At 43.6% G+C, this 72,089-nt stretch overlaps 1 long non-coding RNA gene across 1 annotated transcript; it reads left to right on the plus strand.

Annotated features, from left to right (window-relative positions):
• The first annotated feature begins 19,888 nt into the window (after nucleotides 1-19,888).
• LOC108641788 lies at nucleotides 19,889-36,632 on the plus strand. Its single transcript, XR_001922262.1, has 3 exons — nucleotides 19,889-19,968; nucleotides 35,991-36,024; nucleotides 36,604-36,632. It is a non-coding gene; the product is annotated as an uncharacterized LOC108641788 (long non-coding RNA).
• The last annotated feature ends 35,457 nt before the right edge of the window (nucleotides 36,633-72,089 follow it).

Below are 72,089 nucleotides of genomic sequence, written 5' to 3' on the forward strand. Positions count from 1 at the left end.
AGTGAAAATATGGATGTCACATTTGTGATTGAATTGGTACATGAAATTTTGTGATTGTGTTTATGTCAGTGGGATTATATTAAAGTACTGCATTTATTTTTACACTGTATCAAGTGTCACAAAGAGTGGAACTCTGGCACACAGTTGTCAAGAGTCAGCCAGATTGTTTTGGGGTTTGCTGCGATAGCAGTGGGACTCCTGCAGGACAGCCAGCACGATCCCTGGCATCCTGGTACACCCTTGAGCAAGCTGATACTGAACAGTCCTGCTCCACTTGAGTGTTGGTGCTTTCCTGGTTACCACTTTTTACCTCTCCAGTACTCTTGCCTCCCACCAGTATTTCTAGTTCACTGTGCACACCCCTAGCAGGGCTCAGCCCTGAACTAAAGCTCGTTCTTGAGAGCTTCCTGGCATTTTTCCTGGAATTCTACAGGAGTCTGGGAGTGAAAAACACCTATTTCATAGAGCTGAAAAGGCAGAGGGCAGTGTTCAGCCTTTCTCTTGCTACACCAAATTCAGCTCCACCAGGCACAACTTTGCTTAAGGTCTTTCATTTTATTCAGTGAGAACCAAGCTTCAGCAATTGTATCCTGTTGAAATCAATGTCAGGGATTCAAAGGCAGCTCTAACATTTGGCATCTGAGCAGGAACTCCCCTATTTACATGGGTAAGGCACTGGGCAGCATCCAGCTTAGAGCTCTGCTTGATGCACAACAAAGAAACATGGGTTTGTTTAGCTTTCAGTAGCCTTGGAGCAAGACGCTTATCACCAGATGCAGCTCCCGTTACATAGCGCTAGCCTTGGAGAAGGCTCTCAACAAATCATGGGGTTCTTGTTTGCGAGGCCTCTACTGGCTTTATATCTCTGTGCTGTGCTGAGAGATATTGCATGGGAGGAATAACAACTGCTCTGATGGCATTTGCTGGGATCCCCTTGACGGTTGAGCAGGCAAGCTGGTGCTCCCAGTGGGCTGGCCTGTGTTTCTTTGATTAAATCTACTGGAAGGTAAGGGCTGAGAGCAATAAAAGAGGAGGGTGGGGTTTTTTATATTGTACGTGGGATGGGCCACGAGTACAAAACACAGGTTTTGCTATTTGTTGTAGCCTCACCTTTGGGGTTACAGTGTCATTCCTTGTATCTTCACATGGCTCCTGTATCAGTTAGGAAGTCACTCCCTCAATCCCCACTTGTAGGTGAAAACGGCAAAGATTAAATTTCACATGCCCTGTGTTCAGCCTGACGGCTGCCTCCTCTGGGGCAGAGCGACTGTCACACACTGATACTGCTCAGTGAAAGCCCTTTATGGCTCTGATCCTTGCAGTACCCCAGGCTTGCTTGCTTCAAGTTTAATTTGATTGTGTCAGCACCAGACACAGATGAGCTTTTAAAGTCAGGGCTCTGGCATGAGGAGCTCACCCCACCGCCACTTCTCTGCTAAATCCATCTAAACCACATTTGCTCACAGTGTGCTTTGAAACAAAACCATTGTAACCACATATTTATTCCTTTTTACATCTCCATGGCTTTGCTTCTTAGGAACTCAGCATGTTTTGTTTGAATTATAAGATGTTTTTAATACTGTTTGTATTGTGTTCTGAAGCATTTCTATTGTTGTTCTGCAGTGCCCCAAGTGTTCTGGCTGCAAATTGCTGTAAGTACAACTGGATTATTACTTTGCTTAGGTAAACATCAGAAAATAGCTTTAGAATCATAGAATCATTCAGATTGGAAAAGATCTTTGCAATTAATGAGTACCTAACTGCCACATCTACATGACTTTTAAATACTTTCATGGATGGTTACTCCAGTGCATCCCTGGAGAGCCTGTTCCAGGGCTTGACAGCCTTCCCAGTGAAAAATTTTTTTTCATATACAACCTAAACCTCCCCTGGTGCAACTTGAGGCCATTTGCTCTCATCCTTGTTACCTGGGAAATGGGACCAATCCCCATCTTGATACAATCTCCCTTCAGGTAGCTGTAGAGAGTGATAAGGTCTCCTTGAGCCTCCTCTTCTCCAGGCTAAACAACCCTAGCTCCTTCAGCTGCTTCTTATAAGACTTGTGCTCCAGACCCTTTCCTAGCTTCCATGCTCTTTGGACACAATCCAGTGTCTTTCATGTGGTGAGGGTCCCAAAACTGAGCACAGTGCTTAAGGTGGGGCATCACCAATACTGAGTTATTGACAAATGCATTGGAGTAAGCCCTGTCTGTATGTACAAGAACCCATGCCAGAGTTCACATAAATAATCAGCAGGTAAATACACATTCATACATATACAACAAAATCGTATTCATGAACTTGAATGTCCAGTAGATGTCAAGGAATTGTGCTGAAAAGATCACCTCAAATTTCACTGCCTTCGAGGATCTGAGGTTAAGTTTGAATGCAAATCTGAGCTCATTCATTGCATCTCCTGATTTCTATAACAGCTTTTCTTTTTTTTTTTTTGATTACTTTTGTGCAGCTGCCTCAAACCATGAAAATATTTCTCATTTCTGGCTTGCATAGCCTGTACCCACAACAGGAAAATCCTGTTAAGCCAAGTGAGTTTTCTGCCCTTGTGAGAGAAAGTCTGGGGAGAAATGTTCATTAGCTTGTGGCAGCAATTATTCAGAAAGCGAACCAAGTCATGTTGTGAGGCACCTTGGGCACTCTCTCATTTACTTTCTTCCTTCTGAATATCCCTGTGAGGCAGGAACAGCAAACAGCAGCTAAGTCACAGTGGGCCATGCATGTAGATGCACAAGGAAAGACACCAAAAGCGTGTTCCTTCCAGGCCAGAAGAACAAGCAGACTTGCTGAAGAAAATGCAAGACTCCTTTACTATACTGGTGGTTGCTCATGCAATTAAAATGATGCTGGCACAGAAAAAAACAGGTGCCTGAAGCCTTTACCTTTCCACAAGCAGATGCTGGCAGAAGCTTTTTAGTTCGGTGGGGAAGTAGAAGAGGAGGGAAGAAAGCCAGATTTTAATTCAACTTAATTTCTTTTCTCCTGGCCTGTGGCTTTTGAGATGGATTTTTTTTCAGGTACACATTATTTGGCTTATTTTCTCTGAAATCCTTGAGCTGTTTCTCTCTCCAATTTGGCTAGGAATAAAGCAAGGAGTTGAGGCGATCAGTAGCAAAAGGAGCGTAGTTTATTTTAGGTTGCTAGGCCTTGCTCTTTGCTTTTATTTTGCCTTGTCTTGATTATTTTTATATATGGTTGTGCCTGCAGAAATTCAATAGGAATTAAAGATACCTTCCAAGGAGCTCAGCATTGTCCTTTACTGAATTTTCTGGGACCCTGATGTGCAGGAAAGGAGAAAATCCTGTTCTATAGCCTTGTTCCAAAGGCTGGATGATGGACAACAAATATGAAGATTACATTACTGTGTCTTGACTGAGTCTCTTGTTTACCAAATTACTGAAGAATTTTTAGTATCTTAATTGCTATATGTAGAAAATAAAGTTGTATTATTACCATCTCCTCAAGAGACCCAGATCACTCCCATCTTTTGGGGCTTTTTTCTAAGCACCTTCAGCATCCTCTTCATTCCCTTACATCTGCTATACTTTGTGTCCTGTCTTAGTTGGCACAATTGTTCTCCATTTGCAGGACCCAGCTCTGCTCAGGCTTGGAAGTGCAAGTCTAGCACCTTCCTTTCTTTTTGTAAACCCAGCTCCACAGCGGATTTCCCTGGATTTTCCCATCTGGCAGACCTCTGATCTCATCTGGGACACTTCATCCCACATTAGAGAATTTTCTTCAGTCCCTCATTAAACAGTGTGTCCTACTTGCCTAACTGGTTAGTCATGGAGTTTGTGCCTTAATGCTCTTTTTGTGGCCATGTTTCAGTCACACTTGGCCACACAGTGAGATCTCCCAGTGCTCTATTGCTCTGCAACACTCCACCTAGGGAGATAGAAAGGGATAAGGACTGGCCCTCAGGGACAGCTCTTGTCCAGTTTTTGGTTGCTGAAATGGCTTCAACTTTGGATGTCAGCAGTGGTAGAGGTTAAGTTAATCATCATCCCAAATTTTTCACCATAGCAACAACAGTCCAAATCCAATCAAAATTATAGTTTTCTTTTATAATTTATTTTCTTTGCACATTTTTAGCTCTGGTTATCCTCACTACAAGTCTCTGTGGAGTCACGTCTCTCTTTGCCTTTTAACAATGTGTAAGTCCATGACTACAAGCACCCCTCTCCAAACATCCCTTTGTAGCTCAACACCTGTGGGCTGGAGCTGAGGATTCATCAGCAAATAGATAGTAGAGCTAAAAATTACCTCAAGGAAGATCTGAACTAAATCTTTCAAAGCTCTGAGATCACAGTGCTTTAATTAGCTAGCAGACAGCTAAGCACTCTGGGCCCTTGAAACAACACCCTGCAACCAGGTGCTCTTATGGGCTGAGAGTCTTACTGTAGCAGAAACTTGGAAGATTTTCATCTATTATCTCTCTTGCAAACTTTGCCATTGCTTTTGAATGTAATGTAGCAACAGTACAGCATAAAATAAAATAAAAAAAAGAAAAGAAAAGATTAAAAAAACCCCTCTCAGACTCCAGAGAAGAATAGCTCCTGCCATTTCCCTTTTGTATCCACTGCTGAGGTATTTGAAAAGAGCAGGAGATAAGTAACCTCATGACTACTACAGATTAACAGGCTCTGAGGTACCAAACACGATTGCTGCTGCTGAGAGTATAATGGCTATTGAAATTCACATTTATACAGACATTTCCATGGTGGCACTGCAAAAAGCAGGATGTATAGAAGGCTACAGACCATAAATGCTGAGGCCATGCAAAATAAGACGAGGAGCAAAATCCCTGTCATTGGGAAGCAGCAGAACACTGACCAGTTCCTACTGTGTAGGAGACCCTCTGCAACTTCAGATTACAGATCTTTCTCAGAGACAAAGGATACACTCAAGTTTGGAAAATTACTGTCAAAGGCTTTCTACAGGGGAGGGAACATGAGGCCCTGACCTGCAACGCTGAGTGACGAACTGCCATGAAGTGTTGGCTGTCCTGACAGGCTCTCCAAGGCAGATCACAGGCACTGAGGGACTTCTACCAGGTGATCCAGGGAAGCTGTGGAGGGCAAAGGTACAACAGAGTTCTTGGGTTCTCTTGCAGCCTTTATTTTTGCTTATGGTGTGTTTTGCAGAGCTCATTGAACAGGGATGGGGCTTCATGGAGGAGGTGCTATGGCTGCTCACATTGCAGAGGCATGTTGTGTGGTTGTCCTTGACACATGGGTTACAATGTGCCTTGTCATCTTTTTCTGAGGTGTGTATCAGAAAGTGCAAGCAGGGTTTGCTGCTGTTTAAAGCAAGAATGATTTTTGCTTTCCTCGCTTTAGCACTGGAATATGAGAGTCTCAAAATCAGCTCCATTGGGGTTGCACCAGGACAGTGACACTGATAATTCTAATCCATGATCTGTGATGCAACCTGTGAAGCATTCTGCACATGAGTGAATTCAGCTTTCCCAATCTCCTCAGTTATAAGTCAGTAGTATTGCTCCCATGCTATGGCTGGGGAAATGGATGTACTGAGAAGAAAAGTGCTTTTTCCAGTGGCACCCAGAATACCAAGGACAGACTTGGGAAAACAACATAGATGTCCTTTCTCCAAGTCTCCAGGTCTAATGCATACACATGTAATTTGTCAGTAAAGACACAAGTCAGTTCTTTTTGCCTTTCCTCATACTGTACAATGTCTATACCCACAGCCTCTGAACACCTTCCAAGCATTTGCAGTGTTATCCTTCCAGCGTGCCTGTAAAAGAAATACTAGAGTGCCTCCTTTTACACATAAGGAATAGCAATTCAGGGGGTTAAGGCATGTTTCATGCTTTTGGTTTGAAGAATTCGGAGATTATGTAGAAAGTTGAACTGGTAATAAGTAACGGTTGCATAAGTTCCGGAAGAAAGCACTGTAATAACCTGTGATTTGATATTCAGTTGTAAAAATCTTAATACCTCCTCTGTCAAGAGAGTGGGGGTAAGCTCTCAACCAAACTTTCATGTATGCAACGCTCTGGGGAGCAGAATTTGCACATAGTTGTTAGATCTCACTTATATCCACACATTTCTCTCCAGCTGTTCCTGTTACTGAGTAGAAAGTTGGAATGTTGATTTTCATCTCTCATGTATTTTTGATTAACTGATCCCCAAGAAAAAGAGTGATTAAAAACCACATCAGCAGGTTCCAAAGGATATGTCCCAGACAGATCTGTTCTTCTTCCTCTCTCCCATCCTGCAGCTTTCCCTCCTCTAAGTACAGGGAGATTTCAGAACAATGGTGAGCGACTCCAACTTATGTGATGGTTTGTGTTAAATCTATCCCATCAGAAAAATGAGTAGTCTACACTGCATGGGGTGCTCGGTGCTCTAATAGTAGGGGGTGTAAGTCATGACTGAGCAGCATTGGCAGAGTTGTGTGGTGGTGGCACTGGAATACTAATGTGACCTGGAGGTCAGAAGTGAAGAAGCTGGTAGATTTTGGTGTGTGACAGATTTTGATACGCAATACCTTTGTCAAAGTGGTATGTCCAAACTCCATTGGAGCCATCAACACTGACAGCAAAATCATTGTGTCAGAGGAGACAGAGTTTCTAAAATTCAGTATCAAACAATTAAAGACTAAAAATAACTCCACAGCTGTGTCTATTCCTCTCTCTAAGTAAATGTTTACTTTCTTTGTATCTATTTTAGTGGCACTGGTCAAGTCAGCAGAACTGAATGAGTTACTGCTTTAGTCCCCTGGGTCACACAGGGCACATGGACATGATGCAAGAAGCACATAACTTATTTTTACTGGAGGGCAAATGTGGAAATCCACAGGTCTACAAATGGAAGAAGCCAGTCTCATAACAGTTAAGGCCAACAGGCTGTATTATTAAGGTCAGATCTAGTGTGCCATGTTGAAGGTAATTATTCCACTGCTTATAATTTCAGTACATTTGAATCTGAATATAAAATGAGGCAATTTTCTTCCTGAGGATAAGAGAAATGTGTGCCTTTGCAGAACATGAGACACAATCACTCTCAGACTGGCCAGCTTTATTTCTTCCTGATGAGGCTCTAACTCCCCAGGGAATAAGCTGAAAACGGCATTTTCAACGGAGAGGGCAAGATACAAAGAAGAAAGTTTTTCTTCTGCTCTCAGGAGTGTTTTGCTTGGATGGTGGCCTGTTGCTAAGTGGCCCTATGGGAATGATTCTCAAAAGGATCATAGTTCTGTGGTCCGGGGATTTCATTCCCTTTAGACTTCTTTCATCTCTTCATTCAAATCCTACCGCTGAGATTGACCCTGTAAGCTATTAGTTGCCCTCAGCTACCATTCTTCCCATTTTAAATGCAAGGCTGATAGGAACATTAAAAAAACAAGGCTCTTCAGACCTGGCAAATTTTGTCATTAGGTAAGTGCAAAATAGTCTTTTTTTTTTCCCCTCTTTGCTTTGTGGAGTGAATGGGATTGGATTCTTTGTTGCCTTGCAGTTTACACTGAAATGTATGCTTGTGCCAAACGCCTATAACATGCTGCCAAATCCAAAGAGTAGCATTTTGTATGTTCTTTGTTCAGGCATGAATGCCTTGTGCAAGGTGCAAAGCAAGACTATCTTAGATGTTACAATAGTCCCAATCACAGAATGTTACTAGTAAATGCTAAAACATGGTAGCACATTTCCTTGGTTCTTCTGTCTCTTGTCTGAAGACAGGATTGCTGAGACTGAGCACAGTCCTCACCCTTCAAAATTGTCATGAATTTAGAAAGCTACTAGATATAAAATTGCCTTGATTGCTTGCAACTTGCAAACAAAATTTAATTTTTCAGCATCTGAGCCCATATAGGAATTATAACATTGCCAGTTTGCACCCTCAATAATTTTCAAGTGTCCTAGGATCACCTATAACTGCAGCACAGAATGGACAACAAAGGATTTGGTATGCACTCACAATTAAAAGACTTGTTACCTCTGATCCATTTCATACTTCAAATGGAATGAAAGATCTTTTATTATACAGAGAATCCTGCGCATTTTTTTTCCCCAAATGGTATATAGTCCTGTAAAGCATTCTGGGTGATGGCAGTGCTGTCAGGAGTGCACTCTCCCTTAAGGATTACTCTCAAAGTGAGTGCTCTCTGTTATAGCAGTGTAGGGGCTGAGGCTCAGGTTATTAAGAAGACAGATGTTCTTGGGGGATGAGAGGAGGTAATAGTTGTGGAAGAACCCTGAAGGGAGAGTATTTCCTGCTTCTACAAGTGAGGTTATCTTCCTCTGATGTCCCTAGAAGGGCATGTATACTCTGTCTGCCAGTCCAAATCTGTAGGTCTTGACTGCCCAGCTTCTTGAGTTGTATGGTGTTGTGGGCTATTATCCTGTGTAATCTATGTGTTCACAACATTTAGGAAGAAAGACTCTATCTGTGAAAAGACATGGCTGATGCTTAAGAGTCTCTAGTCATTTTTTCAGATGAATCATGGCCATCTGTGGTTACCCCAGGCAGTGCTGGACGTAACTGTTAGGGAGGTTGCATTCTGGTGTTTCTCATTGTCCTTTCAGCTCCTAACAGCAGAGGCAGAGAGACACCTGTTCTGTGGGAAGGGGAAATAAAGGGAGTTATGCTCCTTCTTGGAAAACAGAAGCTTTATAATTGAGTTTGTCCAAACAAGAGCAAAGCCTGAATTTGACATCTGTTTCTTAGGTTTATGGCCTGAAAGGGACCCCATCTTTACCTCTAAGCTCCTGTATTAACTTCAGGGCCACTTCTTCATCTGATCCACTGTGGAGACAGGTTCTAACTAGGCTCTGAGAAATGGAGAGGCTGAAGTGAGATGGTTTAAAATCTGATCTCAGGGTATAGAGAAACTCCCTCAGCAAAAATTGCTGGACTGGGATCCTGTGATTTCTGTAAGCACGTGGTGTTGAATTACTCCTAAACACACGAATAAGTATGGGATTCACTGAGAGCATCAATATCTACCACAGAAGCCTGCAGTGCTTGGCTCAGTTTGTAGAATCCCAGGAGATCAGTTGGCATTTAATTCTGATCACTGCAGAAAAGTGAGGCTGAGCTGCAACAGTGACTGACTTAGCTGATGTGTGTGAAAATGTTATTAGAATGGGAAAATGTCTCTCCTAATGGATTTTGCGTTGCCATTTAAAAATCTCGTGTAAATGATGCACATAGGATTTGGAGTGGGGGGAACCATCAGAGATAATAATAAACTATTAATACGAACTAGTCAAGCTTCACTTAGAGGGATTAAGACTCAGTCATGTCTCATTTAGAAGTGTAGTATTAAGCCGTCCTTCAAATATGACAAGGTTTGTGTTATCCCTGAGTTGTTTCCAAATGAGGAGGGAAATCTCAATTAATTTGAACTATTGCCTGTTGTCAGTCCTTCCTCCATGGATTTGGGAGTCCAGCCTGATGCCATAACCTACAGCAGCAACAATGGACGTAGGTTTAACATTGCCAAGGAAGTAATAAGTACCAAAAAGTGGTGCTGAGCGTAGGAAGAGTTGTCTGAGGAAGGGGTACTAAGAGGAGTGGGGAACACGCTGCCCCATTGTCTGGGAGTCATAAATGTTGCCATAGAAAAGGAATTTGAAACAGTAGATTATTTTACCCACAGGAAAACAGCTGCCTCTGTGCAGAGCAGCTATCAAATTGTCTGTATTTCAAAATTCTGGCTTCTACACCTTCTCTGGTGATTCTGTCCCTTAACTTGGTGGATTCTACTATTACAAGCTCTTTTTTTTCAAGATACCTCACATCAGGTATCCATCTGAGCAGCTGAATCAGGGAACTCACCTGTAATGTATTTGAAATGTATGTTATGTGTGAGCCCTCACTATGTTGCACCTGGATTCTCTGATTTAGCTTAGCATCATACAGACATGCTGTTCTATTTATGCACCATTTACATTGTTCTTCTTCAACTCTGCTGTATATAATCTTCAAATATGTACAGAAAGTTACTTTGTCCTCCTTAGATGTCACTTAACAAAATTCAGCAGCAGCAGCTGCGGCCACGTGGTGCAATATCTCCATTGTTGTCACTAATCCAAATGTTGTGGCTTTTAGAGATTTGCTGCATTAGCAGGATGGGATCTGACCATCCTTCTCTTGTACAAAGAAATTTACCATCTAAACTCAAGATACTTCCACTCATTAACAATATGGTAAAATCAAACATTTAAGGGATTCATTTAATCAACTTGCCATCAACATTTGTGATTTCAAATGATTTTGCTGGGATTGTGCTTGCTTAGGATGTCTCTTCAACTTGTGCAACACATCTATCTGAAATGTCTCTCACGTTAAGAGATGTAGGCTCAAACTGCTTCTTTCTCCACAAATGTATCCTTAGTTTTGATTTCTTTAGTCCTTTGCTGTGATGTTTGCGATGATGTTTGCAGTGATGTTTGTGATGTTTGTCCCTTATTTTGGGACTTTGTTGTCATTGTCTCCACCATGTTTTTCTGAGGGGAGTTGGAGGCCAGAGTTCCCGTAAGCACATGTGCACACAAAAATTTTGAAAAAAGAAAAAATTTCATCCCTTACATTTTACTGAGAATTTTAGCTAGTGTGTGACTTTTTTTTTAATACATTGAATTTTGTAATAGAATCTGCCTTTGAAAACCAGTGTTAGCAATTAATAAGGCACAGCATCTAGAGATCGAGAAGCGTATTCATTCATCTAGAAATCTATACAAATCCAGCACAGTTTCTGATACAGAATTTTTCCAAAAAACAGCTTGTGAATGAATTGTAGATCACTTGAATTAATTAACAGGTTTTCAGAGACAATTTCCAACGGTGAATTAATGTCAAAAAAAAATCTCAAATCATTGAACAGACACTTCATAAGGAATAAATAGACTATAAGCTTACCTTCATTCAAGAAGTTATTTATATTAAAAAACTTGCTCAACTCCACTGAGATGGAGCAGTTCACCCTTTTGATTCTAGCCCCACGCACTCATGCACACACATACACTCTCACTCTCTCTCTGTTTGGACAATTTAACTCTTGCAACATCTTGTTATTAGCCATAATCATTAGTGCCACAGTCATTTTGCTGTTCCAGTTCCTCCTCTCTCATCTTTCCTGGCTCTGCTTGTGCACTACAGTGATTCCTCTGTGTCTTGTAGAATTAATTTTAAACATGGAGACTTACGTGCTTCAGTCTTTAGATGGCACCAAAACTGAATGCACTAATTAGGGAAGCTTTATGATTTCTATTATTTTCCAGTCACAGATAGGCCTGCTTTTTAGAGCGTGTAAATGTTGTGATTTGGAAAGGCTTTCTGTGACTTCTACATATGCTATCTGTAGTGCTAGGTCTTATGTTGATTGAAGGGCACCATCTAAACAGAAGCAATTGCACCAGCAGCTTTGAAGTGCACACTGTGTTGGCAAAAATCATACTGAATTGAACTGCAAGAATTTGACTAAACAATATAATCAAACTCTTGAAATATACAACTAAATGGCAAGGTTGTCTGATGTTGGTAGTGGTCCTTTCAATTCCTTCCTGTTCAAGTATATGAAGCAGTCAAATATTTTCCTTTCATCTCAGGGCATTATTATCTTTAAGGAGTTTGTGTATGTACCAACTTCAATTTGTCTAGGTGGTATTGACTGAAAGAAAGCAATGCATGAAATTGAATTTCTAAAGAACCAGTGCAAAATGATAAGAAATTAAAATAGATGGAGACATTAAGTGCTCCCCAAGGGCAATAACACTGGTACTTAATGGGCAGAGATGTACAAGAGACAAATCTAGAAGCTATTTACTATATAAATCCTTACAGACAGACTTCTGATAACTGGAGCTGTGGTGGAGGAAGGTCTGAAATTGTTGCTTTCTTTCAGCCCTAATGCTGGGGTGATCATCATCTACCGCAGCTGATCCCTTCTGGCCCTCAACTTACCCCATATCCCAGTGCCTCTTGCTAAACTGCTTGCTGCTTTAAGAGCAGCTGTTAAAGCACTGTCAGAAGACCAGAGTCCTGGAAAGCTGAATGACTCTAAGAAAAATTATTCAGGTTCATTTTTCTTGAATTTAAATCGAATTACATACATTAACTCTTATTTATTTACTTACATTGCACCTCCAAGAAGAGCACTTCTGTGGCTAATGAGCAAGTGACCCAGAAGATTTGCATTATACAAGTGTGAACTTTAATGCTAAATACTAAAATCTCAGGCTTGGTTGGTTCTAGACTTTCTCAAGCAAAGAAAAACTCCAGTGTGTGCAAGCATGTTTTACTGTCTATTCACTCTGTATGGACCAACTAATGGTTTCAGCTAGCTCAAAAGAATGAATCACTTTTTTTTTTAAAATATTCTAAGTACACATTTAGTAACAACCAACAAGTAGAGGAGAGGCAACCCAACCAGTCTGCTTAGTATTGGCCTGAGCCAATAGCCAAAATTTGATTTAATTAGAGAAGCAGCAAGTTTTTCATTATCTTAGGTGTTACTAATTTGACAAATAAGCCATGTGTATCGCAGCTTCTTAGAAACATCTCAGCTTTCCCTGAGCATTCAAAGGTCTGCTCCAACCTATGCCCCTCTCTTTTCCTTCCATGAGAAAGATCTGAGGAACCACTATCATCACAAGAGCCAGCAAATATTGGCAAGGTTTTTGAAGTGAGGGACTCAGCCAGGAGCTCACCCAGGACTCACAGGGAACCTAACCTCTGTTAACTGCACTCAAACTAGCAGGTGACTAGTTTGAAGGGTTCTGTCCCTCTCCTTTGCCTGACTGCTCACATAAGCATTGCCACTCACAGTGAGATCTCTTTCAGCGGTGGCTCAGCACTTAGGGCATAATTTTAATGCATCAGCTTCGGCACTGGAGCTAACATAACCTGGTTTGTTTTTCCTCTGACCTGGACTGCTCACTGCCGCTCGTTTTGGAATGTGTGCCCTCTGCTGACTGCCTCCTTGACTGTACTACGGACCTGGATCACTGGGTAAGATCCTGAAAAAGATTTTGGAACAGAAGGAAGGAAGTTTGCTGTGGCCATGTTATCTGGCAAAGCAAGCATGTAAGACTAATGTAAGACTACTCCCTGTAAGACTAATAAAAACATAGGGATAAGGGAATCCTTAAACCCCCCTGGTTTTGAAGTGCAGTGTGGCTAGCCCTCTGATGAGGGGTGCTCTGGGAAGTGCTTGGGCTCCGAACAGCAGCTCTTTGAGGCAAATTTTTACAGTCCTTATTTTATCCTCTTTGCTCACGAAATGACTGTACAGGCTAAGTTATGCTTCCCTAGGAGCTAGCATCCTTGATGTGTTTTCAGTTTAACAAAAGCTTGAAACACCAATTTACCAGCTCCTCTTGTGGGCCTTAACATTTTCTTGTGTAGATGCTGAGCCCCAGGCAAATACTGGCCATATTCAGCCCCAATTTCCATGTTTTGCCTTGAAAGGATACCTAAGATAAGATACCAGACATAAACCTCTTTATTTGGTTGCTGTATTAGCCTACAAGTTGTGCAGTCAAGCAAGGGAACAAGTCTCCAGAGCAGCTGTGGTGTCACCATCTCAAAAATTTTCAAAATTTCTGAACAAGGTCCTCAGTAACCTGACCTACTTTTGAAGCTGACTTTGAGCTTATGCTTGATGTTTTTGTGCTTAGTTTTACATGGACTCCTAAAATCCCTTCCAACCTGAATTATTTTAGGTCTCAGAACTCTTTTGTGTTGTTTAGATTTGTTATCTCCTTTCACTTCTTTGCTGTCTGGTCTCCCTTAAAAAACATACTCCCTTAAATATAATCTCCTCTGTCTTGGAAAAAAAAAAAAAAAAAGAGAGGATCTGCAGAAAAACACAGATGACCCAAGTGGAAATTTTAGTGGTACCATTACATCAGAGGAGGGCTTTAATTAGTAGGCCTGAAGTAAAGATAATCAATTCTGCCTGTATCTGTTACAGACACATGAGAGGGATGCTAAACAGATGGAGACCATCATTTGTTAAAGTGAAAGGTGTCTTCTCTAACCTTGCAAAGATCTCTATTACAACACTTCGATTCCCTTGTTGAGCAGCTCAGCAGGGCAATAACTGTGAGGGGAAGGAAGAAAGAAAAGAAAGATTCAAAGCAGAACTTGGGGAAGTCAAAAACTATCATACCTAAAATGTGGCTTTTAACTTTTACCTTGCTGGGGGGTTCTTTCTCAGAAACTGCACCGATTTACCTTGGCCTGTAAAAAGCAACTTCATTCCTTGTAAATTTAGCCAGGAAAAAGGCTCTATGCCTTGCTCTCTTGCTGAAAGTTTGGACACAGGAAGAAGGAGGCAGGGCTCCAGATATACTTCCCATTGGAAAGACGACTCCTTTCCAGTGATGCAATATGGTCACAGAGGCTGCACAATGTGACTCTGTATCTGTGTTGCCTCAGAGAAAGCTTCCATTACAGAGATGAAAGTGCTGTGGAGTAGGGCTTCACCTGTCATCACTGTCACCAGCCTCTCTGGAATAGCCTGTCCTCTTTTCAACAGACATAACAAGGAGACTTTGGTGGGGCCAAGCACTCCCATGTTCACAGATGCTCATTGCAGGGGGAACAGCCTGAAAGACGTGCAGGAATTCCCACATCTGGTTTAGGAAATAAAAATTGGGAACACTAGGGACAAAAGTAATTAGGGACAAAATGGTGTAAGGTTGGAATCCTACCATCTTGTATTATGAGGTATTTATGATCCTGTGTTTTCTAAGTATGCCTTGCTGTTGGATCTCTTGGAGAGTGGGAAAAGTCTCAAGGACACAAAAGAAAATAGCAATGTGATAAGAAGAAAACAAAGGAGAAAGGCAACAACTATAAGAAAGAAGGGATCCAATTTTGTAAGTGTCTAAGGGACTTAAGAGATCAAATCTCTGGTAAATTTAATTAAGTGCCTCACTTGAGGCACTTCTAATAATTTACACAATTTACCAGGAAAAAACCAAATTATAAAAAGCTTGGCACCAGTTATGCTGGAGGCAAAACAAACCTTACTCATTAGGTCTCTCACTACTCTGTATATCCTAAGTTGGGTGGTGGATCCCCAGGGAATTTCCCCTTGAACACATCCTTTCTTAGCAGTCAGAGAGCAACTAATGTGTGAGATTGCCTAGAAGGAGTCACTGCTTTTGAGTGACAGCATGTAAACTGTACAGTCTCCTGTAGAAAGGCTGTCTGCTGGTATTTCAGTGCTCTGATAGGGATTCTGTTTCCCCTGTAGTCTGGCCTCTCCTTGTCTGTTTGTTTTGTTATCGTTTGTATGGAGATCATCAGATCCAAGTACATTTGACATATGGAGATAAGTCAGGAAAGGAAACAACATATGGCAGACAATTCATATCCATCAAGATCTGTCATAAACCCATTTTTAGCAATAGAAGAAGAAGAGCAGAAAAAGACAGCAGGTCTGAATTTAAAATAAGCATGCTGCTCTAACAAACAGGAGGGCCTAGGGCTTGCTTTGCTAAATGAGACCATTGGTTCTCCAAAGCCAGCACCTGCTGCTGCTCCAACAGCGGGTTAAAATCCTCTGCAGTGCATTGGCCAATTCCTTATTGACCATCATGACTGATTAATGACTAATCTCAAAGCCTTGAATGAAGACACCTGCACTGGCTGTCTAGCCTGTTGAATCACTGCCTTGGGATACTCCTGGTCTAATCCAGCTGTTCAGCCCACATTTATGGGGAAGAGGGAGAAGGGGAACATCATATTGTACAGGTGCTAACGGGTGAGTGGGCCCAGAGACCCCAGTGTGCAATACATGGCTCTGTCCTCAGTGTCTTTTCTGCCCTGTAGCAACATCACATAATTGATAGGATAGATGAAACAGTCCATGTCCATACTAGGAGGGCACTAGCATTGTCTGTTGGAAAGGTGGGCAGGACTGAATTCAGGCTGAATTCAAATCATCTACAAAGGTGCTCTGGATATGTAATCCTGGGTCTCAGGAATGTGCTAGGCTTCAGGATATTCCTGGGACTGGCTGCCTCAAGTAAGGTGTAGCTGTATACCAGAAACATGGTATTTGATTTCTTTAATAAAAAAGAAGAAAAAGCTGGTCCTTCATTTTGCCTGAATTGAACTTTTGGCTGGAGAGGAGTATTTTGAAGGGTTGTATCTGCTCTAGACATGGCTGTATTTGGATTACTTGGATATACTGGGAAGTTTTAAAGGAATGAGGGTGCTTTCCAAGACAGAAAAATACTGTGTGTGTCACTAATCTATGTAACTTAGTAACCAATTGAATTTTTTCTGTAAAATTTAGTGGCCATTTTTCTCTAGGGGAAACCTGGCCTTTTACCAAAGAAAGTGGCCTTTTATGTTTACATGGTTTCTTTTTTATAACCCTGTAGAAGAGTCTTGCAAGATAGAAATGTTGTTTTGAGGATAAGCAAAGCTCTGCAAGGGAGTGTTTACATTGCCCAATCTAACAGAAGTCTCACAGGCTCAGGCCCTCCTGTGCCAAGAGGAAGGAGCAGCCTCAGGCACCTTCTCTTGAATCCAAAAGCTGAAAAACAGAGGAGAAATAGCCACTGTGCAGATATACACTTTGAAGGAGGATCTTCTCCCAGTCTTTTTTCCTCATATTCTTTTACATAAGTTCCAGTAGGGCCAACCTCCTGTCTCTTCTGCCAATTATCTTCTCATCTGTTATTTTCTCTGCTCCAGGAGCAGAGTAGTTGAGCTGTAATGGTGGAGTTTGCTGGTACTACATTTCTGGAAGTAAGCTTGGCCAAGTGTGTCTCCCACTTCCTGCCTGGGTGAGCAGGAAGGATAAAGCCTTTGTCTGGTCTAAAGGACATCGAAGCCCAGCCCTGCCCGGAGCATCACCACAGTGTCACAATAAGGAGGTGTTGTTGAGCATAGCAATCCTTTACGGTTGCCAGCTCAGAGGGTTTAAAATGCAAAATGGCATTTCAGTGTTTAAGAATAGCAAGTAATTTGATGGCTGTAATAGAAAAGCTTCCAATAGAAAAGCAATGTGTTCCAGAGCTGCATAACACTGCTGATAAAATTGCCTTTGGATTCCTTGTCTAATATTCCAGCCTTTCTCTCTCTCAGCAAAACACAATAGCTTGCACTAATCCTCCCTGGGAGGGCAGCTAACAGCACATTTACTAGACACTTCAAACATTTGATCATATTTCTCCGGAGTATATTTAATATCTGTTAATGTCAGCAGCCCCAGCCTGATCAAAATACCTGCATTGCTGGGAAAAAAATGTTTAATATAAAAGATGACACGGGTAAGCAATCACTTACTGATGTCTTTTGGAAATGGATAGGTGACTATCTAGGCTCCCCCTACTCCACTTCTGCCTCCCCGTCCCCCACCCTGATCTGTTACCACCCTGCTGCTGTGTGCTCCTCTGAATGCATTAGAATGGTTATTCTGAGTATACAGGAGATGCCAGGAATAGTTTCAGGTTTCCTGCCTCATCAAACCAAATTCAATCTGTAAAAAATTAATACACCCAGAAGGAACAGTTAAAAGCATCTCCAATCAATTACTGTTAAAATGGGGGCTAGAAGGCTGATTTGTTAAAGGAAACCCAATCCAGCTCAGAGCTCAAGAGGATACTGAGACAGCAGTACAGCAACGAGTCAAGCTGTGGTGCTTCAGAGGAGGATAGCAAAGAAGGTATGGGTTGAAGCAACGAATGTATCACTCTCAGCTGCACACTGCTTCAGGCTTGGGGACCCTCAAAATCACACCCTGTTTTGGGCAGGCCAAGGAAGTCTCAGCAGAACAGTCTTCTTCCCAGACTTCCCACAAGGCAGGAGGCGGCACAGGTGGCCATTTGCAATGGCCATTTGCATCTTCTGTCTTTTCTTCCAGTGCAACTGGAGTGAGAATAAAGGATGCAGCCAGCAGCCTTGAGAGATCTGCACACTTACAACAGCCCCATGTCTACTGCACTGCTCATTCCAGCAGTTCAGAAGACAAGTTGGTACATCATCCACATGAATTTGCCTTTAAAAATCGTAAGTCAAAAATAGATAGATGAAAGTTGTTTGTGTTTTTTTTCTTGATATCTGAACATTGTTGACATTCAGCGTTATTTGTGATGGAAGCTGAGACTCTCATATCATCTCTTGACTTCAGGGCCTGGAGCTTCAAGCTGCAGTTTTAAAGGTTGAATAAGTTTCAAGAACTGCCAACAAAGAGCCTTGTGGTGTAATTAAACAGAAATTTCAGTAATTTACACACAGTGGGTTCAATCGGTAACTCTTGACTGTCTCTTGGCTGGTGTGCCAGTCTTCATAAAACTGAATTCTATTTTTTTTCCCTCAAGTGCTGTCTGCTTGTTTCCAAGCTGTAGAAAATTTCCAAATCATGTCTGAAGTTATATTTGAATGAAACCTTTTCAAGAATATTTTCTTGCTACTTGGTCCCTTAAAAATAAATAAATAAACAAACACACAAACAATTAGGTACACAACCAGCTGAAGCCCATTGTCACTACTTTGCCTCTGATTAATGTAGGTCACACTTTTCTTCCTTCCAGCTATTAAGTATTTAGATCCATTTATACTTTAATCCAGTGTCTTTTTCCTGGTCCTTTGTTGCTGTGTTACATCCTCACAGTCAGAGAGCATTGAACTAAGTGGTAGAAAAATGGGAAGAGGGAGTTAAGGCAGTAATCCGGCTTTGAAATAAAAAATTGGCCTGAGGTGAGTGCTTGAATCTAAAGAGCTTACTGAAGGCAGAAGGGGAAAAATAATATGGCAGGAGAAACTGAGGCAATACGACCTGAGCCAAGATTAGTACTTATCTAGATGGGGTACTTGAATTCAATCCTCATGAGAAAGGGTTAATTAAACTGCATTTCCTTGAGTGTTGACTGAGTCGGGACTAGGAGTGAGAGATTTTTGGAAGGCTATGATAGGATTTTTAGGGTTTTTAGGTAAGAGAGTAGTTCAGCTGGTGCTGGAGCTATGCTGCTTGGTGGGCTGCTGAGTTCAGTGAGGGCTTCATGCAGCCATGAGGAGGAAGCAGAGAGGCCCAGAGCTGCTGAGATGGGAAGGGTTCATATTGTGCTCCTCACCTTTCCCTATATCCCTTTGTTCAGGCAGAGGAGCACTGCACCTGAGAAATATGTTCACTTTGCTCACAAATCTTTGCCTGTGAGATTCAGAGTGTGTTCTGGGCTTGATCTGTTCCAAAAACTGTATTTCCCTTGGAGCTGGGAAGGAAATTTTTTAGACAGCAGCAACAACTGTGCTCATAGTGAGGAAACGTGTCTGCCTGTTAGCTATCTATCACTTTTTCTATACTCTTCTCTATCTTAAACAGTAGCAGCAACCTCCCTTTTGGTTAAATTAGAGGAAACAGGCTGGAGAGAGCTCAAGTAAAGCCAGCTGAGATATTCTTGTGTTCAGTAAAACAAGTTTACACAGAAATACAATTATTGGTCTCCTCTGTCAATAACTGGACATGCTGACTCCATAATGCCCTAGTTCACACCTCTAGTTCTTTGCTGCTTGAAAGTCAAACCAATTTCCTAATGAAATATTGAAAATAAAGTACCTATTTTATGGAGACTTTTTGGACTCCATGCATTCTGTGTCGCAACAGGTATAAACTGGGTTTTGCTGAAAAGAGAGCATTGTTATTTCATTTTTCCAGGTCTGAGCAAGAGGAATGATGTTTCTGCAGTCAGATATAGGAGACTGCATTGTCCCCTACACTAAGATACAGTAACACATAGTGTGGTGCAGCTTTAATTTTAATTCAAAATAAATATTTCCATAACCTACAAAATTCCCCTAATATACTTATCTGGGAGAACACAAAGATTAAAGAAATCCTGCTAATTCCTTTATCTTTCAGATACAGGGCTGAAAACAAAGACATCCAAACCTTGAGCCATTTAGAAGAGGAAGAAGCCAAAATCTGTGCCAGAGGTTTGACTGCTGGGTTTACTCATGGCTTCAGGTAAGCTTCTTTCCCTGGGTTGTTTAGCATTTCAGAGGCCCTCTGTGTTCCTCAAGGAGAGCTGTGGATTACAGACATAAAACCTTGCATAGCTTGCAGCCAAGGCAGAGCAGGGGGAGTACAAACAAGCTAATCCAGGGTGCCTTCCTATCCAGCCGCCTGCCTCTGACCCTGGCCAGCACTCCATGCTTCAGAGGAAGATGTAAGAACCTCACAGCAGGCAGATGCAGGATAATCAATCCTTTCAACCTTTTTCTCAAGCCCCATTAGATCTCATCCTGATCCTGAAATAGTTAGAGGTTGGATTAAGTCTTGAAGAATGGCATTTAATACACTCTAAAAATTGTTGTTATCATTAACTCCCATGACTCTGGAAACTAATGTTATCCTTAGACAAATACATTTTCATTTTGAATCACCCTGTGTCCTTGGTCCACTATAGCAATGAGTACATAGGCTTAAACACCTGTTTGCAAGAAGCATTTAATATTTCTTTCTATCTGTGGTGATTTTGCTGTGATTTTTTTCACTGCCTATCTTTTTTCTTGATATTATGAAGTTAGGAGTAGGGATAAAGTGGGTATGCTCTAAAGATTATACATTCCTTCCTCACATTATTGTACAAAAGGTCTCAGGGGATGAATTCTTTCAACAGCTTAAGCATTAGTTTGGCAGCCTGCTTCCAGCCCCATTAAAAAATACAGATACCCTAAACACAAGCCCTAATCCATACCTTAGTCCAAATTGCTGACCTTGGCTAACTTTTGTTTCAGCTTTCCCAGGCATGGTTAGGATAAGTAGGATCTTATAGGAGAGCTATTTTTGCAGAACATCTATCCTTTGGCAGCCCCTGTCCTGCCCTACTCAAATTGGAGTAGTAGTTTTTGTCCCTCTCCTAACCCTAACCCTAACCCTTCCACTCATCCTTTTTGTCAGGGCAGCCTTAACCAAGACCCTCAGATATCCTGGAAGTGGAAGAGTTTTCAGTCCAGAACATTTGCAGCTTCCCTGTTCCTTTGGCCTCCCTTTCTCTCCCTGCACCAGTTGTAGTACTCTTATTGTAGTCATTTTTAACCCTAACCTTAGCTAATGGCCTTGTCTTCTGCTCTTTCCCTAGGATGTCTTCTTAATATCTTACTTTAACAGCAATCATGTCCCCATTTAACTTGTGCAGTATCTCTGAGGAAGTTTTCAGAGCCAATGAAGGACATGATGTGTAAGATTTCAGCTGGGTTTGCGGTGCTTACCTAGAATTGCTCAAACGTATTTGAGTGTTTAATTTTTAATCAATTTTGGCTATCTGCTATCATTTGTGTACAGATTGAATCTACATGGATATATCTACAGTGATGATTTGAACTGTTTCCTTGTGTCACCTGCATTATATCTTTGTACTGCTTGCGGTGCAGCATCCTCTCCCTAGCCCCAGCTCTTGACCGTTCCTCCTTTACTCTCCTCCTCCCTGTAACACCGCAGCCTCTTTCTCTTGCATGTTGCATATTCTGTTCTTCTCTCCTGCTTGGAGCTCCTCACTGAGGCAGAGGCCAAGGGGCACCTGAGGGACCCATGTGTGTATTTGTGTGTTGTGGGCAAGAAAATGCAGAGGAGGCCCTGCCTGTGTGAACTGGCAGAGCCCCATCCTGTGAGCTGGGCAAGGGAGGCAGGCAGGGGAGGTGTTGCCCTGCTGTGAGGCACAGCCTCTCCTGTGGTGGGACAGGGGCAATTGCTGCTCAGAGCTGCCATGGCATCCTCTGCCAGAGACACTGGGTGTGTGACTGCTGCCCTGTGCAGCAATGAGGGCCCTCAGCAGTTTGGGGGTACAGATCATGGGATGGGTGTAAAAAAACCCCCAACTTTCTCAGTAAAGAAAGAATTTCCCACTTACATTTAGAATTCTGTGCAAGCAATATTTTCCCCTTTTCCAATGTTACATGTCTTCGGTGTTTTGGAACTGGAATTTGATTACTTGGGCCAGTCATCTGGTTGCCTAAGGTCTTCCTGAATGTCATCGTAATAATTCTTCCTACTCACCCACCTAAAAATTTGTGCCCAGTGCATTTCTGCTATTTCAGTTCCAGCCCTTTCTAGATCATTCAAAAACACAAGCAAATTAAACAGTGTGGCATCCAGAGTGGAGGCTTGAGGCATATGACATTTGTCAGGGTGAAAATAGTCTATCTGATTCTTCACTTCTTTTCCCTTTGTTAAAGTTTCATCAAAATATTAGTTTACCTGCCTCCACTATGCTGTTTGAATTCCTATAGTTTCTCTTTTTTGCGATGATTGCTCAAAAGCATTTTGACAGTCTGAATAAGTCGTGGCTTTCCTCTGACATGGCCAGAGAATTATGAGAGATTAGTGAAACACTTCTGCCTTCTCTGGCTGTCATTTTAAACAACCCGTTACTATTTTTCTTCCCATTCTTAATGCTGCTCTTAAGGAAGAATGGCTGAAACTTTTCAACTAAATGTACCTTGTTAGAGTCCAAAAATCTGTTTCTATTATCGTGCTCATCACGCCTCCACTCAGCACTACCAGGCTTTTAAACGTGGAGATCAGTAGTAATTGGAAGAGCATGAAGTAATTGGAAGAGCATGAGAAAGGGCAGATTTCAAGAGCTTAGGGCTTGGTTTTCCGAACAGTTTGGTGCTCATACCTGGTACTGGAGTTTCACAGACCTAAGTCTGTGGGAACCAAACTGTTTTGGAAACTTGACCCAGGCTTGTGCCTTGGCCTCTCCTAACAAGCTGATGAGTCTTCATGGCACAGTGCAGCTCTGTGCAGGTAACAAATCAGCTTGTATAGATCCAGTACATCTTTCAGTGCCCAGAAAATCAGTCTTGCTGTAGAGCAAAGCAGCTTCACAGCTATTCCCCTTCCAGTTTGGGTGATAATTAGGGTAGAATTAACTTGATGGCCTCTGCTCTGTGTATGGTTGCATCAAGAAGAAAAGTTCATGCTTTGAAGTCCACAGAGAGTGCTTTGGGGAGTGTATAGGCCCATCTCCAATCTCAGACAATGAGGAACCCTCTTTCTGCAACTACTTCTACATGGGGTGAACCCAAAACCTATGCAGGTTGCTTCCATCATAAGCCAGCGCAGATACTGAGGAGGTGCAGGTGCCATTGCCTAAGGCACTCATCAAAATTCCCCTCTGACCCTCACAGCTTCTTCAGGACTGTGAGACCTCTAAGATCAGGCTATTCATCCTACTTTTCCCAGAGAAGTGTGGCTTGTCCAGTGGGACACATGTTTCTTTGCAACTGGTTCTTCAGCCTGTGATGACTAACAAAGTAGCCCTTGGTTGACTGCACAGATACATCCCTGATATTCTGGTATTGCCTAACTCCTCTCAGAAGAAAGGAATGCTGCATTTGATGACTTAACCTAGTCAATGGACACTGTTCCTGGAAGAAAAAAACCAAACTGAATAAAAGCCCCAAACCAAACAAAAAACCTGCAATACAAAAATCAAAACACCTGGGAAATGCTGCTCCATATAATCCCAACTGTCTTGTCCTGTTGCTAAGAGGAGCCATGCAGCTGTTATAGACACATGCAGGAAAACAATGTTATTAGAGGCATCAGGCATTTGTTCAGGAGACTGTGGGATGCAGCCATTCCTTGGGCATTGCAGATGTATTAAAAGGTCAAACAATCTTTCCATTTCCCAGTTTGCTTCAGAGAGTTTTGTTGAACATTCTCATTATTCGTTGTGGTATTTCTTTGATTTAAGAGGATTTCTCTACATGACTGTAGTTATTAGAATGCAGTCTGTGTGCGGTGAATGTGCTATTACTATAACAAGCTTCTCCTTGTAGTAGATATTTATTCTGAGCGCAAAGCTTTTAGTTCAGCTGTGCATGTGGCAGTGAAGACAAGATGGGGCATGTAATTTTGAAAAAAAATAGAGTGAAATGGGAAAAGACACAAAATTAGTAGTTTAGAGTAGTGACTTTTGTCTCTGTCTTTATGGCCTCTGTGCCAACTATTAACTTACTTTTCATTACTTTTTTTTGATAGAGAGAAGCCCTGTGCAACAGCATTGAGACCCTGAGGACGGGACCAAATTTTTCTTTTCATATAACTTTCCCCTAATTGCAGCAGGGCTTCAGGTCCTATTAACCTGTAGATGAATTGCAGAAAGGCCTCTGAATCCCTACGCAGTTGTTGGGGATCCTTCCTAATCCTTCTCCAGAACTTGTCTGCTGTTCCTTGTCCATAACACCCTTTCAGTGTGAGAGAGGGGAAAAGGGATTGTTGGAGGGCGAGACAGTTAAACACACCACACAGTCCTCTGGTTTAGTGAGAGAAGGCAGAGGTAATAAGAATTTTCTGTAGGTTTAGGAACAGTAGGAATACTGTCATTATCAGAGAGAGATAATTAAAGATATTATAATGAAGGCAGGAAGTCAAAGGCATTATGTCATGGTTCCTACTCTACGTTTGAAAAGCCACAGCATATGGGCTTGGATAAGGCTGATTACTTCCCAGAAGAAATAACTGAAGAATCTGCTAAACATTACCTACTAGGACAACATATATCTAAGAGTCTTGAGAAGGTTGGCTCAGGAAACATCTGGTTTTAATGAACCTGGGAGTGCTGGCAATATTGCAGATGGCTGCAGAGGTCTTAGGTTTTGCCGGTAATTCAGAGGTATGTAACAGCAGTGGCTATGATAGTTATAAGCTGAACAACCTGAAGTTAATATCTGGCAAAATATTGCACAGGGAAATATGAGGTTCAATTTCTAACTAGAAATATAATTAATATCGGGCAACATAGCTTTCCAGGAGGTAGAGCCTGCTAAACAGAACAACTTTCATTTTGTATGTGATTACAAATTCAGTTGTTGACAGTGACTCTAGAGAGATAATGTGCTTTTGCAATGTGTTCAGCATGGCCCAGCACAATATTTTGACTTGAGTCAAAAGAGGCAGGGAATACTGACTGATGGGAGTGAGGTTTTTATGAAATAGTCTGTGTCCAGCGTTATTTCAATTTCTCCATCCGTGATCTTGACATAAATATAAAATTACTGCTGATAAAATCTGAGGATGACACACAAACTGAAGGAGTTGCCAATAATGATGGGGACAGAGTGGTTACACAGAGAGATAAAATAGTGCAGTTTGCAGTGTCCATTTCAATAAAATGTTTTTTAATGTTGCCAAACACCAAGCCATTCACCTGGATTGCAGGAAAAGGGAACTGTTCTGATCTAGTCAACTCATATTCATGGCAGCCCTAACACAGGATTTTTTTTCTTTTTCTTTCCTTTTTTTTTTTTCATCTTGAAATATGTTACTCTAGGGTAATACATTTGGATCTCATCACTTACTGTTTTGCAAATGTTTTTTTGCCAGCACAGACTGTTTTTAGCTGTTTGCGTATGTTAGTGTTAGCCTCTTACAGGTGAGGGTGACAGTGTTGTACCAGCAACGAGTGAATCAGAGTTGGTGGGGATGTAGGTGACTGTTGAGATCTACTCTGTGCTCAGCACGTCACTCTGCTACTGATTTTATACTTTTCCTTGTGTGCTTTTCCCACCCAGGGAGAAGCTGATTAAAGTGGCTCACATCTTCCCTGAGCTTGGTTCTATGCTTACAACTAAAGATTCATGCACTAGCTGATAAATTACACCTAGTCAAATGTGCACCTAAAGTTACTTGAAGCACTTTCCTGGACAAATGCCCTTCTCTCTTCATTATCTGGGCATTCTTGTACCATCTATCCAAAACATGAGCCCAGGTTATTGCAGCTGGGTCTTCATTCATAGACCCCCAAGAGTCAATCTTCACAAAGTGAGGTTTGAAGGGTGATTAGCATCTCATACTGTCTTGGGCAGAGTAGGGAGAGAAAGTTGTAGTAGCAGAATTTCTCCAGCTTGTACTTGCTTTACAGCATCAAAGACTCGTACTTCTACAGAATGATGTAAAGACAATAGAAGGGGAGTCTATTTCCAGTTAATTATTAGGAATATCTTGATTTCATCCCGGATCTTGAATGAAAGTCAAAAATCTTAAGGGAGAAGTTGCACATAGGAAGATGGATCCATTAATAGATGCTCTATTTTAGTAGCTTTTCCTCCTCAAAATCAAACATCACCTAGCCTAATGTAGATCCACGAAGTCTTGTAGAATATTTTATGGTCACAGATTTGAAGTATGTTGTCTCCATATCTCTTCTCACAGAGTACTGAACCAGACACACGTCAGCCAGGGTACTGGGCTCAAGTCCTGCCTTGCAGGACCAGCCATCTTCCCTCCAGCACTTCAAGGTGCTCCTCTACAAGCTCAAGGACTCCCAGTGAACACATTAAAAAAGTTCCTGCCACTAAGCTTGTGAGAGTTGATGAGATCACAACCTGGGAAAACAGTTAGCTTTATTAAAATAGGGTCTTGAGTATTGAACCAACTTCTTGAACTCGCTTCTCTTGTCGTTAACCCTGAGAGATCAATGGGTTTAAATTTCTTTTTCTGATGGGCTAAGCAGGTTTTGATAAAAACCAAATGTTTCTGTAAACTATTCTCTCCTTCTTTCCAGGAGACTGCTTCATCGTACCTAATGAGTTATAAGTATCATAGTGGTGGTCAGAAATTTTTTTCACCTTGTTATGATCTCATATTGAAAGGGATGAGATACTGTTAATTGTACTATTATACATCTTTCAGAACTTATTTGGTAGATTATATACTGCCTCTTCCTGCTACTGACTAATCAATTATATGGGTATGCCTGCATTTGGACTTTTTTAAACCACCTGAAACAGCAGTATGAGAAGGACTAAGAAGATCCTATCTTTTCAGGGTAGGCTTTGCTAAGAGTGAAGGTCTGTATGGCAGAGATTGCATCTAAGCTTGGCTCTCCTCTTGCTGCAGTAGAAGTGAAAGCAGTTGAGTAAAATATGGTGCTAACAATCAATTTATGTGGTGCTAACAATCAAGGAGACAGTTTTCTCTAAAAGTCCCCAGCCTGTGGATGTTGTTTCAGGTCTATTTACAGGAGAACTGATGAGTACAACAAGAACCAGAAGGGAAACATGAACCTGCTTCACGTGGTGATGTAGCAAAAAAATTAGATCACTCAGGAGACCTGGACCTGAACTGCAGTCCCAAGGTTATGGGGGCTCCTTTCTGCCATTGCCTTCACCAGCCTGTGTGAAAGAAACAGGTGCAATCTCCTTAAGAATGAAGGACCCAGAAGGGCAGAAGTCTTTCCAGGCTCTCATTTCTTCCAGCTGCTTGTAGCAGAAGTAAAACAAATTGCATCTGACCATCAGCAAAGAGCCTGGGGAACTTCCCACACTCTGTTTCTAACCTCTGAAGATGAAGATCTTGCAGATGACTACCTCTGTATTCTTCTTCCTTAGGATAAAACTGCCTGAGCTGCTGCTTGTGGCTCTGCTGAGTGGCCTCCTGGGCTTGGTCTGTCCAATCTCATGACCCTCAGCAGTGGAGCAGGAGTCACTGGGTCATTTCATTTTTCTGGGGGTCTTGGGGGGGCTGGGTTGGTGTCAGGATCTGTGCTTGGGCAAGGGTGTGGAGTAGGGGACAGGAAAGTGCATGGCAGGGAGACATGAGTTTTGGGTGGCAGGCACATGAGGAGTAATTTTCAAATTTGCTGTGTCCCTTTCTCTGAATCTTGTTTGGGGCTTGTATTGCCTGTGACCATTTTGCACCACTTCAGCAGCTGACACCCAGGCTGGGCATGTGGTGCCTCTGCACCCTGGGGGACTGTGTGTGCAGACTTGGAGGGATGAGAAGTAAAGGACAGGTTTGGTTTGTCCTTTGGCTTTTAGGTTGCCTTTCTATGATAGAGAAATCTCAACATCTGTAAATATTTCTGTCCTCCAGAGAAGATATTGCCTGTATTGCATTATCTGTGAAAAATCCTTGCCCCCAAACCTTATTTGTGGCTCCATTAACCTAAAGAACTCATCTGAACGCTCCATTTGCCTTTTAAATAAAGAACAAGTGATTGCTGAGGACTCACATCCCTATCATTTTGTGTTGCTTTCCTCATTAGGAGAGGAACATAAGGGTCCCCGATCATTATTTCTGACTCTGTCATTAGCAAAGGTCTGGAAAGCATGTTTTCACTCCATTAGCCTTCAGAAATAAAAAGAATGATTGCATAAGTTGAGAATAATTATTTCAACCAGCTCTTCTCAATGTATTGCTGTGGAAGAGGCTGGGGTCTAAACATGAGCTGACAAATTAATTTATATTATTTGTACTTTCCAGAAAAAACACCACGTTCAGGACTGATTTAGCAATACAAATGGCTTTATTTGTGGTTTTATGCTCTTCTCTGGTCACTTGTGACAAACATCAAGAAGTTTTTTTTCCCACGGGGTGTTTGCCAGGACTTCTGCAATTTACCCCTGGAGGAGTGGTAAAACAAAAACTCCTAGATCTGTTATAGTCCTTTTGCTTCTCAGAAGTGTGTGAATACCTGTGTTCACCAGCACTGACCTCTTTCTCTAATGATACCCTTCTGTGATGACGTTGAAGTTCGTGGTTATATGACTGCATGATTGCATTTGAGTCCAGGGAAGGTCTAGATGATCTGAAAAGGACCTTTTCCATGTTCAGAGAAATTTCTTCTTTGCTTCAAAGAAAGCATGAAATAACCCTAGTTTTCTTCCTGTTAGAAGCCCAAAATGCAGCCTTTTTTCTTCTGGGACAGTATTAATGCTTGCTAGATGCCTGATGAGAACTAGAATTACTTGGTGAGACATGCTAGCCACAAAATAGGGCTCAAGCAGCATGGGCTCTTTCATGATGCCTTCAAATGAGACAGTATGAGTGCGTAGGAACGGGCTGTGAGTCAGGGCCGGTGGGATGGAGTCTGTCCCACCACTGGTCGTTGTCAGTGGAGACATGCTGCTTCACAGTGCCTTGGGTCAGTTCATCCAACAGCAAAGAAAGGCAATAACGATAGGATGATATGATAATTCAGTCTTGAATAGAAAGTACTATAGAAGAAATATTGTTTCTTCTTTTGACTGAAAATGCTCTTGGATTGCTGGAGATAGTAAACTTAATTAAAATGCAGCTGAGATTTTGGAGCGAAACTGGGTTGAAGGATACTATTTAGTCCCCTTTTCCAAATTAAGTAGACTTTTAAACCCTTCCTTTAAAATTACTAATGAGCCAATTGGCATGAAGGAAAGCATCTCCTATAGATCTGTGCAGCTGCTTTCACAGCAAGTTTCCCAACTGGAGTTTTTGGTGGAGGTAGGAAAGACCACATTCTCCTTGTCAGTGAAAAGTTGTGAGCAGTTGTATTTGCAAGGGTTTTTTAACAGGTGTATGGTTGCCAAATGAGATGCGAATTGAAAACATAGGTATTCTGTGCACAGAAGGCATTCAGTAAGAGACGAAGGTGATGAGTGCTGAAAGGAAAACCCAGGTGATACTGTGAATCATGATATCGTGCCAGAATTTTATGTTAATTGCACACCTTGTTTTCCTCACCTCTGAGTGTGCTAGTTCCTAGGAGAGGAAAGAGTTCAAAAGCTTGACTCCAGCAAACCCACAGAAAGCCTGCAGTCATTCACACTTCACTATTAAGCCAAATCATAATCTGAAAGACAAAGAAAGATGTCCTCTATCTGACAGTGCTGTAGAACAATTGTCATGGTTCCTTTCTCCTTTGGACAATCTAAATGGAAACTCAGCCAGAGCATCTAAGATAGAAGAGTCCTCTGACCAGCAGGGTAAAAAGAACAGTGTCAATCCTGAGACAAAGGAATCAGTCTTAGCCTTGAGATTGGCCTTTAAAGGATCTGAGCCCAGGTATGCAAAGAATAGCAATTGGTACATGTCACAGTAGCACTGTAGAAGCTGACATGACTATCACATTCGCTGGAGGAGTCATGGTAGAGGCAAAAGCCTCATCAAAATAGTCCAGAGAAACAATGGGGAATACCTAGGGAATTGTGAGATATGGCTTGAACCTACAAACCTACATGAGACAGGCCCTCATCCCACTCCAGAATTGCATCAGTGACAGATAGACTGAGGAGGTGTTTTGGAGCATTTGGTTGATAAGCACCCAGATCTCCTGATAAACCTCAAAGCGAGAATTATTGCCAGATAAAGTAGAGTGGAAGCAAAGGTGCAAGATGAGATAAGGAACATCATGTTAAGGGCTTCTAAAAGGTTATGCTGCACTATTTAGTGGTCTCTTCTGGCCTGGATTCCACATGTTTGTGCAGCACAAAGCAGGCTTTTCCAGCTTCTGGTTTGCTCTGCTCTAACAAGATGTTTCAAGCTAAAAGATGATATTTTGCTATAGCAATCCACCCATGAGGCCCAGAATTGTGAGGAGATCCTTTGGGCTGTGACACACACCTTCACACTCTCATCTTCAGGTTGCAGGACATGTCTCTGTGAGCTTCCTGTACTGGGAGGTTCACATCCTGGGTTGCTGAAACAGCCTTGCTGAAACGTGGCTGTGTCTTAATTAATAAATACACTAATGGAGTCTTCATTGCATTATTAGGACATTCAGAAATTTACTCTGGGAAGCCTTTCAACTCCATTAAATCCACCTTTGTCACAAGATAAAGTGCTTTTCATAATAGGCTCATTAACATGCAGACTGCAATTCTGCCCCATCCATTAACAGCTGGCAGGCAGGAGTTTCCAAAAAGACCCCAAGAAACATTTTCCCTGACCAGGGGCTGGCTTCCTCAGTATGTCTGTTAGTTCTGTGTTGGATGTTTCATGACAGGGAACTTTTCTGCTATCTTCCTTGTGCCATTTAAACGTACTGCCAAGACCAGCTGTAATCAGTTAGGGATCTGGAAAAATCTGCCAGGAGTTCCCACCCTGCTGCTGGGGTCTTTATTTAACTCAAAAGCTGTCATGAGCAGAAGATGCCAGCTCCATGCAATAGCCATGGGCATTTGCCTCCTCTCTCCCGCTTGGCTGACTCTCATTTAGAGCCCAAGTGTCAACTGCTCTGATTAAGTGCATTAGAGCCAGGCATGACGATTAACAGTGAATGATAACAATGGCATTTCAGCGGTGGCTAATAGGCTTCCAAACTTAATCTCTCACGCTCTCACAGAGATAAAGAATAGATAATTCTTCCAGAAACAATGATTACACAATAAACTTTGTATTTGCTCTGTGCTGATGAGATATGACGGCTGGTTTCACGCAGTGGCACTTTAGAGACCCCGGAGCTGGGGGTGTTGCCAGCTCAGGATTTTACAGATCTCTGATATCTTGCAGGTCTGTCTCCTGGAGCAAGGAATTAATGTCTTTGTTCTTTCCTTCTGTCTAAAAAGCCCAGATCTCCAGCCAGCTACTCATAGGGAAATACAGACTCAGGGAAATTGAAATTGTCCCTAAGTAATCTATCTGTTCTTACAACTTTTGGACAAAACTCACAACTTTGGGGCACGATTTATTGATTTGAATTCTGAGGATTGTCAGTTCTGGGTCTGGTACATCCACAGCAGTGGAGAAAGCTTTAAAATTGTCACTGGGCTAGGAGGCTCAGCAGAAAAGCTAGACTGGGCTGTAAGGATGACTTCGTAAACACTGAGAACAGCTTCTCTGAATGGAATGAAAGCTTGTCAGTGACCGAGGTAAATTAGATGCTTGACACGAAGACTTGAGGTTTCACGGTGTCACATTTTAGCAGCCTGAATGTCAGGACGTCGGGACTTAGCAGTCCACTCAAACATAGATTCAGTGGGTAATCAAGTTTTGATAAAACTTCCTATTGGATAGGATCCACAGACCAAAGCAGACTAGGTTCAAGAGAGCAAAGCTCCTGCTGAAATTGTAAATGAAACATAGGCAGTCTGCTTTCTTTTAGGACAGCACCAGTATGAGAAAACTCTCATCCCCTTTAGATCTGTCCATCATCCGATAGTGCGGATATCAGTAAAACTGTGGGCAAGGCATTGTGTCACTGGAATCAATGAGTGTCCCACAGATCTGTGTTTCAGGAGTTACCCTTTGCTTCTTGAATTCTTACAAAATAAAATCTGTTCCTTTTTAATCTCACTTCAAGTCTTGCCTGTGTTGCTCCTGAGCCACCTGGCAGAAGGTCAGATCTTTCAAAAATGTTTCTCACATCCTTCTTGACCAGCCCTACCTGCAAGGTCTAGAACAAGAACCATACAATGCTAGTGGCACATTCAGGGAGAAAACTCTAGTTTTGGGGACAGGCAGGACAGCTAAGCAGAGTATACATCCCACCGCTACAGCATAATGTGATTTAGTGGACAAACAGCAAGACATTATAGTTAGGTTTTACAGCTGCTAAATGTGTTAGTCCTTAAACAAATATCTAATGGCACTTTAAGCCTTGATTCTTTTGAAACATCAGGCTTCAGAGGAGAGCTATTTTCTTATAGCACTAGCATTGTGTCTTCAGGCTGTGGGATATTATTAAAAAAAGTCAAAGCAGAGTTCATCCCTGATGTACCAAGCCTCATTCAGTTTGTATTTTTGCATTTTCTTCTGCACAGAATTCCTGCTCCTTTTCACTCTGCCTCTGGTATCCCAGCTGTTCACATTTTCTTTGCTTAGGCTTCATGAAACAAATCCAAGAAGAAGATTTCTGTGAAACCAAGAGAATTTGCAATTAGCTCCACCTTTCTCAGAGAAAATATTGTATCTGTGTCTCGAACTATGCTTTGTTGTAGCAGCATGGCACAGTTCCTGCAATCATGTCTTACCAGTTTGTTGAGCCCTTATCTTTATAGCAACTATATCCCTACAGATCTCCCATGGAGGAAAAAAAAGGATGCTCATTATAACCACAGTTGGGCTGTCCTGAACCTCTCTTTGAAAATCAAAGCAGTTCAATTATTCTTTTTATTCTTCATTTTTACCCATTTGTGCATCACTTGTTGTATCTGGGGTACAAGATGATCACCAAAATACAGGTCAAGGTTGAGATTTACTTGAGGTTTAATTCTCACCATGTATTGAAACATTTCACTAGGCTTTGGCATTGTGCTATTTTCCTTTGAAGGAAGATTTTTTTTCTTCCAGCTGCATCTAACATCCCTACCTTGTGTGTGTCATACCCTGAGTGGCTTTAACTCAAGATAGCAGAAACCATCCCAGAAATTAGGATCATATCCTGCCAGGCTAATGATTCATATAGTTCACTGGAGGGTTTGCTGAGCACCAAGAGTTGGATCAAGGGGCCAGGAAGTGGAGGGGTTAGCTCACAGGATCAGGAGAAGTCAGGAGCTAAAGAAAGACAAAGGGTCGAGGAAGAAGATCTCTTCCTTTCAGCTGACACATCTGTGTTGGTTCAGCTGACCACGTACCAAGACTTGGTTTCACCCATGGTGGAGCAAATTCAGTATATCCTTCTGGATACATGGTTCATTTGGAAAACCTATTTATTTTTCAAGTGGAAAAGCTATTTTTTTTTTTTAGTTTCTGAGACACTATTAGAGATAAACAGCAGTCCTACCTGCAGACTCCTCCTCTCACTTCCCTTTGCAGAGTCACAGTCTGTTCTTGTTTACAGGTGTCATCTGAGAGAGGCTCTGAGGTCTATGTTTAGAGTCAGCTTACTGCATACAGCTGGACAGACTTTTCTTCATTCTCATTGACTTGTAATTCTTTTTTGTATAACCAGGAAGGCAAAATGCCTGTACCTCAATAAAACTCTGCTTCCTGCACTTGGTCCTCCAAGGTTTAAATTTATCATGTGTACTTTGTTCCTGCCCAGGCTCCTCCTCAACACCCCATGTTGTCTACTACTGTGTATAAAAATGATCTGTGTTGACACAGGACTGAGTGGGCACTTTGTATTATCAGCTGCAGCATTTGCCTGGGTGCTTTATTTCATGCAACAAAAGCGTATTTCACAGCAAGGTGATTTCTTGAAAGGTTTTCCACTGACAATTTGTCTAAAAAGAGATGCTGCTAGAGAAGGCAGAAAAGTGTGTTTCTTCAACCCATTCAGCAAAGTTATTGATGAAATTGCTCAGGGATTTGATGCTGCTGCTACAGACCTAGGTGCATGTTGTACTTGCAGGGCTCCTGGTCTTGTTGGTATAATGGGATGGGGAATGACCCCTGTTTACACGTTCTGGGGGTGGGAGCAGTAAGCTGCAGTGTTTCATCTGAGCTCTCTGAGATCACCACCAGCCTCTGGTTTGCTCTGCCCTCCCTGCACCCTGCCTACCTCTGCACACCAGCCTGGCTGGTTCTCACCGGGTGTTGTTGTCCTGCCCTAAGCAGGGATGTGCTTGCTGTGCACTGTTCTCTCTTCTACAGCAGCAGACTCTTTCCACTGCTGCTGGCTGAACGGTTTTTAATTATCCTCTTTGGACTTCTGTGCACCATAATCAACAGTTAATTGCAAACAATCAGACAAATTGGTGTTCTAGGGAAGAAGAGTGACAGAGAGAAGCAGGGACTAAAGCAGGAGCTGACTCTAGTGATGGGCACGGCTAATGGCAAGCAGCTGTTCAGGGTAGAGGGTGCTCAGTGAAAGAGGGTCTGCAGTGAAAGCCAAAGCATCTCTTCTTTCCTCTGTCCCTGAAGCATCTTCACTTTGCAATTTACTTCTGCCACATCACCTCCCTTGTAAGATAATACAGCTTGGTTTTGCAAGTGGTATTGTTAGATCCCACTAGTCTGTGGGGAAAACAACTCACTGGAGAATGGCAAATAAGGAGACTTAAAAGTCACAGTATGGAGTCTGACAGAGTTCAAGAAGCATTTAGACAATGCTCTCAGGCACATGGTGTGATTCTTGGGGCTGTCCCATGCAGGGCCAGGAGCTGGACTTCGATAAACCTTGTGGGTCCCTTCCAACTCAGGATATTCTAGCATTCTATTATAAAGTAGCAGCAATGCTGCTGTTTTTGCTGTGTTTACCTAGATGTTCCCTAGCATCTCAGGAGTGTCCTGTTGGGCTGGAGGTAAGCTCCAGGGAGGTGAAGGCCTTGAAGAGATGGCCCCAGCACATGGCATAATCCCTGCCACAGCACAGTCTTTCCAGACAGATCAGCCAGGCGCAGGAAAGAGCTCCTGTGCCTAAAGCCGATGTTTTACTCCCAGTGCACAAGGGCTGCCATGTTTTGGCTTTTGCCCCACTTGTTTACATTTCAATGCTAACATTAGCAGCAAAAGGGGATTAAGGGGGTTGTGTCTATCCAATTTTTACAATTTTCTGGTTGACCCCATCTTGGGCAGGGTTGGCTGTTTCTTTTAAATTAGGGAGCGCTCTCTTCCCCCCCCCCCAAAAAAAAAAACCCCAAAAAATTATTATCGCTTTTTAAACAATGCTTGCTCAGTACCCTGAAGGCGCCTGGGGGGTGATGGAGCTCGTCGTTGTCCACACCGCCCATCCACGCCCGGGCGGCGGCTGCCCCGGGGGCCGCGGTCGCGGTGCCGCGCGGTGCCGGGAGGGGGCAGCACTGCCCCGGGCAGCCCCGCCCGCCCCAGCAACCGGGGTCCCCTTCCCGGGCTGTGCCCCGGGCGCTCCGCAAGTTATAGCCCTGCTCCTGCCGCCTGCCCTTGTGGCGCTTTCCTGGGATCTAAAATATTAATTAAGGGAAGGGAGGGAAAAAAAAAAAAAAAAAGAAGAAAAAAGAAGAAGAAGCCGTTTTACAACGCGCCACTATATTAAACTTACAACGCTATAAATCGGCGCCGTAAACCTGTAACTCAGGGGCTGGGTGTTAGACAAACCTGACACACTACTGGGGGAACGGCAGAGATCTTAACAAACTGCATCACATAACAAGTTTCTGCAAGGTACATAAAACCTACTATTTTGTACCCCTATTAGTTGGTTTTTACAACGTTTTCAGGGACCAAAAAATAAAAATGGCAAGCAATACAAACAAGCAAATCAATTCAGAAAAATAAAAGTTGACGTGAGCTTGCATCCAAGAAGTGAGTGACTGTTCAGGCTGTTTCATTTGTTTGTTTGCCTGTTTGAGGTGGTTTGAGAAATCTGGGTTAATTTAAAAATGTTTTCCTTCCAGTTTCTTTCATTGCTTTGCTTCCTGCAGGTCAGGATGGGCACTGCTAGATAATGAAGGCAAGGTAAAATTGGTTATTTCTGAATATAGTTACAGTCTGATCTCCAGATTTTTACCCCTAAAATGAAAATCAGGTTTGATCCCTACTGCTTTTTTATGTTCGCAGATGATCTCAAGGGGAATATTTTCCTCGTCTCTCCCCTCACTCCCCCCAGTGAAAAAAATACTCTCTTAGTTTGCCCATTTGTTTTGACCTTCAAAGTCTTATCTCCTGTCTTTCTCCTCCTCACTAGAGGAACCATGACAAGAACTTTTGCAACCGTAAATACTCATGTCATTATAAAGCAATAACATGGGCTGTAGCTCTCCCTCTCTGGGAGAGGTGAGCAAGGGTGTGCAGCTTGTTAGTCTCCTTTTCTGTGAGAGGAAAGGAGAGCTGCACTTCATTTTGAAGTTTCATGAGACATCACAAATCAGGTCCTCTGGCAAAGAGGGGAAGCAAATGCCAAATATGTTGAAGTGAGTAACCACCCATAGTGAAGAAAATCCTTTAATGTGAGCACAGTGTAGGTAATGCAGTATTTATTTACCGCAGAAAAACTGTAAAGAGCACAGCATTGATTTCTTGGGTTTTGTTTTTCAGATCGGTTTCGTGGGGCTTGCTCTATTGGGAGGATTTTCTGAGAAGGATCTGAGTAGCTGCTAGCTGGATGGCTTCACTTCTGACCCCCCAGCCTGAGTGAGGTTTGCTGCTTGCAGTATTCCTGGAATGACACAGGGGCTCTGGCTGGAGTCAGGCCAGAACATTAGATAAAACTGCTTTTGTGGCACTTCTGTGTTTGATACATAGAGGACAGATTTCCTGCTCATGTCTCTGCAGTGTTTGACTCTGTCAACCATGAAACCCTTCATATCACTGCTGAGGAGGGGGGTTGCAGTCTGGTGGGAATGGTTCAGTGAGACATACCCCAGTTAGCAGAGATGTGAACATATATCACTACTGCTAATGCCTGGATGTGGTGCTGTCCCACAAGGACCTATGCTTTTCCCCTTTTTGCTAACCCAGTTGAGCACAAAGTCATCGGGATGTGGGAGACATTGCTGCAGCCCAGAACACTTCAGTAGCTCAAGCTGGTTGTGCCGTCCCCTCCTCTCGTGTTTTAAGAGAATATACAGTAAAATTCAAAGTCTCAGTCCTTGAAAGCCCTAGTAGCCTGGATCAAAGTATCTAAAAAAGTAACCTTATCAACACCATCTGAATTATATGAGAGTCTTGCCATTTCCTATGATGGTTGTTTCTGATATCTTCCTCCAGTAGTTGTAAGCATTGGCCACTGTCTCTGTAATGTGGAAAAAAACCCCCACATTAGCACTTTTCTTACTGAGAGGACCAGCATATCGAGATTCCCTTGCTTTTCTCATGAACAGGGAGTGTTTACTGCCCCTGGAACACCTGTCCCTCCTGACAAGCACAGGGTAGCACAGTGTTCCACCAACAGCATTGTGACTGGCCTTCAGGGGTTTCCACCCTCCCATTCCATACATTGGCCTCTAAGTGTTGCCAGGACCACATGGTTATCGGTGCAGTGTATAATCTCTCTCCCTCAGTCTTTTCATGCACACACATTACCCCCTGCACATAATACTTTTCTCTAATTTTGTGTACACTCAAGCCATATGATTTCTAAAGAAGGTTAAAAATATCAAATGAATTAGGAAGAAAGAGGTGAAAAGAAGCATTTTGAGATACTCAGAGGGCTGGTAGTACTAACAAGAGAGGCAGTTTCTGGCTTTCTTTGATATTGAATTTAATTGCAGACATCTAGGGTTTAAAGACCTTGTGTTATTGATGGGGGTGTGTTAGCAACAGGAGGGATTGACTCTAACATTAAACTGGAATTTAGCATGTACAGTAGGTTGTCAAGAGAAAAATAAGAACAAAGGAAACCATTATTATCTTTTATTATTATCTTTTAATTCCCCCCCCATTTTCCTTCTGCATGATCTCTCTCTGTCAGCATTCTCTCTTTCAATAATTACAATAATCAACTTACAATGATAACAGAAATAATCTCCTGCAAGATAGCTAAGCAAACCACATGTTATCTGTACTGAACCGTGCTTACTTACAGTAGGTACATCACTCATGGAAAAGCCAATAAAATTTTAATTAAAAAAGCATGTAGGTTGTCAGTTGAGATGCAAAAACGGTGTGCAAACACATGCAAAGTGGTCCATAAATTGCTTGGTATTTGATAGAACAGGTAGGAAGGCAAACCCATCCCAAAACAAAACTAAAACCCTCTAGGTTTGAGGAGTTATATTTATGTTGCTCTATACAGAGCACTAATTGCTTGGGAATTCAAAAGCAGGGGGAGGGAAGAATCCTCCCTTGAGCAACAATCACATCCACCCACCTCCACCAGTGCTAGGAGCAAGTGAGTAAAAGTTAATTAAAGATTTTGTATCTCCCCACTGCAGCACTGGATTGATAGCTCTGGATCCTGAGATACACTACAGTTCTCCCATATTGGTTTCCCTGGGGTACTTGAGGCTTGGCCTCTCTGCTAGGACTGAAACTAGGAGGACTGATGAATACCAGTCCATAGGTATGTGCCTGTCTCAGAGGAGCAGGGCAGTAGGTAGTTATCCAGTCATGAGTCAACACAGCTTAAGAGGATTCCAGGTCCCCTGTACTAGTTGTTCTAAGCATAGAAAGACTCTTTCACATAAAGGCTATTTGGCATAGAATTCCTGCACAGGTACTGTGAAAGTGAAACAGTTCTTCAGCTTCCTGAAGGAGAGGGTTTGCTGGAGCCAAATATGACAGGAAGGAAATCCTTGACACTGCTTGGTACCCTGAGTTTGCCTCACTCCCCATAGTCATTATCTCTTGTGGATCTGGTGTGAATGCTGGCATGGTCTTTTCGTGGCCTTTGTGCTTCTATGTCAGGCTGAGAGTGGTGGATTCAGCTGTCCCTTTGAAGACAGAAGTGCATATCCTTCACCCAGACTTCTCTCTGAGTTCTGTTGCTGCAGGACATCACTGGGAGGAAGTTTCAGCAGTGATGAGATGATCAGCATGGATCAGCAGTTGTGCTTTGCGCTGTTCTCCCTGGATGAGTGAGCAACCACTCCTGGAATTGTATTCCAGTGCAGAGAAGACCGCTGGGTAACAGCATGATGTGTGAGGACACCCCAAGACAGCGTCTGAAATTCCTTCCTCGGGGTTCAACCCTCATCTTCAGCTGTAATGGGCGGATACTGTCTGCACAGGCTACGCAGGAGAGCACTTTCACATGGAGAGAAGCAAGGCTGTGATGTGGAAGGACCTCAAGGAGCATATTGCTGTGATACATGTGCTATTGCAGGATGCTGAGTTTGGAGGCTATTATAGATAGATAATGCCTACATCTATAGATAGATAATGCCCTTTACATTTACAGAGATCTACAGGCTGTCACAGCAGCCAACCTGGCAAGGCAGGACAGTTAGAACCCACCTCCTTTTAGCCTAGAAATGATTGAGCAGGGTTAGAGATGTAGAGTCAGTGAGAAAGACAAGGTTAAACATCAGACTTACATATTCCAAGACCTGTGTTTAACATACGTTTCAACCAAAGAAATCGATGTTAATGATGCATTAACCCCTTTTGTCTGAAGATTTCAAAATGTTTTGTGTCCCAATCTGCTTTCTCTATGCAGCTCTATTAAAGGCAGTTGGTCTTTCAAAGCAGAAAAGTGCAGGCTGCTCCGTGCTGTATGTGTGTCTGTATTGCCTCCAGCTCCCCTCAGGGTGGAGATGGCTGGGGTTAATCACCACACTCAGTGGGGAAGGAGCTGGGTGATTGTGCTACAGGAAAGCAGATGCTGCTGAGGGAAGGTGTAGGAAGAAGATAATGGATGGGTTGAGATGATTTAGTGTTCGTGTGACAGGATAGAATTGCACCTGGGTTAAGGGTCATCAGGATGCAAGGAATATCTGGAGATGCTGCAATGGGATCCATGCAGGGAGGGGACACCAGAAAGTGAGGCAGATATAGATAGGCCCTCTTTGGGGAAGGCTGGACATGGAAGTTGGTCAAGAAGTAAACCAAAGCTCTTCCTTGTTGATTTCCTTCAGAAAGAACATTTTTGCCACCACAGCTCTCTGCCAGGCAGTGAAGGAGAGGCAGCTGCTGGCCCTGGCTGGGCAGACTGAGGCCAGCCCAAGGTCCCATGGTGAGCCCAGATTAGGTCTGTGAGCTGGTGTGACACGCTGCGTGGTGGCTGGATCCTGGGCAGGCTGGGCTGAGCACACTGGCACTAGTGTGGGTAAGGCTGGGGGACCTGCCAAAAGCAAAGTGGTTTTGACTTTCTCAAATCTTTTGCGTCTTGAATAGTGTGGAGGAGATAGACCCTTGCAGGGACTGAGGAAGAGGATTAAAAATGACACATGAAGTCTAACAGCTTTGGCTTCACAGAGCCTCGAGGGGAAACTGAGGCATCGTGACTAGTACCCTAATGAGCCACAATCAAGAGCCAGAGGGACTTTGTCTCATTAGTGCTTTCTCTGATGAAATATGGTACCCTCTGGCTCTCAGAAAGTCAAGGCTGCTAGCTACAAGTAGACAATTGTAAACTGCTCAGAACAATCTCCCAAAATGAAAGCGCAGAGACATTTAGGAAACTGAAGCAATTGCTGACTGAGAAAGCAGGGAGGAGTACAGTGCTGCCTGCTGCCACTGAGAATCGCTATAGGCTCACTCTGAGTCCCACATATGGGGGTTTGCTTTGTCCCTTCTCAGGGAAACCTCCGTGTCCTGCTGTGACCTTCATGCAAAGCTCTTGCATGGGGTCCCTGTATTACGTGGGGGCAGTTTCCCCTGCAGCAGCCAGTGACTGGCAGGTCTGGCTTTTTTTTTTCCTCCATTTTTGATTACAGAACTGCTCTGTTATTCTAGCAGGTCTGAAATTAGATACAGGTGCAAATTAACTAAGTCACAAGTGCATTACATTTGGTAATTTTTCTGTCAAGAGTCATGCTGAAGGGTTGCAGGGAATAATAAGAGCAACCAAGAGCCATGAGGCTAGTCCAGGTGTGCCTGGCTGCTGAGTGTGCCTCCCAGGCAGTGGTGCAAGGCACAGGGTCTGTTTTCACACCAGAGGCTGCCAAGTCACTCCCTTTCTGTTAGCTTCTACCTCTGCTTTTTGTCTGCCATTCCTCATGGCTGGCAGCAACTGCCTTTTAGTACTCACTCCTCTGATTGCAGAGTGGCAGTTGTCATGGTTATGCTGTGGTCCTGAGATTTCGCAAAGGCAGTGGAGCAAGTGCCTGGATCATCCTCCTCTAGTGGTGTAGGCTCTGTGTATTTTCCAGATGAAGGGAGAAGGTCTGTTAGCTGTCAACCTGCCCAGCTGTGATGGGTAGATTAGGGAATCCAGCTCCATCTACCACCAAGCAGGTACACAAGGATCTTTTGGCCCTCCTCAACACAACGGCTGCCTCCCTCTGCAACTTGCAAGAGAGCAGTGGTTGCGGAGGCAGCTTCCAGGCAGTGGAGCTAATCCAACCAGTTGTCTGTCTTCCCCGTCTCTAAGGAGGTGTGAGTATCTTGTGTAGAGCACGGCATAAATAGCTTAAGTGAGGTGGGTGGCAGAGGACAATAAGACAGTGTGAGAATATGTGAAAGTGCTATTCTGCTGTGGCTGCTCACGGATGCAGAGTGTTCATTTTGTAGAGGGGCCATTTCTGGCTCCCTGTGACAACTTGCTAGTCGCTTCAATTCTGAAGATGCTGAGATTCAAGCACAGGAAGTGAGATGAGTCTCAGTGCCAGCTGCACTCTGTGAGAACTTTCTGCCCTGATGTGCAGTAATGGCCCAAGAGAGATTATGAGGTGTCTGAATCAGGGAGCTGAGCTCCTTCCTCCAGCTCCTCAGAAGACACTGTGCACTTATCTGTCAAATCAAGGTTGCAGTATGCTGGCAGGTCAGCATACGGATAAAGCTGGTCCTGCTGCTGTCTCACAGATAAGCGGAAGGCTTCATTCACCAAGCAGTTAATCTGGAGGGCTTTCACTGGCTCTAAATCCATACTATTTATTTAAAGATTAAATTAATGGTTCTATGCAAATTTGAAAATTAGTTAATGACATAATTGCATCAAATGATAATATAGTGTTTCACAAAGCTGGGCAGGAGACCATTTCAGGCCTGGATTTCTATTTGTTGTGGCATTCACAGAGCTCCTCACCCAAGTGGAGCTGAGCTCTTTGCCTGGGCTGGGATGTGTGTGTGGCTGAGACAGGGCTTCACCTCCCTCTCCCTTGCCTAAGGGCTGCTCAATTACAAGGAATATTGTTCACAGCCATACAGGGCCCCCTGGAGATGTCATCCCCATTTGGCTCCTTATTTTGGGATATGGGAAAATTGGCTTCAGTTTTGGTCACTTTTTCCTCAAAAATCATTTGCTTTGTAACTAGAAAAATAGGTCAGCAATTGCAGACCTGATTTCAGAAAAATTTTCTTGGAACTGTCAAAGGTAAACGCATGTTTTTAGAGCATAGTCACTGTGAACTGCTCATACATTTCCTCATGGACTGAGATCTCTTTCCAGCTTATGTAGTCAGAGCTGCCTTCCAGGAACGTATCAGGATGTGACCATCCCAACAGCTGCTCTGGGTGAGACCCAAAAGTTGTTTCACTCAGGATCCAGTGTCTGGCAGCACCAACTGCCTGGAGAAGAGCCCCAGAAATAAGCCATTAGGCAATGAAACTTCCTTGGTGTGCTCTCCGTGACTGCTTATGGACTGCAGTCATGGGACATCCTGAGCCAGAGGTGGCACTAAGGGACAGCGACAAACTGCCTCTCATGCACATCCTATGCTATGTCCCATTTGTCTTTTGAAGTAACTTTATTTTCTCCTTTTGCCTTTTCTAAAGCCTTCCTTATTCCAGTAGATTTTAGTGGATTTATGGAATATTCCTGCTTCTTTCTTCCCAGGGTTAAATTGCTCTCTAAAACATTTTAATTGTAGCATATGTGGAATATGGAAAATTTTTGAGGATCAGAGAACAGTATAGGCAGTAGCCAGGCACCATTAATGCTGGGATCAATCCATAACTCCACAATGCAAAAGGAATGACAATTCTGTTGTGTCTTCTAGACCTTAAAAGAGTAACAATCATCTTTCAGGGACTGAAAGGGTGTGGTTCACAGACACGGGAAAACACAGGAAATTTGGCAGTCACTGAAGGTGGTTAGTCTGTCAAAGCTCCTTGGACTTCATGGTTAGTGCTCAGCTCTTCTGAGCAGTAAAACTGCAAAGGTTTCTCACCTTATCCCCACCTTTACTTCGTAAAGTGGTTATGTATGCCAGGATGAAAGGAAGAAGGGACAAGTGATAGAGAGAGAGTGGTAAAGGAAATGTGGAGTAAGGAAATAGTAGCTACAATCTTTGCATGGGCACACCCTGGACTTGCTAATGCCTCCAGTGTCAGTCCTCTCACCTGTAGTTCTGCTTTCTGGATCAGCTTTACTGGCTGGACTCAGTCCCCTGGCCCCTGTTCATTAGCACAGGAATACCTCTGAGCAAACTAACCTTATTCTTTAGCCAATGTTCTGGTTCCTGTCTTTAAAGCTGCAGAATTTCTAATCTGTTTTCACTTCTGTCACTGATTCTGCTGTGGCTCCTGGCTAATCACACAAACTGTTTTGTAACCTTGTCAGCTCTGTCCATGATGATAGCCTTGCAGCCTTCACTTACTCATATCCACCTCTCACAACCCCGGTCTCCACAACTGAAAGGTTAATCCTCCAAACTCTCCAGTACTCACACCTCCTCCTGAAAAACACCTTTTCAGGCTATTCTTCACTGTACAATCACAGTGCTGAGCAGAATGTAGAGAGATGCCCTTTTAAGATAATGGCATTAAACCTTAGGTCTAAATTCACTTTACATGACGCAGATTTTGTTACCGTTCCAGCTGAATTTTCTTATTGATTTCTCTGGAGCATCTCAAGGCATCTTCACTTCTCTGACTTACAAAAAGTTTTCAAAAGGGGGCAAAATGGGAAGCTTTCTTGACCTTTCTGACCATTGTTCTCCTCTGAGCATGCTTTCTCTAGGTAACTAGTCAGTAGGACAAACTCATCTGGCCAAAAGGTCACTTAAATTTTGTATATCACTTATACCGTTCTAAATGATTGTATTTTACTAGGGAACATCATCTGCTGGAGCAGGAGTTTGGGTCATTGGCCTTTGTCACAAACTGACAATCTCAATGGCCTTTTTCCCAAGAAAGGTGCTAAAGTGGATGAATTATAATGGATTGTGACACTGCAATTACACAAATATTTAAACTACCTCATGTTCTAGAAAGACAAATATTAACTACATATCCGTACCCTTTTTATGACAATTGTTTCACAATTTTAATACAGCAATGATTAAATAAAACTGTTTCTTGGATGTAGGCCAGTAATGAACTGGGCATGTGTGTGGAAGGGTATTAAAATATCCAAACTGTGCATGTCAAAGATCCCCATAGCACAGCATCTTTTATCTGTCAGGAGCCAAAAATTGGACCTTTTGGAAAAGGTATAAGACAAGTGTAAGTAGATAATGATATTTCCCCACATCTTCTCCAGCCTTCAACCTCCCGTAGCTTAACCTTTCTAGTGGCAGACACAGTTTCTATATATTTGGTAGTTTTAGCAAACTTCAATTAAAAGTGCTGTCATTTTAAAAAGAGCCTTAAGACATTTCACAAGGAACTCTATTATTGTTCTGGGGACTCTTATAGCCCTCTCCTCAAATGTTCAGACTGATTGACCTCCGCGCTAGACAACTGGATTTCTTTATGCAGGGCAGAGAAGACAGCGCTGGGATTTGAACCTGCTGCTGTGGGTAGTGTTGACGCTCAGCTGAGCAGGTCACCTCCTTGACAGAGAATTAAAAAAGCTGACCTGGAAATTAGCTATTCATCTTTGCTGTTAAGAGAGTCATGTTCATCTACACCATGCAAGGAGATCTGGCAGAATCTTTAGAGGTCACGTACAAAGTAAAGCTATGATTGACTTTTTCTGTTTCTGAAGGTGTTACAGGACAGAAACAAGAGGTCTGGAGGGGATGAAAGCACTGAGTGTATTAAATCTGCCCTCTGAACAGAAAAACCCGGCAAGTGCTCTTCTTAGACATACCCTCCCTTTCTGTTCTCTTGCTTTTGGGAATATAGTGTGAGCATCAAATGGACTAAGAGAATGACCCACTATCCTGAAAGCTGAATCTCTGTGTGTATGTGACCAAAAGCATTTTGAGAATATGTATTTTCCTTTGAAATGTGGATATGCCCCAGAGTACTGGGCCACAGGTCTGCACTGAAACAGCAATTTCCATGTTTCCCTTCCTGCTGTTTGCCCATGGTCTTGTTCTTTTGGATCTTCAGAGGGACCAAAGCAAACTACCTTTAAAGTCTCTGTAGTTAGTAGTTCTCCCAAGCATCATAAATTTAACTCTATACATTAGGAATGAAGATTGCCTCTTCAAGCAGGATAAAGCTGCTGCATCCATAATCTCACATTACGCAGATGCCCAGATCAAAATAAAGACATGTTTCTCTCTGTTCCTCCTCTTTCAACTTGTAGTGTGAGGGGTCAGCAACAAGGTTAGATCTCAGGGAACTTTAAAAGCCCACCATTTCCCCGGAGAGGGCCCTTGGATTTACAAACTCCAGGATTCACACAGCGACTGTTTAATTTCTAAAGTGTTAACTGAAATTTACTACAAATGTAATTTTATGCCAACACATTTTTTGTTGTTGTTGTTACTAAGGCAGCTATTCCATAGTTACTATTTTGGTTCCCATGACGACTGCATTGCTACCCAAGTTGGAGATGATAAAATTGCTATGTTGACAGATTCTGATTGACTGTTGATACCAGCTGGCAGAAGAAAGGAAGCCTTTCCAAATAGGTTAATATGTATATTTTCAGGAAGAAAGCAAAAAGGCGCAAATTATTTTTTGGTACAGTTACATTTTACTAGCAGCAGAAATTAAAGTTCATATTAAAAAATCTGGCAGCCCAGTGACTGCTGGGAAGGGAGGAAGGGAGGGAAGAAGAAAAGAAAGGAAAGAGGGAGGGGAGGATGAGATGATATCTGAATTTCCAGGGGCCTCTATACCTTGTAGCCTCCTACCCAGTAGAAAGGTGGAAGAATGAATTGAGCTGAATTGTGCAGAAAACCCCAGCACATTGGAGGATGATCTACTACCAACTTACTGTGAATCTCTTGAACATGAGGCTTTTGTACACTAAAAAGCCATAGCCAGAATATCAGAGGGATCTGAATATTGGCTGATAGTCAGAGCAGTGTCTGGAGTAAGAGACTGGGCAGATTAAGAGAATGGAAACAGATCTTGGGTGGGAGGCTGGAGAGAAGTCACTGCAGGATGGTGACACTTGCCACGTGTCCTCTTTTTGGTGACACTGCCACTATGGGCCAAGTTTGTCCTCACTATGCTGGTCTCTTGAAGGCATGTGGATACTATGCAAGTGTGTTGAGGGAGTCTTTGTGTCTGTCAGCTGAAAAAGGAGCCTTTTGTGTCTGGTGGGGAAAAAATCCTGGCAGTTTTTGGATGTACACAATTGTTTTGGGAGCACAGAGGAGGTTTGCAGCGGACAGCTGCAGTCCCCAGGTAGCTACGGACACTCTCTGGTATTCTTCAAAAAGCTCTTCAGGCACAATTTTGTCACAGAGCTTAGACATTACATGTGGCTCAAATTACTGTTCAGTAATTTGAGGATTGCCTGGATCACGGCATTTTCCCATTTTCCCCCCTCTCAAATGTGATTATGGAAATGTACTTATTCCCAGCATCACAGTGACCAAACACATGGGAGAGACTTGGGCTCTGAACTGAGCCAGAAGAAAGCAAGCAAAGTGTGCTCTGCAAGATGTGACTTGCACAGGGAACTTGCCCCCCATTTTAAGCTTAAAATTAGCTGGTCTGCACCAGGACCAGGATCATACACCTAGAGAGCCTGCCTCTGAGCAGTGGCACACCCAGTGCACTAGCAAATATTTGGGTTATGAAAGGGCCCAGGTCCTCACAGCAACACCAGTGATGGGGCTGATGACAAGGTCAGTGTCATCATATTAACAGTCAAAAGGGAAAGGATGGAATAATGGTGATGAGAAGGAGGAGGGTAAGGGAAGGTGTAAAAAGATTGTTGTCTACTGAAGAACATCTTTCCATGTGTACAGTGCCTGGTGCAGCCAAGTTTTTGGTTCTTGCCCTGCACTTCTGTGTTCTACCACTTTAAAAAAGAGTTGGAAAAAGGGTAGTCTCTTTGTGAGTGTCCTTCATGCTTCCTGTGTATGCTAACAATGGCTACTGCTGGTTGGTCACTCAGAAAACCCACCCAATGTTGATCCTAGTGTTTACCAGCATTTGTCAGAGTTCAGAAATGACTATTCCAACATGCATTCAGTGCCTGGCCTCCTTGTTCCTTACAAGGGAGAGCTTTCATTACTGTTCTATTTTCTGGTTTTGGTAAATGCTACAGTATTTTGCTGCCTGCCGCTTCCAATCTCTTCCTAACCTCCCTGCAATCTCCTTGGCAGTGACTGTAATTTACTGTGAATTAACCTAGTCACCAGGGAGCTCCTAATGGCCATTCTACAGGTTCACAGATTATCTTAAGCAACTGATATTTAGTGCAGAAAGAAGGAAAACTTCCAAAAGATTTAATAAATGTCATGAAAAGTCTATTATAGAGCTTGGGGCTTTTTTTTTTCTTTTTTTTTTTCCCCCTCAGTGCTGCTTGGCTTTCCCTGCTTCAGGTAGAGGCCAGCCTAGGCACATAACGAATCCTTATTGGGAAAGGAGCATGAAGAGAAAATGCAGGGAAACAAATGTACTAGAGCAGAGGAAAGATGCCAGTTCTTCCTCTCTCAAAGTGTGGCAGCACAAAGGGGAGGTATCTGTTGCCTGCTGAGGCTCCCGCTGCACAAAGATGCCTTGTTGTTCTTTATCTTCCTCATGTTACTTAACAGCAGAGCTGGTTTGTACAAACCCAGATTAGAGCAGATAAGAAAATGAAGCTCTGAATTATTCAGCAGGGGGAGAAGGATGTGGCTGGGGGTACTGGATAAAGCTCTGGCCTCCAATGGAGCTGCCTGTCCCTTGGGTTTTATATCTAAATCTATTTGCTCTGCTTAAGCCTGGTTGTGGAAGAATTAAGACAATGATTTGTTTTATTTGCAAAGAGGTCCCTTTGATAGCAGCTGTGGAAAATGGGAGTAAAAAGAACATCATAAAATCTGCTGGTCCATCCTCCTACCCCAGCAGGGGTATCTCTCCCAGCAGACACGTGCCCATACCAGAAACTCTCCAGGCAAGGTAAACTGTGCCAACGTGTCCTTCTGATGTTTCTCCTTTGGAAGCTTGTGGCCCTGAGCCCCCTGTCAAAGCCTCCTTACATTATTTTCTCTTGGATCCCACTGACCTCCCAACCCTTATTTTGGGAACTGCTCTATTTCAGTGAAAACACTTGCTACTCATCCCTTGGTTTAGTTATGTTGAAGAGTATTTGTTCAGTACATCTCAGAGTTGGGTTTGTCAGGGCAGAAGGAAAGACAGGGTGTTTGGACACTGCTTTCCCAAGAAGGGACTCTTTCATCTCTTCTATGTCTCTGCTGGTGCTTTGGAAAGAGAGGCGGCAATGTGGCACAGACATGGGGCTTCTCTTTGTTTTGCTGCTCTTTGCTCCCCTCCCAGTCAGTGCGGGATAATTACTGTTGTGATGCTGAACCACAGCACGCTCTGCAATAGCTCCACCACAGTAGCTGCACCAGCTTTGATTCTTTCTCTGAGGGCTGCTGCTCTACAAGTCTTCCCAAAGAGTAAGCATGACTTCTTCCATCTCCACACTAGTTAGACAACATGGTGATTTGTAGGCACCCTGGTCTCCTAGAGCAGCCTTTCCTAGAACTGGGAACATCATTTACAAACCCTATATGGCCATAGCAGACAGAGCTTTCTACTGTTTTCTTCACTACTGCTATTTTATGTGGAGTAGCTTGGACTGGCTGGATTGCTTCTACTATATACACATCTATGGAGGAACAGAAATCCAGAGACGAAAGAGACCTGCTGCTGCCGTGCTTGCTGTCATGGTGTAATTACATCATAAGTTTCCTTTGCTCATAAAGCTGACTTAAGAAATTCCTGTTCTTGCACCCCGTTTTGCAGCCCCTTCAGCTGTACTGACACTGCTGATTGTAGGGCTATGTTCTGTGCTTTGATAAGAAGATCGAAATTAGCTTCTCCAGCCCTTTTCTGGAAGGCTTATTTTTAACCTGTGTCTTTTTGTTTATTGCTGAACATGCCACATTGTGCAACTCCCCCTTCAATGGCAAGGGAGTCGATTCTGCTCCCATTCAGGTGAAAGGACATTCAGCGCTTTGATGCTTCTTTAGATGCTAAATGCTGGGCTGGCACCCCTGTTCAGAAATGCTGCACCAGGGGATGAAGGGGAGAATCCTTATGGTCCATCCCTCAGCTGTGCTTTCCTCTGCTTGTGCATAAAGCTTATCACCCATCTCAGGCTACCACCTTATCTGATCTCCCCAGCTGCAGAATGACTGACCTAGCAGAGACCTGACTAAGAAACCTGACTATGGAAATTTGAGGCTTTCTGGCAAGCAACCATGATGCTCATGCAACTTAGGAGATATCTTAGAGGCATGGTTAAACATTACTTTTAGACTCATTCATTGCTTTTGGATTCTCAATACTCCTTTTAAATGGAGGGATCAGTCCCACCTTCCTGATATGCAGTGCTGTCTTACAGCACTGTGCCTTTTTTCCTCCAGAAGCAGCTGCCCTTCCTTTCTCATCACAGTGACTGATTTGTGTACCCAGGTTTGTTGAAGTCCCCTTAGGACTGAAGACAGTTACAGAGTCTGAAACTTGTTATTACAGAGGCAGCCCCCAGCAAAGCCTGATATTCCTCACACTTCCTCCAGTTCAAAGTTTACTGTATGGCCTCCAAACTCCTGTACAAGGAAACTGTGCTCTCAGCACCATCATCCATCTCCTTTTTGACATTGGAAGTCAGGCCAGGGTTTAATGGGTTGAAACACAACTCCTGCTCTCCAGCCTCAGCTCTTCAGGGCCTGTTAGAGCCCTCAATCCACACATTGGAAAAGCATTGGCTTTCACTGCTTTTTTTCTCCCTCATCAGACACAAATTAATGACCTTCAAGCAGTGCAGTGATACTGCCTTGAGCTCGCTACTCAGCTGAGCCACTTTGCTCTCAGCTGCTGAGTGCATCGGATACAAACATTTTCAAATTTCCTGGGGGGTATTGTGTTTGCCAGGAGCCAGGCTCTGAGCTCTCCCTCCCTCCCCGGCTGAATTACCCCTTTGATTAATAGTTGACTTACAGTCCTCTTGCTCCTTGCAAACAGGAGCTTGAGCCCTCACCATTTAACAGGGGCGTGGGATATGTGAAAAGCTGAAATGTCAGCACATCACAACACCCATTAATCATAAAACTGCTCCAAAAAAAAAGGAAAAGGAAAGAAGAAAAAGGAATTATCAGAAATATCAAGGAGCCAATTTAATTGAGGCAAAGGCATGCGTGGCGGCTGCTTTTTAACTTTACCTACGTCTCAATTAGACAGGGTTGGAGTTCTCTTTGTTTCTGCTTTGAGAAGTCTAAAACTCTGCAGGTTTGATCAATGACAAGGGACAGAGAGGAAATGAGCAGGAGACGAAAGGGCTGAGTTTCCCTAGAAGCTGTCACGGTAATTTATGGCCCTGGCTGATAAAACTTTTAACTAGTCAAATATGAGCTAGGAAATAGCAAAAGCAAAGCGAGCCTTGGAGTAACAATGCCAACCAGAAAAGTCTTCTGGGAAGCATAACCTGTTATGAACAGCTTCTTGTCTGGGAGTCTGGGAAAAGCTACTCTTGACTCATTCTCATTCCTTGGCTTGCTGGGGACAGGTCTTGTTCTGGAAGAGCCTAGTGCTATGATTTTTTTTTTGCTCAGTTCTGCTTCAGCTGGTGACAGCAATCTCTCTGCTTGGGGTATGTTGGCAAAGGTGGCTGGAGGGCGATGCAACCAGTTTCATCAAAAGAAAGTTATAGGAAGAAGACAAGCACATGTGTCCCTTGGGTGACCTGTCCTACAAAGTAAGCAGCACCAATATGTGTCAGTAGTATGGGAAGCTTAGCTGCCTTAAGAAATGGCACTGGTGTTTGGGTATGACTGTGTTTGTGGGGAACAACCACTTTCTGCCCTTTGAATCCATGCTCAACTAAAGAGTCAGAAAGACCTGGATGAACTGTACAGTTAGTGATATCTTTAATCCCTTACAAATATCACAGCATTTCTCCCTAGGACAGAGTACCATCATCCTGGACCAACTCTAACCCACTCAATTAATTTAGCTCTCTTCACGTTTTCTGGCTGGAAAATGTGCAGTGCTTGAATAGCTGAACTGTGCCTGACTTCTCTCTTTGAAGAGAATTCCATGATGGTGAGAAGCAATGGATGTTTGCAGAATAAGACCACCAACTGGACACCAGGAAGCTGTTTTCTGTATGGGGAGCCCGAAGCCAACTGTCAATTTCTTTTAAAGAAGAAATCCGTGAGAGAAGAAAGTTAATGGGATCTCCTGGTCTCTTACCCACCCCACTGACATTCACATGGTCCTCTCTGTCACCCCAAATGCTATGCCATGTAGTGACAGTAACTCCATCATGAGAGGACATTAGTGCGAAGCATTGGCCAGTGAATTTGCACTTCAAGCAACTTTTTCATATACCAGAGGCTTTAGAAACAGCCTCTTTTTTGGCTGGAGGCTGCCTCCTACAAACTTCATGACATTTCATCCTTGCTGGGTTGGCAAGCTCCCTTCTTCCTTCCTTTCTCTTTCAACATCCCAGAAACCTGTAGCTGACATTTTGATGATGCTCCAAGGGAGAGGCAGTCAGGTGAAAGCTGATTCCTCTTTGCCCACTAGCAGTTTCAGCCAGAGCAAAGGCACAAGGGTCAGAGAGGTCGTCTCTCCTCCATTACTCAAAGCACGTCTATAGGGGCCTTGGGACATGCCAGCATTCAACCACTGGTCTGATTCAGGTCCCAGGGTTTCATTCAGCACAATTTATTCCAGCTAGAAAGTTTCTCTAGAGCTCAGTGAGGGTACAAGGATTGGGACACTGCTAACCTTTTCTCTCCGTACCAACTTCTTTGGAGGATGAATGCATAGAGTGACTCAGGAACCTCTGTAGATCTTGGTCATAAAGCCAAAATGCCTCCAAGCTGTGCTGGCCCAACTGTCAGCAGTGAGAGAAGAGGCTGCATAGACACCCTGACAGAAAAAGGTGGGCTTTGTGGAGGCTGACAGTTGTTACGGAAACCTGTGCTGAGCAGTTGTTGTTCTCTGACTTGGCACCTGAGCTACCTTCTTCTCCTCCAAGCCCAGGAGTCACAACTATCAGTTTGCACCCACAGGCATAGCAGAGGCGGTCAGAAGGGAGCGCTGCCTGTGGCAGTGGCTACCTCCATGTAAGCTGGGTATACACCAAAACCACAGTCATCCTCTCAGTTTAAACAGCAGAGGCCTTCTTGCCTGTGGAATTTGTCAGGGGTTAAAAAGGTAAACTGATTGTTTCTCACAGTCTTGTCCATCTTCAGCATGTTTTCAGTTGGAAAAACACTGGCCTCTCTCACCACATTATCCAACTTTTGAGACAACATTTGATCCAACACAGTTAATACATATAAATCCTAGCATGACTGGCAGCTACAGACGGGGGAACCAAGAAATTGCTTGACATATTTGCTTGCACTGTGTATGAAACTGATTATCTTGTACAGGAAGGATAACTCTAAATTATCAATATTCCACTGGATCTTGGTGGAATTGAAACAAATTTGAAAAGATTTGCCAAAACCAAGAGACATCCATAAGCATACATATATAGATTTATACATATGCAAATATACCGTGTCACTGAAGGTGTTACCTGCATGGTGCCTATTTCTCTCACAAGCCTAGACCCACATTAATTCACCCATGTGAATCCTCTTGGAGCATTCACATCCCTAAGGGCTATCTACAGCCACGAGCTGGTAGAGGATGATTTCTCAAATGTGCCTATCAAGGTCATGTCTCCCTTCCTGCCCTCTTACATCACTCCATTCTTGACCACAGGATTTCTCCTTCTCTCCTGCTTCCCTGGTTCCTTGCTCAAAGCCTTGGGCCAGTGCTGTTCTGTGCTGTAGATGAACACTTTGGACCTGATTCTCATTTACACTAAAACAGATTTTACAGCGCTATGGCAGTGTAAAGAAACCATGAGATGAATATAGATCACTCCAATTTAAAGCTCCTTTGTATTATATAAGGGAACACCATGAAAATGGAAATTGGGTCCCCTATTTTTAAAGCCTGACAGCAGGTGCCTATAAAACTAGGAAAGATACTTTTATTGCCTGTGCAATGGGGAATTCTACCCTTCCCTGCATTCCTCTTGGTTGTGCTGTCGGCCAAGCAAGGAGTAACATGCCCCAGAAGAGACCTCTGAGTGGCTAATTGCAGGGCAAGCCTGGATGCTACCTTCCTGACAGAGAATGTGATCCATGTGTAGCAGGATGTTAGTGGGTTCAGTCTCAATGGGAAAAGCAGGTGCAGTAGCAGTGATTTGCACCCCATGTCCACCAGCTGTTCCATGTGGGCAAGGATGGGCCAGGCCAGGGAAAGAGCTGATTCACTGCTACAGCTCATTACATCTTGGCTTTTCTGATCACCCCCATCACCACTTCCCATCTCTCACCACGCATCATGCGGTGCCAGCGGCCGTGGCTGCCCAGAAGTGAGGCATCTCCACCAAGCATCCCACTCACTGGCAGTGATCCCCAGGGACCAGCATGCTGATGCTTTGCAATGTGGTGGTGAAGATGGTGGAGTTGGCTCTGCTCCACACGTCAAATCCCCTCCACTTTGCCTCTCTGTCCTTTCTCTCCCTCTGAAACAGGACTTCTGCCGTCCCTGCTTGTTCAGTGACCTTTGCTGACTGTTCTCTGGGCTTTATCAACCCAAGCACTGAAGAGAACCTGGGAAAGCTGCATGGCAACTGGGGCTGCCTGACTGTTTCATTGTTCCCTGCAGGAACCTGAATGCCACCTCTCAAGTATTGCTTCCCTCTTGGGTGAATGAAGGTTTATTTTGTTCCTCATGTCTCTGGGAATGGGAAGTTTGGGCTTGGAGACTGATTTCCTGCTGCTCCTCAGTGGGGAGTTCAGGGAAACCTGCAGTAGAAGAGGTGTCCATTCATCTTCATCTAGTGCTGGTCTCAGCAGTGGGTGTGGGTCTGTGTACGTGGGGCTGACTCAGGGACTGAAGGGTAATTCATGCAGCCCATAAGCAGACAGAGCTGACAGAGAAGGTGACAGGTGGACAGAAATGCAGAGGATGGAAAAATGCTAACTCAAATAAAGCCAATAATCTGTTTCCTAGAGATGTGGGTGCCATCATGGGCAAGGAGCAGGGAGAGATAATTTAAACCATTCAGTGACATTGATGTGTCTTCACTTAAGAGAAGGAAAAATCAGATTTCCAGTGCAGAGAACTCTGTGAAACCCCTCCAGTATGCAGAAAGGTGGTGAAGCAAGGCAAAGAACAGCTGGAAATATGTTAGGAGATCAATTATGTGGCAATGCCATTATATTTCTAGATGGCTTGTTTTTACCTGCAATACTATACTCTGCCCTGGAAATCTGTCCATAAAAGATGTAGAAGGAATTGGCAACCAGGCAGAAAAAACTTAGAAGTGGTGGAAAATACTGTATCTTTTTATCAAACAGAGGATATATATAACAAGGACGTGGTAGACCAGAGTAAAACAATAGATGGGCTAGACAAGGTGTACTGGAGGCTCCTAATTACTTTCTTTCTCAGAGATGATTCATTACATTGAAAAACTGCACATAGGAAGCTAGAAAATTATTTTTGTGTAATACATAGCTACAGGTCTGTGGAACTCCTTGCTGTAAAAAATTAATGTGTCCAAAAAACAGAGTGGGAACAAAAGAAAAAAATTATGCATGAATATGGATTATGGAAATAAACTTAATTTCGTAAGATGAACTCTCAATCCCCATGATTCATGGCAGAAACCAGTTTCTATGAGATGGGTGGTAGCGGCAGTTTCCCCAAGGGATACATGCTTTTATAAATTTATATGTTGCAGAGTTTTCTTCATTATCCTCTGGAAGTCTTGATAAGGATGTGACCACAGCACCAGGTAAAGTTCTTGTTCATCCCCGTGTTTCAAGTCAGTCTCAAGAGCCAGTTCCAGAGCCAATGGAGACAGATTCAGAGAATGAATGGTGTCTTTGTCTCTCTCCCTCCCTTCCTTCCTTCCTTCCTTCCTTCCTACCTGCCTGCCTGCCTTCCTTTCTTTCTTCCTTCCTTTCTTCCTTCCTTCCTGCCTTCTGGACATGGGACTCTGCACACACTGGCTGTGCAAGCAGAAGAAGGTGTCTCCCAGTTATGATGATGACTAACCATAGGTGCAATTACTTTGGCCACTTCAAACTCATCCTACTACAATTAAAAAGGTACCTACACATCACCTAGGACATGACCGGTGGGCAGCACAAAGCAGGATTTGGCCTGGGTAGTGTAACATTTATTCCACAGGCTTTGAGCTTGTGTAGCCCTTGTGGGGGCTACTGTAGGGGAATGTGGTGCCCTTTCTGTTATGCTGAGGCTGTCAAGAATCCACTCAAGCGATGTAGCCAAGTTTATTGGAAAATCGTTGGAGGAAATCAGCTTGCAGGTTGTCTTTAAAGGCAGATGAGCCTCATTCCCCTTCTCCCTCTTCTACTGTTCGAAATTGAAACCGGCAATGCCGGGGACTGGGGCAAGGGCCCATTTCCCAGTCCTGATTCTGACTCACAAGCAAGCCTGTCCTCCTGCCCTCCCCACAGGCTCCCTGTCTGTGGAGCAGAGATATTTACTTACCAGTGAGCACAGTTCCCCAAGAGAAAAAGTCATCGAGCTGCGGTGCTCATGCCCCTGATTCTGGGAGAGCAGGCAGGTGGCAGCTGGCCAGTAAACTTGAAGAGACCCTTTGAAATGGCCCAGCCCAGCAGCCTAACTGGCTGCAGGCTGAAGTCTTCACAGCTCTCTACTGGAAGTTAGAGGAGCCGAATTATCATAAAAGGCAGAACAAGGGTCTAGTGCAGTGCCTCAAAAACCTCTGCAGCTTGTTCTGGGAATAGCTGCATGGGCAGACCTGCCAGGTCCCCTGCAAAGCCATGGACGGTGCAGCAGCTTGAGCTGGGGTCCACATCCATAGCCAGGGTCTGACTTCCCAGCCCTGACCTGGGAAGGGACCTCTTTGGCCAAAGGCAGTGGCTGTGGCTCTCCACTCCTCCTGCAGCAAACTAGGATCATTGCTCAGACAGAGTTGCTCCTGATATCCTCCCATCAGCACCAAGGGAGTGAGTGGGGCTATTGGGGGCCTGCCCTAATCCAAGGGACCAAGGCGAGTGGCAAGCAAGCAGGTAGTGTGCTCTGCCTGACCTGACCAGGGTTATTGTGGAGTGGTGGGTGGCTGTTATTCCATCACCTATGCAGCTCCAGCTCGGTGGCTCATTAGCAGGTAGGATATATTAGTAACTGTCAAACAATTGGAGAGCTAACTTGTTGGGTGAATGGATGAAAACATTTTAACTCCCACAAAAGAGGGAGAGGCGGTTATTAGCTAGTGAGACGACAATATGAAATGTCAGAGGCACAGACAGTAAGCACAACTGTTCATTATTATATTAACAGCTTTAATTTTCTGCCTTTAAACACCAGTTTCCTGTCAGTGCAATTAGATTGTGTGTGTGTGTTTAATTTAGATCAATATACTGCTGTGTCTGGAGTTTTCCTCACACATCCTCTGCGAGGCAAGAAGCAGACCAGCCAGCAGGAGCATCTTTTCTTATTGTCCTTGAGGTGAAAGGCAGTGTGTGAAGACAGTATTTAGGTGATGCATGGCCCCACGGTAGGTGAGTGTAACCTGCAGTGATTTATGAAATTCCCACAGAATGGAATGGGGAAGGGGTGACAGCATAGGAACACCTTGAAGAGGCAGACAGTACAAACAGCACATAGTAATATATTTAGCAAATTATCTTATAGACCACAGAAAATAAAGGGAGAAAGAGGGGGAGGGAAACAGAGTCTCATGCCAAGAATGACTAAAGGCCTGATTCTGATCGTGGTGACACCACTCTAAGTCGGAAGTTGCTCAGATGATGTTAAACCTGCCTTGATGCTTGTAAAAGTGAGATCAGGATTTGGGCTGGATGCTCAGTGCACATTTAGGAATGGGATTTCCCTGGTTTATCCTGTTAGAGCAAGTAACAATATATTGACCTGCTAGGCAAGAAGAAGGGAAGCCCAAAAAAGCGCAGGGCTTCCTGCACTGATTTCCATCTTGATTTGCCCATGTCAAGGAATTTTCAATTTCAATCGGACTTTGTGCCAAGTTCCTGCATCTCTCTCATATTCATCCTGCCTGTTCTGCAGACACAAGGGTGCCCTTTCTGCTCACCAGGGCAGGATGCTATGCAGTTTTCAGTGGTGTTTGAACCTTGGTGAGTGCTTATGACAGAGCAACACTAAAACAGAGACTCTTTTGCACTTTCCCCCGCTTTTAGCTTTGGCCCAGAATTTCTGCACCTAGTTGCTCTGTACATTACATAGGGTATTTTACTCCTGCATGGGCTAATACATTACTCAAGGAGCTTTATTTTGAGTAGCTAATCATATTCTTTTGCTTTATTGCTCTTTATAGCACTGATCGCTGCAAGATCTTCCCTCTTCCCACTGATACTCCTGGATCCTTGAGTTTTCTCTGTGAGCTGAAATGTTTTACATTGGTTTCTCATTTACTTCAGTCCAGCCTCCAGAAGCTCTGCTATTTCATCCTCATCTCATGGACAGGGAGGAAACTTTCTGCTATGGGGAGATTCTGATAACCAAGCTTTCTCTTTCTGACCCAGTCTGCTGTCCCCATCCTGGAGAGAGGGATGAATCTCTGAGGACAAGTTGTTTTCCCCTCCTTCCTGGAAGAGGCTTCCAGGCATAAGAGGAGATGGTGACCTGTCAGTCATGTATCTCCAAGAAGCCCAGCATGAGATTAACTGAACAAGGGATCCCAGACCTAAGAGGGTGGGAGCAGGCGATTCACTAACCTTGACAGGAAACATGATCAACCCTGCTGCAGCACCATCCCAGGCATATACCATATACCAAGGGAATGCCAGAAGGACTTTGCCTGCCATGGAGATGTGCAGAAATGGCAGTGTGGGGCTGGCACTCACCCAGCACACCCAGCAGCTCCAGGCAAACGTGGCAAGGAGTACAAGCAGGAGCCCCAACACTTTAGAATGGGTACCAAAGTCTGGACGTTGAGCTTAAGATGAAAGCCTGGATCCCTAGAAATGTAATAACCATCATGCATTACGGTACACAGGAACTGTCCTGTGAGATTGAACAAATGGTTCGTCTAGCTCAGATCCCCGGCAGTGGTCAGCAGCACAAATTCAGCCTGCAGAAATGGCTAAAACAAAGCCCTGGGCCAGGATCCAGAGCTGGGCAGGAATCTCATTTTCAGTTTCTAAATATTTGGTTGGTATTCTGATGTCATGTATCATCTAAAAAGCTTTTCTTTATTCCCATCTCTAGAATCTATCACTCCTCCTCCTCCCCTTCCCTGAGATATCAGCAATTATAAGAAAATACCAGCACCTGAAGGCTGCATCAGAAGGAAGAGCCAAGTGGCTGATAACACTTTCTGTCCAAGGAGCGGTGTTTGGTCCCAGCTTTCACCTGATACATGGCAGAGCTGACTTTCCTTACTGTCCAGTTTAGGGAAATTCAGAGGTGGGGTTTAATCTCCAACCTCTTCTTCCTATAACACACAAGACTGTAGGTAAAAAAGTCTCCCTGGATGTCTAGGCATCCCTCCTGCCCTGTCCTGAAGCTCTGGCTGGACAGTAATTCCTACAAGGAGCTGCTCTCAGCAGTTCTTCGATGGTGGACTTCGCCTTCCCATTTCAAAGTTAACAAAGTACTTGAGCCTGCACGTGTTAACTTCCCATCCAGAGCATAACCCTTTCTGCTTTCCAGGCTGAAGCATAAACATTACAAATGAAATCTCCAACGGGTAAAGAACGAACAATCGCTTTCTTAATTTTTTTTGAAGGCACTTTAGGGCTTTTATCAGCAAAGCATTGTGTCCATTAAGAAACAAATTAAGTCGTTCTGCAGGCAAGCTAAGTGCTGTTTCCCTGCCAGAATTAATACTTCCTCTTTCCGCCAGGAACGTTTAAGGGTCCCTTCCCCATGCCTGGGCTTACAGCTACTTTTAGTTCATAGTTGGAGGATTAATCAGTGGAGCTCCTTTGCAGAGCTCCTGAAATAGAAATCACAAATCAGGGAGAGTGGGAAGGAGCCTGGAAAGTGACAAATGTGAAATTATGTTGCACTTTGTTTGGCGTCTGTACAGAGAAGATGACTGTGGTGACTTACAGGTGCTCACCTGATGTGGGGTGCAGCTGGTTCCTTTGGAAGAAGACCTTGAGTTTGGGAGAGGGAAAGGCAGGCTAGGGAGGATGGAAGAATGGCTGCAAACTTTAGTACCCAGACAAGACATTGTGAGAGTTGACAGGGCTGTGTGTATGAGGAGATAGCTAGAGGCAATAGCTGAAACCAACACATTGTTCTCTGCCATCAGGAGTGGAGATCCTGATTGATGCTGGTGTGAGACCAGAAGCTATAACTTCCTCTTTCTTTTTGGACTCTCTTGACAGAGTGCCCCAAATCAAACTCTTGTAGATTCCTTTTCCTCAAATCCATAGATGCTGAGTCTCAGCCTGTCCCACTAAGTGCAAGACCAGACTGTGAGATAGTCTGTCTCATTAGTATTATCTGCCTACGCATTTAAATCTGCCAGAAGGCTTTTGGTATTTCATCCCCAGCCCATCCCCTGGTGATGTTGCAGCTGTCTGCATGTAATACAGGTGTGCAGAGAAGGAAAAATTAATGCAGTTAATTTTCATGTAAACAGTACCATTATAAGTCCCTTTATACCAGTTAAACTGTGACTGTGGAGGAGGAGGGAATACTACTTTAATTACATCAGCTTTGAAGCTAATATAGTTAAGTCAGTATGAAAAATTATGCACAGACTATCCCTAAGGGTCTAAATTGAAACAATTTCTATTGAAGAAAAAGTCTAATAGAGAAAACCATTGACAAAATGTTGCAAAAAGATAAACCTTTTCCCAGCTTCACACTTAGTACGTTTTGCCCAGCTAAAACTGCTGTATGTGCCTACCTTGTGGAGCTGAACAACTACGATAGCTTATCTGAAGGGAAGACAGCTTGACAGAGCCTATCTTGGAACATTTGCTTCCCCTGTGGTATTACTTAGAGCAGGACAAGGTGATAGCCTGGCCACTAAAAGAAAAGGCGCACTACTACAGAGATGCCTGAGGTTGTTAATTAGGATTCATGACACTGTCAAGAAAGTCAAACAATTGCTGCTTGTGGTCTTTACCTGACCCTCTGTTGGGCCCCAGCATTTGTCACATTAGAGCGTCAGAGGAGTTTTGCATTACATGTTGAGTTTCCCCATAGACTTCATAGAATCATAGAATGGTTTGGGTTGGAAGGCACCTCAAAGATTATCTAGTTCCAACACCCCTGTCACGGTCAGGGAACCTTCCACTAGGCCAGGTTGCTCTAAGCCCCATCCAGCCTGGCCTTCACACCTTGTCTAGGCACCTGTTCCAGTGCTTTACCAACTTATGAACTTCTCTCAGAAAATCAGATCAAGAAAATTTTCCAAATTAGTCTTTGGCTTTTTTTACTAAGGCAAAGTAGAAAAAAAAATCGGTGGGAATTGCCCTCAGTTTCCAACAGTCTCAACTGCTAATATCATCAGATGCATTAATATAACCCCCTTGTCTGAGAAAGAAGGTGTGTTTGAAACATCTCCCCCCACGGTTTAGGCAGAGAACCAAAGCACCTCAAGGTGTGTGCTGATGGCAGGCACAATTCCACCCTGGGTCTAAGTGGGGGAGAGAGCAAATGCTCTGCCTAGATTTGACAGTCAAGGGACTGGAGGTATCCTGATGTGCTTTGCCACCTGCATGACCCACATCTGTCCATGCTGGGTCAACATGGAAGGCTGCAGCAGTCCTTGTCACCTCCTTTTGCCTGCAAAGGACAGTGGAATCCATCCATCAATATCTGGTTGTGCATGGAGAAAGACAGCCTGCCTCTTTCTTCTCCCCAGTACCTCCCCTATTTACAGCAGGTACTGAGTCACGAGCACACGTGATACAGACTGTCTTGCGCAAAACTCATGGCACAAATACAGAAGTTTTATTATTTTCCTTGCACTGACTCTCTTTTAGGCAGCTGAGTCTGTTTGTTGTTTTTTTTTTTAACTCTGCATATTCAGGCCAATACTTTCTGCATATCACTCCAGGGAGACATGAGCTGCCTTGCTTTTGATCATTTTCTCCTTGCTGCAAGGGATGCTTTTCTGCCAGAGGAGCTTCAAAAAGTGCTTCCCCCATCTCTGAAGCAGTCAAATATGGGGACAAGAGTGTGTGAAGATATTGATCAGAGGGCTGGTCCCATGCTGCCAGGCCCACATGACCATCCTCTTACCCTTCTTTTCAATCTGTTAGACAGCTGTCATCCAACTCAGAGCCCAAATATTCATCTTACTGCTGAGGTGTCATCCTTAAAACAGCCTGGCATGCTGACATGGGCACTAGGGAAAACAGCCTCACATTGACATCAGACACCAAACTAGTCCACCCTGGCAAGCCAGCACCAGCATTTAACCTTTGAAGATTTATTGCCTTTCTTCTTTGCAGCTGGAGACTCGGAGAAAGGGGTGAAAAGTGAAATGGGGGCAGAGGAGTGGTGCTAGAGCTCAGCTCAGCTGGCTGTTCTGTTGACTTGCTTTTATTTAGGAGCCCTGAATTATGGTTTTCACTACTTCCTGCCCTTGCTAGTGTGGGAATGTAAACCTGCCTTTGTAAATAGCTGGAGGAACAGTAAATATTTTGTGTGTGTGTCTGTGTGCTGTCTAAGAATAGGAAAAAAATCTTAATTGTTGTTCACTTCTTAAGAGGGTATTGGGGAAGAGCCCCTATGGAAGTCAACTATGGAAAATATGAATTTCCATATGGGAATCTGAGCTCAAACACCAGATCATACAGACAGGAGGTGGCTTATATGGTATGGAAGAGAGGTAGAGAGGGAAAAGGAAGTGAATGCAATGTCGCAGTGTGTTGTACAGGTAATGATTACAAGCAGACAGATCGCTAAGATCACAGTGATCTTCAGTGGAGCATCTGACACTGTGTGCAGAGAAGGAAATGACTGCACAGAGAGGAGAAAGGAGCCCCCCTGAAAAACACAGCCCTATTTGAGAGCATGGACAGTGTCTCTCCTGATGTCTGGCACTGCCTGGAGATGACTTGCCGTAGGGCATATTGACGCCATACATCAGCGAGACCAAACGGGGAACTGTCCAGCTCTTTCCAGAGCACTCTCCAAACCTTAGCACAGAATTGCAGCCTCCAAATCAGCCTGACCATTATGAAAATTCCATTGCAGGTGAAGGCTCAGTAGCACTTCCCATTTCTGGCTCTGCTTCCTGAAGAATTTTTGTTACCTCTTCTTCCCCCTCCATCCCTTCTCTATGTTCCCCTTTGCAGCGCTGTGGGGAGCTGCTGTGAGCAGAGAGCTTTTGAGAGCTCTTGGGTGTTGCAGTGCCAACCTACCAGACAAGAGAGGAAAACCCCAAGAGAGAAATATTTCTGAGGCCATAGAAAACAGCATCTCCTTGTTGGCTCCCCACACTCAGCACTGAAGTACACCTGGGAGCACAAGGCATGTCTGTTACCCACTGTATGCACCATCTGGGAGATTTGTTCATGCCACAGCAAAAAGTGGGGTCAGGCTCAAAAGAATGGGAGCTGTGTTTTGTCGATGCATGCCCAGCTCCTGGGACTAGAGGTGCCTTGTTCTCAGCAACTTTGAGCAGAGACTTCAAAGGCAGAGACATGTGAGGCACTAAAGCAGCCACCCTCTGGAGAAACTGGCTTCAGTTTGGCTGACCCTGCAAGGAGTTTAAGGAGTGCCCTGTCCAAATGTGCCAGGACAAAGGACTTGGCTTGGCTTGACCCTTGATTAGAGCAGACTGGTTATTGTAAAAAGACTATTTTAATTTTTATAATGCTATCATGGCTAGGCTTCGCAAACGAAGATTTGGGAAGGGCTCTACTTACATTTGCTGCAAGCGCGCTGGTGGCTAAAAAGGCAAATACGAGATAGACAAGTCCAGTTGCAAAAGGCACAGCAGAAGGACTCCTTAGGTGGTATCGTTTATAATGCTATAAATGTACATGAAACACTGCTATTTAAAAATGTGGTGGAAGTTTCACAGAGTTTGAAGCGAAGGTTTCCAGGAACAGACCCCTTTTATATAAATGTTAATCCTCAAGGTCCGAATCAAGTATGGTATGGGTTGTGCTTGATGCTTCCCGGGAGGGAAGGTTATGCTTCATAAGTAGTATCTGTGATTTTTAAGGGAGCATTTGTTTGAAGACCAGTTGTACTTCGAATTAAAGTTGGAAAGATGCAACATAGCAGCTGCAGGCTTGTAAAAGCACTGTAGGTAAATACACTGTTAAGCAAGTGAGTTCTGGCTTGGTGGTCCAGTGGTGGCCCCACTGGAGGTTTGAGTAGTCCAGGCACCAAGATCAACCCCCACAGTCTTATATAGCCTTATATAGCCTTATAAAGGGAGCTTATTGGCTCCTTTTTTGCTATACAGCTTTGTCATGTTTCAAGATCACAGAAGACTATGGTGAATAATATGATCCTGGTACTAAAACTTACTGTATCTCACAAATGGTGTTTTACCATAATGAAAATTAGTCATTTGTTCCTCTCAATTTTCTTTTGCTTTGCAGCCTTGCTTTAGTTTATGATGTTGCTTTAGCTCTGGCTACTTAATTTATGCAATTTCGTCTTAAGAAAGACTTCATCAAAAGTTCTGTTGGAATCCAATAGCCTTTAGCAACCAATTTTCCATTGCCTTTTTATACAAAGTCCAATCGACCAATGAAACATGATTTTCCTGTGTTGAAAATTTGCTTAATATATCTCAATCAGTGATGCTGTAATTATGTTTTAAATTTTCATTACAAAACTTGTTTGTAAGAGTAAGATGTATTGATTTGCATGAGTAAGCCTAGTGTTTCTGAAAACGGTAGACTTGGTGTTTGCTATCTTTCAGCCAACTAATTTTATTGAGAGATTATATATTTTCCTTCAGAATTTCTTTCTCAGGAGCCTTCAGGATTCTTTAATCTGGACCATCAGAGACTGGTGATTTACAGTTCTTTAATGTAGCACATTTATTCTAGCATTTTTTCTTTTGACACATCAATTCCTGACAGTGTCTCATCCTTACATGTAGGTTGTTAGCTCACATATAATTAAGCTTGTCCAGCATTTCCCATACTAAAATCTTATTTTTTGTTATGTAAGACCTTTTCTAGGCAGAGATTTTTCATGGTTACTCAGTCTTCGTTTTTGGAATGCATGTATTTATGACTGTTTCATCCAAAATAATGTAACAGCTTTGAAGAATGAAGCCAGAGAAAAAATTATGCCTCTGTCCACATTAAAAAATAAAGGTAATATTTTTCTTTAAATGTTCTGTGTCCAGTATGCTGTGTAATTGAACACTTGGGTAGTCTCTGAGTCAGGAATATGCCCTTTGTCTCTTTACGAACCTGCCCCAAATTTGACCTCCAAAAACTGCAATTTGCACATGTCTACTGGGAATTACTTGGATTGTAGAAGCAATGTTCCCCCAAGAGTCCGTCTGTCCTCAGCATGTTTGATGCCCCAGGCTATGCAGAATTTACTGTACAAGGTCTGTAGCCATGTGGAACCAGCTTTCAAAGGCTGCTGGGGCAGCAGATTTGCACAGGAGCCTGGTGAGGTTTGGAGTTTTACCTGGGAGCTGGTAAGACTGAGAGAGAGGGAAACTGGGCTGGGATCTGGAGAAGGGTGAAAGACTGAGACACGATGAGTAAAGAAACTGGGCCTGGAAAATGGCCTGGGTAAGGAAAGTGGGATCAGAGGATAAGTCTGGGACTGAGACTATGAAGACTGGGACCGTGTCTAGGTGATGGTGTGATCTCCCCCTCCTGGCCACCGGCGTGGCATTTGATTGGCATGGCTTCACCGGCTCTATTTCCATTTACAGCCAGTGGCACTCATAGGGAACATTTCTGCTGACCTATATTAACTGCCTGCTTAGGATGAATCATGCCCCGGGACTGTTGTGTTTTCTCTGCCTTGACGACAAAAGGCTCATCAGATGATTAGCTCAGATGGACACCTCTGTGTTGGATCAGATGGGGCCCAGGCTCACAGCCTGTGGGAGGGACGTCAGCTGCTGAACTCCCTGGATGATTTAAACCTTCAGAAGCTCATGAAAACTGGGAATCTGCCTGTACTGCAGAGTCCTGAGCCTGTGCTGGCACGCAAACCCTCTGCAGGACATCTCTCCATGTCACAGTCCAACCCCCGCAGCCCCTGGATGCAGAGGTGACTCCTTGGTCCTTCCATTCATCCCTTCCCCTGCAGTTGACTGGGGCTGGCTGAGTGAGGGTGTTGTGGGGCCAGTCCTCAGTGACTGAGGTTGGGTGGGTGGGGAGATAATGGTGGGGAGATAACCTTGAAGAGACACTGGCAACCCTTGGATGTGGGTTGAAGAGGATGTAGAGGAGCTGGGACTAATGTGACAGGATGTCTTGGAGGCACTGATGGAAAGGGGCAGCAAGGCTTGGTGTTGCATCTGAGGAGAGGATCTGTCATGGAGCACCAGCAAGGGAGGGGAGTACAGAGAGCACAGGGAGCAAGAGAGCGGACAGGGGCACAGGAGAGGAGGAACCCAACTGTGGAGGCAGCAGAGCAAACACAAAGGAGAAAGGAAATACTGAAATGTTATTTATTAAGTTAGCACTGTCTGCCTTGTGCAGTGAATGAAACAGGGCCCTGCAGGGAAAACACTGTGTAGCCACATAGTTAATGCATAAGGGAGCAAACTAATGGTTGCCTGAAGATCCCTGCCTTTTCCTAATTTTTCACTGTTTGACTTTGTATTGTCATTTTAATAAGTTTCGTTATGTGTCAGATGTACATACTCTGCTATAATGTTTCTGGAATGAGTGATGTGAATCCTCATTTTCACCCTGTTGCATTTCACAATGTTTCTCTGTTTAATTCTTGCTCCAAAAAGCAACTTATCCCTCCAGCCCTTTTCTGTTTTCCCACCAGCAGGTATGAGCTCGAAGGAAAATCCAGACCTCCGACCCTGCTGCCTAGAGGCAGGAACATTGCCCACTGAATTTCACTGTCATTTAATGCCTTATCCTGGATGCAAATGCTCACGTGGTTTACAGAGCACACACTAGAGCAATAAAACACAAGCAAATCAAAGACATATTTCTGTTCTGGTTTTGTATTACCAGTTGTGTTTAATGCAGTGCACTTAAAATGGCTCTAGAATGGTTTTGATGGTAAATTTAACTGCCAAACTATTGCCTGCCTCACTGGGATCCCTTCTCATCTTCACATCCATATACTCCTTGTCTCACTTAACCACTAATGGGAAAAGGGTGAAACGTGCACCAGCCTAGCGAGAGCAAAGCCTGAGGAGTTTGGAATCATTCCTGGGTTGTTCAATATCACCCAGGAGACGAGGCTCACGCCTGTGCAATGAACATCACTAGGTTAACGCAGAAGCACTGACACTGACCTACTATTTTCTTCTTTGGCAGATCTCTCTGAATCACATGGTGCAGAAGTTCATCTGGTGATTTAAGAGTTAGCTGCCCTGATACTAAGCACGTCTGGACAGAAATGGAGATAAGAGACTATCGATATGTGCTCTTCCCTTCACGCACACAGGAAGCTGTGATGAATGTTTTAGATTCATATAACTGCTGCACAGGGGCCAACATTTTGGGGGAAAAACGAAGGCTAGGGCTTCACCTTCAGTCCAGCTTTTGCTGCCCCATAAATACCACAGACCACTAAAAATATAGCACAGCAATTCATTAAAAATATTACGAAAGAAACAAAAACAAGTAAAAATCCCATTTGGGAGCTTGCAACACAAATGTGAGACTAGAAACTGAATTTCAAGCTAGATGTCTGTTTCCATTGTCCATCAGAGAGAAATGCCAAGGAAAAAGCAAACAGCAGAAAGTGAAAAGCAAATGGGATTCTGAAAAGCCTTGCAAGGATAAACTTTTGAGGCGTCCTCTATAAATCAGAGTAAGCAACATTTAGCATGCCAGCATCCATTCAGGTTAATTAGACTAAAGTCCTGTTCCATCAGCTATATGAATAACTGAAAACCACAACAGATGAGTGAATGGTACCCACAAAGTCACAGGAGAAAAATACAAGTGGGGATGAGATGGGACTGGTAGGATTTGCACCTTCAGAGAAAAGAAAAAAGATGCCTGCATGCACTGGTCACTTGTTTGTGGAGGAAATGTTCCTCACCCACAGACCACTCCTAAGAGTCTGGAAGACCAACCTTTCAGGCTGTACTGAACAATTTTGTCTTTATTATTAGCAGGTGCATTAGGAATTGCAAAGTAGAACTGTTCTACCTGGTTTAAAAATATCTGTGAGTGGCAGAGAGGGCCTGTCCATGGTAACACAGAGAGGATAGTGTAATGTGGTGCCACTGTGACCACCAGAAAAAGCTGAGCTGTGGCAGGACTGGATACCAGGTCTCAAGCATGGTGACTATGCGATGCTGTCCGGAGATCTTAGGTGGCAGATTGGGTGTACCACAAAAGAGGGGCATGTTACATGAAAGTCATTTAACCTAAGGATCTTCAGAAATAACTGTATTATGGCTAGTGATGAGGAAAGGAATAAAATTTAGAGAAGACAGTGTCCCCTTACAGTAAACAGAGTTTTAATCATCCTGGAAGTGAGGTGAACAAAAGGACAGGATAGCTCAAGAAAATGGTCTGAACTGAGTCAAGCTTAACAGTGATTAAAAGCTTCTACCACTTACAGCAGTTCAGGGGATATTTGAGATGAGCAGATAGATATCAGACCACAGGCATCAACATCTTTGTAGTACCACCTAATTGGCTCCCATGTTGGCAGTCTCAACAGCCCTGCCATGGTTTAAAGGGGTTGTGGGAGTAAATCCACTGCTCTGGGTGGGGAACAACCTGGGGTGCTCTATCAGAACAGGGGTTGGAGGTGTAGGCAAGCTTGTCATGTCAGAGGCTTTATTTTTATTGCTCTGAGGAGAAATAAAACCTCCCAGCAATTCCAGCCATCAGCCCAGTCCTGCTCTGAGAACTGAGATCTTTCCAATAAAGCAAGCCAACAGCAAGGGAAGAATTTGTAGCCCTGTTCCTCTAATTGCAAGGCTCTTCCCCAGCCCCATTAATTTCCTGTGAAACTGAGAAGTTTAGTCAGCATTAAATCTGGGAAAGTTGCCTTCCACTGGGGCTCTCTGTTATGCAGCAGACAAGCTTACATTTTTGCTGTGACAAATATTTTATTGACATTGACACAATATATACATTGCAAAAGAGCATTCAGTATAAAGTATTTCTCTGTTTCAGTGGGGAGACACGTTTCGTATACAGATGGCTGGAGTAAATCTGGCCTCACAATTAAAATCTGTTTAGAGTTTGTAGCAAAGTGACTGATGGATTGGGCTCACTGCTCCATCAATCCCCCCTCCCTGTGCCTCTCTGTAGAACAACATTGATGGCAGGTCATAAATAGCCATTTGTACAAAGTGCAGGAACTCTTTAAGTATCATTTTATAGCTAGTATATATATTCCAAGTGGCTGGCAAAATGCAAAGTGCTTGGGGTCTCTAAGTAGCAAGGGCAATAGACCGTGGGTGGCAAGCAATACCTTTCTATTTGTACCAAGAATACTCTCTAATATAGGAATGGGGATATTGTTAATATTCTGGTAAATCCTTTATTTGCTGCATGCACAAAATTCAGGTCCTTTTCTAAAGACAATGGGGCACTAAACAGGGTTTCCTGGCCACATTGATGCCTGTCTAATTGTACGTTTTTTAAATCTCCCTAACACTTCAGATTACTACGGGTTTTCACTTTGCTTTTTGCCCTATACTATTGCATAATTTTTGTGGATGCCACTATATAGCCACTTTGTTGTTCTCCACAAGCTGTCTCAAGAGGGGGGGGGCAGAAATTAGGCTCTATTGGCAGGCTCTACCAATTGCGAATGATTTCAGTGGTGCTTAACACCATGCTGGAAGGGGCCAGTTGCTTATCAAACAATGCTAAAACTAAAAGTAGTACAGAACTCTAAAGTACTAAGGTAAAAGCACTGCAGTAAGAGTTGGCACGTGCCATGTGTGTGGAGGACTAACAGAGGCATGGAGCAGAATCCTGATGCAGCCCCTTGTCTCACCAAGCAGAAGAGCATCTTGAGGAGCCCTGAGCAGGAAGGGATGGCCTGAGCACCTCCCTTGCTGCAGCAGGACTGCCTTGTGTCCCCACAGGCACCACTCTAACTTAGCCTGTTCCTAAAGGCAATCTTAGTCAAGGAGGCATCTTTGCAGTGCCCCTTTACTGTAGCAAGTTCAAGCACATGACCACAGGTTACTGCCCAGCCAGAGGTGAGTGCTAGCAGTGCATGAGTCTCTGCTGGTGGAACACAAGCCAGGCTCCTGAGCTGCACATCTGCCCTGCTGTACAGAAACCATGGAGAATCTCCTCAGCTGTCAGAGAGAAGAAGCCTGCAACAGAGGAGATTGAGCCCTGAAGAAGCCGCTCCTTTCAGGGTTTACTATGTAGAAGCAATGCTCACATTGCTAGGAAATGTCCTGGCACTCACCTGAAATGTAAAGCCAAGAGTAAACTTCCTGTGAACAGAGTCTGAATCACAAGATAAAGAGCTTTTCAAAAGCATCTGTGAAGGAAGGGAGCATATTGGGCTGTGGGTACTAGCAGGTCATGTTGCCAGCATGGTAGAGGAAAGAGAGCTTCAGAAGGAGATTGTGGTGCAGATTCCATGGCTTTAGTGATGAAATGGTGTTCTGTAGGACACTAACTCCCCAGTGCTTCCACATGGAAACTTACGGGTTCAGCTCACAAGCTCAGTGCTTCCAGGCACATTGTCCCTGCATTTGTGCCTGCATGTGACCTTTACAGCTTCCCCATAGGATAACCACTATGGGGTCAGATGGGAGAGAAAACTCCAAGGAAATCATGCATCTGAAGATTTCCACTGTTTTTAAAGGTAGTAGTTATAGTTCAACCACCTTTACTTAAGAGACAGAGATTACAAAACACTAGTGTAAATTACAAAGAGGGGGAGATGTCCTTTTCCCAGAGGAAAAGGAATCCTGCCTTTTATTAATTTCCTGTAACAGTGAGTAATATTTTCTTTGAGGCATGGAGAGCAATTCCTCTCCCCAAGCTGTTATGACCTGACAACAGCAGCAAACCTCAACTGAGGAATACATAAGGAATTACTTATTTGTTCTTGGCTCAATTAATTTCTGGCTTGGAGACTCAATGCAGAAATCAGGCTATTTTCACATGTCCATTGTAGTAAAATGGTGTCAGGCTGAGCCATTCCTGGCAGTACCTCATGTCTGAGAATTAGGAGGAAACCACTATATTTGGAAATAGATAGAATCCTGTTATGGCACTGCAAAATACATTCCCCTTACAACAGGATGCAGTAGACTCCAACAGTCAAAAGCCTAGGAAACCCGATGCCAGGAAGCCCCATCTGCTTTCCTAGGATGCCAGTCCAAGGCATAATCATGGTTGATGCTAAAAACATATCTGCAGAAAAACATGGAAAGTGAGTTTTAGAACCTCTCATTTAATAATTTTAGCCAAGCTCAACAGCTCAGAAACACCCTGAAATCTGTCTACAACAAATGCCTCTCTTGAAATATGAATACTTTTATTTTAAAAAGATCACTTTTTCTGCTGTTAGATAAACAATTCAAACACAGGTCTGGCTGAACACCTCCTTACACACTTTGTTACAGAGAAGACCGTAGATGTGACGCACATGTGTGTGGAAATGTCTACTGGCAAATACCTTTCTTGCATGGAGGAGGATGGGGAGCAGAGGGTTCCATGGCTCCAGTGATGGGTTTCAGTTACAGGTGCTCTTGCACCAAGCATCTGCATTCACTGCTATTCCTTGATGTGAGAAGGAAAATCAGCTTGCCGTGCTGGTTTCTCATCCTACCAGAGTCAGCTACATTCTAACAGAAGGAGGAAATAGGAAAAAAGGAAACGGGTCCTGAAGAGACCATGCATAAGGAAGAACTTGTTTAAGCAAGACTGGGAAGCCTTTCAAGCAACGTACACACATATAGGATGCTGAACATTCATCTCCTGCTTTGGTTAACAGACAGAAAGCAGTGAGTCAGATGTTGGTCACCTTTAATGCTGCTCCAAAACCAATCAGTGAAGAAAAGCCTAGGTGACACTAGCATGTGGGCTCCCAGCTGTCGTAGAGAGCTAAGTTAATGGGACCTGGTAGCCAAGTGGTCTAAAACACAAGAGGCTTTGGAAGTTTGCTATAACACACAAATATCCTATAGTTAGGTTCATCTTTGCTAAAAAACACATTAACAATGCTGGCAACTGTCTGGATGAGTCACTTTGCTATCACTGAGGTAGCCAAACCAGACTTTAGAAAGTGGCAAATTTGTGCCAAAAAGGCCTTGGATGGTGTTTGCTATCAGATATATTTGTTCATTTTTTTCTTCTGATAGACACTAAAGTGACCAGAGCGAGGCTCACAGTGGCATGTTGCTGCTGCTGCTCATTTTGGGCTCTTAGCATGAACAGAAACAGCCATTCCATGCTGATGCCACAAGATTTTCAGCCATCTGTAACATTTAAGCCTTTCTCAATCCACTATGAAAAATAGCTCAGGGAAGATGGGCAGGGGAACAA

The sequence above is a fragment of the Manacus vitellinus genome, unplaced genomic scaffold (assembly GCF_001715985.3).
Source record: "Manacus vitellinus isolate BGI_N305 unplaced genomic scaffold, ASM171598v3 scaffold_8_pilon, whole genome shotgun sequence".
Lineage (NCBI taxonomy): Eukaryota > Metazoa > Chordata > Aves > Passeriformes > Pipridae > Manacus > Manacus vitellinus.